Below are 69,308 nucleotides of genomic sequence, written 5' to 3'. Positions count from 1 at the left end.
AATGCTGCTCTTCCCTGCAGTACAGTATTGCTCAAGTTCTGAAGTCCAGAGGGAGAGATAGCATCTGGCTGGCAGACCCTGAGTCACAGCCCCACTACCTAATTGCCAGTGGAGAGGGAGAGGGATATCTGCCTTCCATGTTTCTTGGAATTTGTTTCGAATCATCAGGGTGTTTGGATACTAAGTAACCAAAACCAAAAATGCCAGTTACACTCAAGGATGTTTCTTGAGCACTAGCTTTGATAGGTCCCTGGCCAAGTGCTCTCTACAAATACTATTTCCTTTAATCATTAAAACAAACCTGTAAGTTGGAAACTATTATTATCCCCATCTTATAGACAAGGAAGTTGAAGATGCCTTTGGTCACACAGCTAGTGTGTACGGGATGGAGCTGAGATTTGGCCCTAGCTCCATCTCACTCCAGAGTGAGATGCTTATCCACTATGCTCCAGAGGGATCAAGAATGGCCAAAAATAGGCCAGGCATGGTGGCTCACACCTGTGATCCCAATGCTTTGGGAGGCCAAGGTGGGAGGATTGTTTGAGGCCAGGAGATCAAGACTAGCCTGGGCAACATATCAAGATCCTGTCTCTACAAAAAATAAAAGAAAAAAAATTACCTAGGCGTGGTAGTGTCTACCTGTAATCCAAGCTACTTGGGAGCCTATACTCCCAGCTACTTGGGAGGTTGAGGTGGGAAGATCACTTGAGCCCTGGAGGTCAAGACTGCAGTGAGCTATGATTACATCACTGCGCTCCAGCCTGAGTGACAGAGTGAGATCCAGTCTTACAACAAGAACGGCCAGAAATGAAACCATAAACAATTTAGATGAAAACAGGTGAATGTCCTTCTGATCCTGGGAATAGGGAAAGTCTTTCTAGGCATAAAGGTAAAATAAGGAACAATAAAGGACATGATGAATAGATTTGGCTATGTAAAACTTCTTATTTTAAAAATAATAACTCCACAAGCAAAATTAGAAGGCCAACTGGCAAGGAGTGTTTGCTATGTGTGACAGAGTTTTAGTATCATTGATATATAAAGAAGTCTTGGCTGGGCGCGGTGGCTCACGCCTGTAATCCCAGCACTTTGGGAGGCTGAGGTGGGTGGATCACGAGGTCAGGAGATGAGACCATCCTGGCTAACATGGTGAAACTCCGTCTCTACTAAAAATACAAAAATTAGCCGGGCGTGGTGGCGGGTGCCTGTAGTCCCAGCTACTTGGGAGGCTGAGGCAGGAGAATGGCGTGAACCCGGGAGGCGGAGGTTGCAGTGAGCCGAGATTGCGCCACTGAACTCCAGCCTGGGTGACAGAGCGAGACTCTGTCTCAAAAAAAAAAAAAAAAAAGGAAGTCTTACAAATCCACAAGAAAAAGATAAACACCTCATTAGAAAACTAGGCAAAGGATATGAATTGGCAATTCTCAAAACAAGAAATATTAATGGCCAATAAACTAAACTAGGAAAAACATTCAGTATTAATAAAGAAGCACAAATTCAAATACTGAGATATCTACATATCATTTTTTTACCCTTCAAGTTGGAAAAAATACATATATACTTACTTGTTTATTTATTATTTTATTTATTTATTTTTGAGACAGAGTCTTGCTGTGTCACCCAGGCTGGAGTGCAACGGCGCCATCTCGGCTCACTGCAACCTCTGCCTCCTGAGTTCAAGCAATTCTCCTGTCTCAGCCTCCCGAGTAGCTGGGACTACAGGTGTGCACCACCACGCCTGGCTAATTTTTTGTATTTTTGGCGGAGACAGGGTTTCACCATGTTGGCCAGGCTGGTCTCAAACTCCTGACCTCAGATGATCTGCCAGCCTCAGCCTCCCAAAGTGTTGGGATTACAGGCATGAGCCACCACGTCCGGCCAAGTATTATTAAAATAAATTTTAAAAGGCTGGATGTGGTGTCTCATGCCTGTAATCCCAGCTACTCAGGAGGCTGAGACAGGAGAATTGCTTGAATCCGGGAGGCAGAGGTTGCAGTGAGGTGAGATGACGCCATTGCACTCCAGCCTGGGTGACAGAGTGAGACTCTGTCTCAAACAAAAACAAAAACAAAACAAAACACAAATATATATATATAAAATAAAAATTAAAAAAATCAGCTATATTGAGGGATAATATAGCTGCAATTAGCTGAGTCCACTTAAATCATACAATTCAAAGAGTTTTGACAGGTGTACCCACTCATGAAATCACTGGCACAATCAAGATACAAAACATATCCATCACCCCCAAGACTTTGCTCATGCCCCTTTATAATTCATCTCTTCCTCCACCTCTGTCCCCAGACAGACAACCATTGATCTTCTTTCTGTCACTATAGTTTCATTTGCCTTTTCTGGAATTTTATATAATGGGGTTATACTTGTTAAAAATATGCATGCCCAAATTATCTGATATCCAGTATTTGCTTAAAAAATAAAAAATAATCCACTGGCAGAGGGACATGGGTGGGAATGTAGGTGAAACAAAATCAGGGCTGTTATACTATTTTACTTTCGTATGTGTTTGAAATTTTCCATTATAAAATTTTAATATGCATCATCACCTCTTGATCCGGTTGTTCCTAAAATCAAATATGCACAAAGGATGCTAACGAGATATTATATTTATAATAACAGGAAAAGGGTAAACAATCTAAATACCCAACAAAAGGTTGGGTAAATAAATTACAGCACATTCATTGAATGGAACACATGAGGCCCTTAAAAATCATGTTTTCAAAGGATATTTAATGACATTGAAAAATGCAACGTACATTTTATATGAAAAACGCAGGTTACAAAACAGTTACAGCATGATTTCATTTTTATCTAAAATATGTAGTAAATATAAATAAAATACTGGAATGTTAATGATGCTACACTCTATGTGGTAGGATTACAAGTGAATTTTTCGGGGGTTGGGGGAACGGAGTCTTGCTTTGTCGCCCAGGCTGGAGTGCAGTGGTGCCATCTTGGCTCACTGCAACCTCCACTTCCCTGGTTCAAGCAATTCTTGTGCCCCAGCCTCCTGAGTAGCTGGAACTACAGGTGTGCACTGCCACGCCCAGCTAATTTTTTTTTTATTTTCTAGACGAGTCTTACACTGTTGCCTGGGCTGGAGTGCAATGGCGCAATCTTCGCTCACTGCAACCTCCATCTCCCAGGTTCAAACAATTCTCCTGCCTCAGCCTCCCAAGTAGCTGGGATTACAGGCACATGCCACCATGCCCAGCTAATTTTTATTTTTAGTAGAGACAGAGTTTCACCATGTTGGCCAGGCTGGTCTCAAATTCCTGACCTCAGGTGATCCACCCACCTCGGCCTCCCAAAGTGCTAGGATTACAGGCATGAGCCACTGCACCCGGCCTTCTTTTTTTTTTTTTTTTTTTTTTTTTTGAGACAGAGTCTTGCTCTGTCGCTCAGGCTGGAGTGCAGTGGCATGATTCCAGCTCACTACAACCTCCACCTCCTGGGTTCAAGTGATTCTCATGCCTCAGCCTCCCAAGTAGCTGGGATTACAGGTGTGCGCCACCACGCCTGGCTAATTTTTGTATTTTTAGTAGAGACGGGGTTTCGCCATATTGGCCAGGCTGATCTCGAACTCCTGGCCTCAAGTATTCTGCCTGCCTCCGCCTCCCAAAGTACTGGGATTACAGGCGTGAGCAACCGGGCCTGGCCCCGGCTAATTTTTTGTGTTTTAGTAAAGATGGGTTTCACCATGTTGCCCAGGCTGGTCTCGAACTTCTGAGCTCAGGCAATCTGCCCACCTTGGCCTCCGAAAGTGCTAGGATTACAGGCATAAGCCATTGTGCCCGGCTACAAGTGATGTCTATTATCTTTCTAGTTTCCAGTATTTTAAAAACTTCTACAATGAGCATATGATACACACACACACACACACACACACACACACACACACACACAGATAGATGATAGATAGATAGATAGATAGATAGATAGATAGATAGATAGATAGATAGAAAGAAAGTAGAGACAAGGTCTCACTATGTTACCTAGGCTGGTCTTAAACTCCTGAGCTCAAGCCATTCTCCTGCCTTGGCCTCCCAAAGTGCTGGGATTACAAGTGAGAGTCACGGTACCCAGCGTATAATATTTTTAATAGAGGAGAATAGTCTTTAATTTATCTTTGGTACTTTGCATTTTTCCAGATTCTTTTCTTTTACATTGTCTTATTTTTAACCCTATGAGACCATAGAATAGCTTTTATTATATTCCCATAGACCCAAAGTAGTATATTTTCAGAACTAGATAGGACCTTATAGATAAAGACTGATTCCCCCATTGTTTAGATGAGAAAACCGAGGATCAGAGAGCTGAAGTAACTTGCTTGATGCCAGAAAATTAGTGTCAGAGTCAGAATCAGAAGTCAAGCCCCTGGGGCTGACTCCTTTTCACTGCTTCATAGAACAAAGGATCCCAGTGAAACCCACTTCCTGACAGAGACCATTACTAGATACTCTTGAATAGGATGCCTCAAGAAGAGATAAATTCCTTGACTGTGTGTGTGTGTGTGTGTGTGTGTGTGTGTGTGTTTGTCTTAGAGATAGGGTTTCACTATATTGTCCAGGTTGGTCTTGAACTTTTGGCCTCAAGCGATCCTCCCACCTTGGGCTCCCAAAGTGTTGGGATTACAGGTATGAACTGCTGCCCCTAGCCAATTTCCCCGATTTCTAATCCTAGTCCTGAATCTCATCTTAATCCAGGTCACAATGGACTCCTCAACTTTATACACAGACCAATCTCCCTAACCCTGGCCAGGGTCTGAATCCCGATCCGTGTTGCAGTCAGCTGTTTCTCCACCCACTTACCCCCATCATGCAAATCTGTGTTGTTGAAAGGGATGTGGGGTGGAATATGGGTGAATCAATACAATCTCCTCCCTTCAAGGGTCAAGGGTGACACTTTCTTATAGGCAGGCAGGCAAGCTCTTTTTAACCAGAAGGCAAGGGCAGGTCCAGAACTCCAGTGGAAGATGCTCAGGGGCAGCATTGGAAGTTGCGGAGAGTCTAGAAAACCTCTCTTGCCAGTTTGCGTGGATATTCAGAGCCCTCAGCCTGCTGATCAGAAAGGCCTGGCCAGAAGACTTTTCCCGTTCCCCGAGTTAGCTGAGGGACAGGAGCAGCCCAGCCAAAGGCAGTTCTTGAAAGCCTTTTGGGAAGCAGGGGCGGGGCCCAGGGGTGGAGAGTGTTGAGAGAGCTGCTGGAGGAGCGCCAGAAAAGGTCGAGGGAAAAGATGCGACCCAAAAGATCGAGGGAAAAGATGCGACCCATGATGTCTGGTTAAAGGAATTGGAGGGACAGAAAAGAACAGACCATTCCATCTTTACCTCCATTCCTGGAAACTCTGTCACAACTCCTCAGTGCTGGGAACTCCAGCTGAGGTGATGGGGCTCCCCCAGGGATAAGGAGGTCTGTAAAACTGGAAAGGAATTTCCCTTCCTGTGAGAAAATAGAACCAGTTATATCATCCCTCAGTGCCTCAGTTCCCCTATCTGTGCAATGGAGCAGCAATAGCCTTCCTGCTCCTGCCATGTTGGGCTGTGGAGTGGGAGGAGAATGTGTGAGAATGCATAAGATAGAATCAGGTACAACATGCTTGAATTCTCTCTACTTTCAGCCCCAGCTGGGGAGTACAGGTACCACTAAGAGCTATAATTCAATTTTGGCTTCTTTACCCTCAGGCTGGGACACTGCTCCTACTCACCTCCAGCTTAAACTTCCGGTGGGGCGGCAGGGCGGAGGGGGTGGTGTGTGGCTCAACCCTTGCCTTTCTCAATCCTGCCTGGCCTGGTAGGGAACTCTTATCCCTATTGTCTCTGCTCAGATATTAGGGTAACTCCTCAATGCCCAGCATTTTGCCAAATGGAAATAATATCTCCTTTGGTGGCATGAGGTGGCCCTGTCTCTGCGTCTTTATCCAACACTTCTCTGTTTGAAGTTCCTGAAATCTGGAAGATGGGTTGTCTCTTTCTAGCTGTAAGTGCATATGTGCTTGTGGATTTTTGGGCAGGGGAGTGTAGGGTGGGGGAGAAGAGGAGGAGGAGGTGAAGTAGATAAAGGGGAGAAAAGTAGGAGGTGGTGCTGCAGGCATTAACGAGCCAAATCAATTTTGGTAGGGTTTTTTTTTTTTTCCATTCCTGACGGAGTCTCATTCTTGCCCAGGCTGGAGTGCAGTGGCGCCATCTCAGTTCACTGCAACCTCCGCCTCCTGGATTCAAGAGATTCTCATGCCTCAGCCCCCCAAGTAGCTGGGATTACAGGCACCCGCCACCACGCCTGGGTCATTATTGTATTTTTAGTAGAGACGGGATTTCACCATGTTGGCCAGGCTGGTCTCGAACTCCTGACCTCAAGTGATCCACCTGCCTCGGTCTCCCAAAGTGCTGGGAATATCGGCATGAGTCATCTCGCCCAGCCCTAATAGATTTTGTTTCCCCTCCCATAAATGCTTAGACTAGAAAAAGCAGAATAGCTTCAGGGTGTTTTAAGGCTTTTCAGACCCCAGTTTGCCCTCAGCCCACCTGGGCAAATGAAAGACAAGAATGGAAAAATAAAAAGGAGCGATCAAGATAAACATGTGAATCTCCTTTTTACCTCCTGGTCTTTGCAGAAAAGATGCCAGTGGCAGCAAAGACAGAAACCCAAGAGGTAGCATGGAGGACACAAGAGGACCATGGGAAGAAAAAGGCAGCCGACCACATGTCTTTCCTGAAATACTTTCCTTTATTTTTCTGTAGCTGAAACTGTGAGCTCAAGGGGCTTACAGTGTGGTCAAGGAAACAGCTTACAAGAAACAACTGGATAACAAGGAGAGAGAGAGCAGAGCATCAATATTCAGGTGAAAAAAAAGTCAGACCACATCAAAAGGTTGGAAGGTGGGCAGGATCAGGGAAGGCTTCTGGAAGGGGGTGAGATTTGAACCTTGACTTGGAGAATGTAGGTATAGAGAGTGGTGAGGAGGGCATCCCAGGCTGGAGGAACATCATGAATTCATGTTGGGAGTTGGTGGGGGGGTGCTGGTGGTGCAAAAGAACAAAGGCTGCAAAGAGCAATGTCTGTTGCGGAAGGCAGGAAGCAGACAGCGGGAGGCAGGGAGCAGACTAGTGGCTGAAGAGGAGTGCTGAAGAGGAGTCCGGGTTGCAAGGTCATTTTGGAGATCTGAAGAGAATGTACTGCACTGGTGGGAGCAAGAGGAAAAACTTTGTTTCCCCTTTGAGAGCATGGCCTTCGCAGATGTGGGGGAGGTGTTTGCCCTCTTCCCTCAACTCCTGGGTTCATCCCCACCCCCCCACCCAGGAGACGTCCCATGGACAAAATCAGTGTGTGACCACGTAGGTCACTGCAGAGGTGTGCATGTGTGTGTATGTGTGCACAGTACTCTTCAAAGCATGCACAAAGCATGTCATGTACGCTGTGAAATGGAAGCAGATCAGGTGGCAGCCTGTTTGGCACCCTTTGAGGCAGGCTGCAGGGCACAGTGAGAAGGGCACAGGGCTTGGATTTAAATCCCAGCTGTGCCATTGCCTATCTGGGTGACCTAGGGAGGTCCCTTTCCTTCTCTGAACCTCATTTCCTCATCTATAAAATTGGGATAATAACAGTACCTACTCCATAAAGTTGTGAGGGTGAAATGAGATGGCCTGTAAAGCACCTGGCTCATAATAGGTACTCAGGCATGGACAACTTTTTATATTTGTTACCCACTTCCCCATCCCATGCCACTCCTAGGAGCCTGTTCTGCAAACCTGAATTCCCACCATTTCCCAGAGTCCTGGCTTCTTTATTCAAAGTGCTGTTCAAGGCAGTGTTAGGCACTGTTCTGGTGGAAGTGGAATACAAACATGAAGTGGAAACAAATGCAGCAAAATCTTAGCTGTGGAATCTAGGTGATGGGAGTTCCTGTTACAATCCACTTATTTGTGCAGATTGGAAACAAACAAAATACAAAGAAACAGAAGCACTCTTGGCCTCTAAGAAGCACTTCTTGGCTTGGAGAAGGTTACTTTTGTCCCGTGGGAGATAAATAAGTCAGCAACTAATTTTTATGCCAGGTGGAATGTGCAAGGGGGCCCTCAAAGAGGGACATAGTGTGTGAACCCATAGGAAAGGGGAACATGGCTTCACCTGGGGCACTATTGGCAGCTTCTCCGAGGCAGAGACAGGTCAAGTGGTCCTTTGAGGAAGAGAGTTTGATTTGCAGGTGACAAGGTGGGTGTCCTGGTTGCAGTGGTCCAGGCTCAACAAAGCAATTGCCAACAGCACAGACTCTGGAACAGAACTGCGATAGTGTGCTTTGAGAACTGCAGTTCAGGTGGGTGTGGCAGGAGGGAAAATACATTAACCCTTTAGCACTCCACAGACAGTTGTGGAGAGGGCTTAATTGATCAGGCTAACCTGCTATTTGCTAGTTAAGTGCAGAGCCAGGAGGGGGCCTACTTCAGGGCTCAACTGGGAGATGAGGGTGAAGAATGGAGTCTGAGAACCCATCTGGTTGCTGGGGAGGGGTTGCTCCAGGTGTAGAACTGTACAGGAGGGTGCCTCTTGGGGTTGGTGTGGGGCTGTTCAGGGCCTCAAGTTCAGGGCAGAATAAGGAGACAAAACAGGACATGATGGACCCTGAAGAGTAAAACTTTTCTCCTCCCCATGCCACCTCAGCCTGTCAAAGGGCCACAAGTCCCCTGATACCTGTTTTCTTTTCTTGTTTTTCTTTTTTCTTTCTTTCTTTTCTTTTTTTTTTTTTGTGATGGAGTCTTGCTCTTTTGCCCAGGCTGGAGTGCAGTGGAATAATCTCGGCTCACTGCAACCTCTGCCTCCTAGGTTCAAGCGAGTCTCCTGCCTCAGCCTCCCGAGTAGCTGGGATTACAGGTGCACACCACCACACCCGGCTAATTTTTGTATTTTTAGTAGAGACGGGGTTTCACCATGTTGGCCAGGCTGGTCTCGAACTCCTGACCTCAGGTGATCACCCGCCTCGGCCTCCCACAGTGCTGGGATTACAGGTGTGAGCCACTGCGCCTGGCCCTGATATCTGTTTTCATTCCTTTCCAGGCACCTTAAGGATTTTTTTCAAGTTGAGGAGGCTCATATGCAATTACAAGACCTGGGAAGGGGTGGCATGTTAAGCCACTGTCAGCTCAACTCCTTACTTGCACAGAAGGAATTCTCTAAACTTACCAACCTTTCAGAGAGAGAGAACCACTCTCCTGGAACAGGAAGGGAGGAAAGGAGAGGGCTAGGAGACTGTCCATGAAGGAGTGTAGGGCTGGCAAGTGAAGAGGAAGACTCCATTTGGTTGAAAACAGGCCTTCTTAGCAGGTGACTGGGAGGACATGGGGCTTCAAAGAAGGTGGGGCAAGGCAGCAAAGACCAAGGACTTTGTCTAGGTCACAGTTATTTCTCCTGGGAGTCCTGTGTGCCTCTCCCTGCTTCCCTTCTTCCACAGTCTGGCCCCTCTCAATATTGTGATCACCACAACAGGAAGGAGGGCAAGCAAGAACAGCCTGCAGTACTCTGCCAGAATGGGCCTGGCTGGCTGTGGAAGGATGCTCAGCATTGTACCTGGCTGGTCCCCACCTGGGAGGGCTAGCTTAACCCAGGCCTCTTAGGCAGGTGCCAGGAGAGCAGACCCCAGAGCCCAGCAACCCTCAGGCAGGACAGTCCATCCTTAAGAGCTGGAGTGAATTCCAGGTTAAAGGGATGGCCTGAAGAAGTTTGAATTAACCCACCAAAAGCATCCCCTTTGCCAGTTGTTTTTGGTAGGGGATCTAGAGACCATGTTCACCATTTTATTGCTAATATCTAGCGACCACAAGTCATTTTTTAATCTATTTTTTGAGTCTACTGTACACAAGGTATTTTATTATGATCAATAACAGCCAACAGACATCAAACACTTACGATGTGGCAGGCTCCTACATCGCACCAAGAACTTGTATTATCTCAGTTCATTCCTATAACAACCCTGTGGTGTAGGTACTATTAATGTCCCTATTTCACAGAATGTGAAACAGCGGCTCAGGAAAATGAAATAACTCACTGAAGGCCACACAGCTGACAACTGATCGAGGCAGGACTCAAACTCAGGTCTCGTTGGCTCCAACCCCACGTGCTTCTGCGTGTAAGCAAGTCCACTCCACAGCCTCCAGCATGCTTTGCTGCCTTGCTCCTCACTACACCATGCCTTCTCCCAATTAGTAGATTAGTCATGTGTTGACACTTCTAGTCTCAGTCTAATGGCTTGTTTATTTAACTGATGGATGCTGCTCCCCATTTGAGGCCATTAGCATTTAAACAAAACAAAACAAAACTGTTGAGCCTGGCAAAGTGACACTGTGTTTACTGTTTTTCTCCCAGTGTTAATTGTGAGCATTTTCCAAATATGTATTTTGATGTGCTAACAGTCCCTAAAGAGGACTGTAGAACAGTTTAGCAATCTTCTCATGCAGCTCCAGCCCCACTCCCCATAATCTCCTTGGTGAGGGGGACAAGTCTTGGCTAGGATGGGGAAGAGGGATGGTGACTATCTCAGTCTGATTAGGGGGCAGGGGAACTGGGCTGGGCCGGTGACTCTGTCCTTGGAGGCTAAGTCCCAGAGTATCCTCGCTTCACGCTTGGGGAGGGAATTTGGTATTTCTTTCCAGGACAATAAGAACATCTGTGCCAAGGCAGAGGAGGAGGCCGGGCGCTCCGAGGCATCTCTGCCGGAGTCTCTTGACACTGTCCGATTGTTACTGTTTCAGTTTCTGCTTGGATCACTGACCTTGTCCATTTAGAGCAGGCTGACTTGGGCGAAGACAGTGTAGGGCTGAGGAAGGACAGAGAGGACCCGTCTGGCTGGGGGTGGAGGTGTGAGGTGGGCAGGGAGCTGGACCAACTCTAAAGCGACCAGGTTACAAATGAGCTGCTGCAAAGTACAGGGTGAATCTTGCATCCGTAAATCGGAGGAAGGAGTGCTTCCACTGTCCACCCCCCACCCCCCCGCCCCTGGGGTAAGTGCTGTTGACCTCAGGTCCAGTTTGTTTGCAGCCTCCCTCTTCTGACAGATCGGGCTTCAGGTCGACCTTGGGGTAAATGGATGAAGAACTACAGGTTTGATCCTTAACACGGGACAGTTTGCTTCACACTGAGAAAAACCTGGCTACTTTCTGCCTCCCAGCTCCAGTTGCAAACTGGAGTTAAAGTCGAGTTTCTGGCTCCCTGCAAAGTATTCCTAGTACTAGAAAGTCACGTCACCCGGTGTGTTCGTGTGGTGACTGCAGCCATATCTAGTCCCAGCGAGTCGGCCTCCCATTGGGGATAAGCTAAGACAGCTCCTTCGTTTCTTCCTCACTCAGACTTAGCCCTGGAACTGGCAGTTCTGGGGACCAAGAGGTAGGCATCTGCCTCCTGCATAATTAGTTACATCAGTCTCAAAAAGCATTGATGGCCCATCCCTTTGGGTATCATGCTGTGCCTGGCACGAGCTAGTAATCCCCACCCGGTCCTGGCCCTCCCGAGTTTACAACCTTAAGTCACACAATAATGACACAGATCCCAAAGGCGAGCAGTTAACAAATACACCCACTTGTCCACCAATCACAAGGGATCCATTGAGTGAGCCACTGCAACAAACAGGAACCCCTTCAAAGAGCTTCCAGTCTGGTGGGTAAGTAGGTAAGACTGAGTGAGGGCTTGGGAGAAGAGGTTCGGGCGAGGAAACACGGTCAACTTGGGCATCATCGAAGACTTTTTATTCTTTTTTTTTTTTTTGAGACAGAGTCTCACTCTGTTGCCCAGGCTGGAGTGCAGTGGCGCGATTTTGGCTCACTGGAACCTCCACCTCCTGGGTTCAAGTGATTCTCATGCCTCAGCCTCCCGAGTAGCTGGGACTACAGGCGCCCACCACCACGCCCGGCTAATTTTTGTATTTTTAGTAGAGATGGAGTTTCGCCATGTTGGTCAGGGTGGTCTCGAACTCCTGACCTCCCGTGATCCGCCCATCTCGACCTCCCAAAGTGTTGGGATTACAGGCGTGAGCCACCGAGCCCGACCCGATCAGACTTTTTAAAAGTGTCTATTGGCATGTGGGTGGGTGGCTGGGTGTTCTGTCGACTTGAGCCACGTCCCTCACTCTGGGTCCGGCGAGGTCTATCCAAGGGCTCTGCAATGCGTAGTGGGGAGAACCCCGGGCGGAGAGGCAGGGATCCGTGGCGCTTGGCGTGGGCTCGCCCTCTTTCCCTGGGTGGCAGGGACGTGTCACTAGACCTCGCCTCTCCGGGTCTGACGGTCGGCTTAGGATCCCTCACGGCTTGGGCATTTTCAGGACAGTCCCCCGCCCTCCTCCCGCCAGCCGCGAGTCTCAGCTGCGCTTCGCTCGTTGGTGGCACAGGTTTGGGGCGGGAGCCAGGAGGAGGCTCCGGATCAAGTCATCCTCGGAGATAAGGTCGCGGCGACTCCCCGGGACGCGCCGGCCCGGCCTGGGCTGCGGGAGGAACCGCGGCCGGCCCGTCCCCCAAACATTTCCGACGGGCCCCTGCGCCCCGCGAGGCTTCCGAGGGCCAGGCTGGGCGGGGGACACCCAGCCCGGCTCGGGTTCGCGCTCCCCGGCCGCCAGCCCGCCTGTCCGCGAGGTGCCTGCGGCCACGGGGCGCCGAGGCTCCCCGAGGACGGGCTGCGGGCTGCGCGCTGCGCTGGGCCGGGCCGCTGCAGGGCCTCGGCGAGCGAGCGAGCGGAGCGGGGCGGCGGGAGTGCGTGTGTGGGGAGACCGCGCGGGAACGCGAGCCGCCGGCCCGGGAAGGGTGGGTTGGGGAGCGGCGGCTGCCGCAGGAGGAGCGACCCGGGAACCGGAGGCCGGCCGGGCTGGCGGGCAGGAGCCGCGGGGGGGAGGGCGGAGCGCGGAGGGCGGAGACGGGGCCGCGGAAGGGAGGGGGCCGCGGGGCGCGGCCGCGGGGCGGGGCGCTGGGACCTGGGGAAGATAAGAGCGTGCTCGGGGGAGTGAGGGCGGGAGCGAGGGAGGGGCGGGGGACTTAGAGACCAAAGAGGAGACAAAAGGACGGGGTGGGTGGGAGGGGCATAGACGAGCGGGGGTAGGGGAGGGGCGCCGGGGGACGCCTCGCGGGGAGGGGTGTGTGTGTACCGCGGGGGGGGGCATAGTGTGGGAGGGACTTAGAGAGGGACAAGAAGGGACAACATAAGAAGGGAGCGCGGGGGTACGGAGAAAAGGGGGTCGGGAGTGCTCCACCACGCTGGCCACGAAGGCGAAGGGAGGCCGCGAAGGAGAGGCCGCTGGGACTGGCCGCACACAGGGACGGGGGTCCTGGGGATGGACAGTCAGCGAGGGAAGGGGGTCGGAGCTTCCGCGGTCTCGGGAGGGGAAGGGGGAGCCGACACGGGAAAAGGGGGTGGTGCGGGGACCCGAGGGTGGAGGCGGATGGGAGTGTGTGCAGCGCTGAGGGCAGGGATTTAACGCCGCTCTTCGAGATGACCCAAAGACCACGGTGGGGGCTGCACAGACGGGACGGGGCTACCGATGCAGGAGAACTGCCCAGGGGAAAGTGGGACCTACAAGGATTACAGAAGGGTGGCGGGGGCGGCCTCGGACTCGGCAGGAAGGCGCCACCACCGCCCTCTGCCCGTCCCCAGCGTGCCCCGCCCCGTCCGGGGGCCCTAAGGGCAGCGGCCTGGGCCGTGGGGGAGCCGAGCCAGGGCGGAACCATTCGGAACAGAGAGCGGGGCTTGGGGGGAAGGGAGGAGCCAGGGGTCAGAACCCTGTTGGGGGCGGGGGGGCGCCACACCCTGGGAAAAAGGCTTGGGCACATCCAGAGTGGACCAATCAGCGAGCAAGGCCAGGGTGGCGTCAAGGGGCAGCTTCGGCCAATGGGAAGGGAGAACACTTCGGAGGTTCGGAGGAAGAAAAGAAAAAAAAGCCCCACGAAACAACAATCGAATCTGTTTGGGGGCTTGGAAGGCTGGGAATGGGCGTCGTTTATAGCACGCTCTGGCACCTGCCTTCTCCTTTGAAGGATGGGGTCGCTTGCATCACTCCTGGGTAGTGGGGAGCAAACGGAGCTGAAGAGGGTCCCGGGAAAGTAGACGGGGATTGGCCATTTACCGGGGACACTTGATTGGGCGCCTCAATTTGGGGGGTGGGTGGGACGGAGGTAGCAGCTTTGTGCTCAAAAGAGTGCAAGAGAATGTTGTGGTCTCTTAAACGGAGGCAGGAGTGGGCAGGGCTCCCGCATCCCCTACCACTGGCTACTGACTTAAGTGTCAACCAGCGAGTGGATCGTGGATAATCTCAAGCCAATGGATACTTAAGCATGCCTTTTGGGCACTGAACACTGCTCAACATACTCATTTCCCTTACCTTCCCAGTCCCAGGTTGTTTCTTAAGAGGATGAGCAATAGTAGGGGGCCACAGGGGACCCCACTGGGGAATTCATATAAATGTATCCTTTGGCTTTTCACTTCAGTTTAATGTGTAACACTAGATGCACGCTCTATTCTGAAAATTTTCTCTTATAACTGGGACTAGCTACCATTGAGGTCTAAACGTTTTGGAACTGATTTGGAGAGTGGTGTGCTCAGTTGGAGAGTGGTGTGCTCAGTTGGAGAGTGGTGTGCTCAGAAGGCCGTATCTGTTGGGGGGATTGCAAAAGAAAACTTGGAGTGGTACAGCTTTTGGCCCAGGGATTCCAAATGTCTTGAAAACCCCTGAAACTGTATGTAAAATGCCATACAAATGTGTGTGTGTGCACATTTTTCTGGAGACGGTTCATAACGTTCAACATATTTTTAGAGGGGCCTGTGACACAAAAATGAACCCACTGTGGTCTAAGAATACTGGGGATAGGACTGAATCTCCAAGGTAGGAGGCAAGGTGCAGTAGTGGTGTCATTTTGGAATCAGAGGGGTTTCCCAAATTCCCTGTTAGGAAACTCAGCTGCAGGGGCTCTTTCCGTATATTTCTTGCCATCCAAAGGCAGGCCAAGTTCCTCAGAGCTGAGAAGCCCATGTGAACTGTCATATAGCAAAGCAATGCTTGAATAAACTACACTTTCAATCAATGGTGAGGAGTGGGCCCTGAGTTAGGAAGGAAAGGCAATAGAGGTTTACTTCTGAAATCACATCTACCTTTATCTACAAAATAAGGGTAAAACCTCCTGGTCTTCTTATGAGAAAATAAGTAGAAGGTTATATACGAGATATTGTAGACAGCAGCCTGTACAAGCTGGGAAGCTCACACATGTGAAAAAAATGGCTGTGGCTAGACTTGTGGGGACAGAACCCAGCTTCGGCACCGTCCTGGTCTTAGGATCAGTCTAGGGCAGAATCCAATTGCAGTTTGTACATCCTCTTTCTAGGTTCAGAGGTTAAAATATACAATATTTTATCATTATTAACCCTGTCTCTTCAAGTTGGCAGTTATTAATGGTGGATCATATCTGATGTGATATATTTAAGGTTACAGACTACAGAAGTTACTTTCTCCATTTCGATTTAGGACCAACTACATAATCCTTGGTAAGAAAAGGAGGTGGCCCTGACAAGTGCAACTCGAGAAATGCAATGCTGTAGAGTCCAAAGGTGTCTGACTTGAACGAAATGATCCCACTGGGGGACAATGCAACATATACTCCAGGTAAATAGATTTAAAAATGCCTTTATTTTTAAAATGTGGCTTAACTACATGCAATGTACTGAGCCAGTTTTGGAATCCACCCTGTATCAGAGTAAAACTGGACCAAAGGAAGTGAAGTCAGGGCTCCTGGCTGTCACTCCTCCAGCAGCTCAATCTACAGAGCATTTCTTCAGCTGTTTTTTGTGACGTGTGGTGATTCGTTTTGGATTCCTCTGTATGACAGACAGGTCCGACCTTGAGGAAGACCGGTAGCCCACGTCTTCTGCTTTTATGGGGTTAATGATATGGCCTGGCTTGGTGACGACCTTGGGAGTAGTCAGCTTTTGGAAAGCCCTCTGGGTGTTCCATGTGGATCCTATGGGGGTCTGGATGGTCCTTTCAAATTGCCAATGGTGGGTAAATGGATATGGAAGCACTTGTACCTGGAAAGGAAGGAGAATGACTTGGTATGAGGCAGGCCTGGGGTGCAGTTGTATACTGTAATGGCAGCTTTCATCAGGTACTGTTTTGGTACAGGCCACGGTTCCACATGATGACTGCAAGTGAAGAGACTGAGAGGTCAAGGCGTCCCATTGCTCCCATCTGCCTTTAGGAATTCAATCTGTTTGATGACATTTGGGAGTAGGGGGGCCTGAGTTGGCTCTGGATCCCCCATCTATTCAACAATTCAGGGTCTGAAAAACCACCCTGACACTGCCCATCTTTGTTTTTCTTTTTTTTGAGACAGAGTCTCACTCTGTGGCCCAGGCTGGAGTGCAGTGGGGTGATCTCTGCTCACTGCAACCTCTGCCTACCAAGTAGCTGGGATTACAAGTGACACTGTCCCTATCTAGCTACAGGAGCTCCAGGGCTGTTGTCCCAGAGTGAGCTTTCCTATGTAACACTGTGACTGCAAGAATCCAGACCATTGTGTATCCCTGTGGATTTTATGACTTTTCTACCCTCTTTATGCTTTCAGTCTCCTCCTTCCCTCTCTTAGGATTGATATTTTTTTTTGTTTTTTGAGACAGAGTCTCGCTCTGTCGCCCAGGCCGGAGTGCAGTGGCACGATCTCCGCTCACTGCAAGCTCCGCCTCCTGGGTTCACACCATTCTCCTGCCTCAGCCTCCCGAGTAGCTGGGACTACAGGTGCCTGCCACCACGCCCGGCTAATTTTTTGTATTTTTAGTAGAGACGGGGTTTCACCGTGTTAGCCAGGATGTCTCGATCTCCTGACCTCGTGATCCACCCGCCTCGGCCTCCCAAAGTGCTGGGATTACAGGCGTGAGCCACCGCGCCTGGCCAGGATTGATGTTTTAAGGAACCCGAATCCTGAACTCTACCAGGCCGTTACACTTAGTTTCATCTTTTTTTTTTTTTTTTTTTTTTGAGATGGAGTCTCACTCTGTCTCCCAGGCTGGAGTGCAGTGGCGTGATCTCGGCTCACTGCAAGCTCCGCCTCCCAGGTTCACGCCATTCTCCTGCCTCAGCCTGCCTAGTAGCTGGGACTACAGGGGCCTGCCACCATGCCTGGCTAATTTTTTTTTGTATTTTTTTTTTAGTAGAGATGGGGTTTCACTGTGTTAGGATGGTCTCGATCTCCTGACCTTGTGATCCACCCGCCTTGGCCTCCCAAAGTGCTGGGATTACAGGCGTGAACCACCATGCCCGGCCCACTTAGCTTCATCTTCTTTTGGCACCACAGAATGTAGAGCTGGAAGGCCCTAGATATTGACAATGGTCATCTCCCTTGGCCTGAAGATTTGGCTTAGAGGGGGGAAGTGATGGACCTAAGTAAATGAGGAGCAGCATTGGAGAACAGAACCCAAAGCTCCTGTTTCCTTGCCTGGTACTCCTCCACCACATTGCTACCTTCAGACATTAAATAATCTTTCAACACTTCCCCAGTGGCCAAAGGAGGAAAACACGTAAGCAGAAAATGGGGATGTAAAAATCAGTAGTCTTTGGCAGGGTACGGTGGCTCACACCTGTAATCCCAGCACTTTGGGAGACCGAGGCAGGCAGATCACTTGAGGTCAGGAGTTCAAGACCAGCCTGGCCAACATGGTGAAACCCTGTCTCTGCTAATAATACAAAAATAAGCTGGGTGTGGTGGCGCATGCCTGTAATCCCAGCTACTCAGGAGGCTGAGACAGGAGAATAGCTTGAACTTGGGAGGTGGAGGTTGCAGTGAGCTGGGATCGTGCCACTGCATTCCAGCCTGGGTGACAGAGTGAGACTCCATCTGAAAACAAAACAAAACAAACAAAAATCAGTAGTCTCTGGAAACATTCAGTGGAATACTCAAGAGAAGCTAAGTACTATCAGGTGGTCCTGGTAGTAGCAAAGGAAACAGATTCTCTTTAAGTTAAGGGAATGTCTTATTTGGGTTGACGGCTACATCTGTGCTTGTCAACCAGGGCAACAGAAAAAGAGAACACCTGGACAAAGTATTCAGTCTCAGAAGTCCCCCCTAGGCACCTTGAAGCACTTTATTCTACTGCATGTTGGAACCTGCAGTAACTTATTAAAAAGATGAAAATCAGGGGAGATTCCTAGAAAACTATTTGTCAGTTTGCCATGACTGTATTAAAAAAACAAACAGACCCCTGGAAGGGAAGGGTGGTCTTTATTGAGCTCCATACTCTACCCATCACCTGGAATCCTGGCCCACTGAAGCACCCTTTCCCCCCTTCCCTTATCGTGTAACTGCCTATTTTCTAGTTATATAGGTTTAATTGGGACTGCAGTAGTTATGATTCAGTTTCTGCAGTGATTGGTTCACAAAATAAGATCAAAAAGAATGTTATTGAAATGTGTATCTTCTTACCTCTGTTCTGTAGCCATTAATTCTTTATTCCTTCCGAGGGAAAAATGTAACTCATTTCAATATACTGGCTGGGGACAGATCTCAGAATTGAAGGGAACATAAAGGTCATCTAGTCCAATCTCGTTCTTGAGTCCCCTTTACACATTCTCATACTCCCAGAGCAGCCTTGAATTCTGTATCTCCTCTAACTTCTACTTTATGTGACTTCATACAATAACCTTCGATATACTTGAACACCGTAATCACGCTCAAATTTTCTTCTCTTGTAAACATCCCTAGCTCATTATCATGTGACACAACTTACAATCTTCTCATTCTCCTGAACAAGTACCGGTTTGTCTTCATTTTTCTTAAGCTACAGCTTAAACCTTATAGCCTCTGTTTGAGCATTACCTTGACTCTAAACTTTTTTCCTGGCCAGTAATTAAAACAGCGTAGTCTATCTGAAATGATAAATCTAACAGCCATTCAGTGAAAACAACAGATTTGATTCTGTGGTCAAGATCACACGTCTCTCTTGACTACAGATCACTAGAATACTCCTCTCAAGCAAGAGAGCCAGGCAGTAACAAGCAGGCAGCTAAAGAGCTCTCTAAGCTCTCACCTGATGAGCAGCTGCGTGGATGTTGCGCTTCTCATTGATAATCACATTTGGCAAATTCTTATCTTTTCTTGGAGGACCCTCAGGGGCTTTAATGAGAAACCTGGAAAGCAAAACAACAGGACATCTGACTAGGAGCATTAAGGACTTAGTCAAAAGGGTAGGGAGGACACCGAAGGGCGAGGGGGGAGAACCTGGTGCCCTTTTGACAGACTTTTTTCGGCATTCTTACCGGCGTCTTTTCTTGGCACTGGGCTTTAGGCCCACACCACCCCACTCGCCCCAGCCAGGTAGTGTCAGGTCCACGTCCTTTGGCTTACTCGCCTCCACAGCTTCCCTCTTCTCTTTCAAGAAATCTCTGATGACATCATCCCCAGCAAAAGCTTCCTTTATCATCTGCCTATGGTTTCTCTCCTCTTCATCTTCCTGGGAAGAAATAAGCGAGAGCTACAGCTTGGCTTATGAGCTGTGGTTCATGGCGAGAACGCTTGAATTTTGGGTCGTGACATTTTAGCGCCCCCTAGGGGGAAGTGCTGAACAATGATGGTCTTGCGATACAAACCAATGCACAGCCAATCATGCTCAAATTTTCTTCCCTCTAGGGTAAATATCCCTAGCTCATTATCATATGACACAATTTTAAACTTTTCAGTAAGGAAGCTGCAGCGTGGAGGAAGGAATGGCCCGTGTTAGCAGCAGGAGCTCTAAGTGGCCAGACTGTAGGCTTCCTCCAGCTTATATCCCTGAAAAGACAGGTGCCAGGACGCTTCACTTTAAGTTTCAGATTAACTGGGGAGTCTTAGACCATTTGAGATCCCACTGAATAAAACTTTGGCAACAGTTCAATGACTTCAAGTTGTCCTGCCTGGGATCTGGTCAGAACTCTGAGTTACTCCCTCTTACCTCTGAGAGCAGTTTTAGAGTCACCCCAGAGGAGTTTTTGTGGATCAGGGTTTCGGAAATAGGGGTCTTGGCAGCACCCATATATCTGCATCTATTAAAACGTCACTGGGACTAGCCTGGCCCTATACTATTCTGGACCTCTCAACTACTGAAATGTGCCCCCAGCAAAACAAAGCTTCATTACTCCTTGCGCAAGAACGACACTTTCTGAACAATGGCCCACCACTCTGGCTCTGCTCACCAGCTCCTCTATTGTGGGAACTGCCAAAGACTTCACGGAGGGAGATTGTGTGGTTAGGAGGTTCTGTAGGTCGATCATTTGCTCCTTCTTTTTCTTCTCCTTAGGGGCATCAGGGCGATTATTTGGGGTCCTCTCTGACTGCTGCTCTTCTAACACAGGTCTGGGAAGCTCCTTATTTTGAAAACATTCTTCTTTTCCCAGCTCTTCTAGCTCTTCCAGCGTCTGTACTCTCTCTGGTCTCTGTAGCAAGAGGGGCTCCTCTTCTTCTGGGGCAGGTTCCTCTCTCTGGACCTGGGGAATAGTCCCCTCTGAACTTGCTTTTTGCTTCCTGGACTGATGGTTTTCCTTCAATTTCTGAGATAGTACTCTCAATTCAGACAGCACCTCCTGGCTGCCAGAATCTGGGGGAAAAAGAATGAAAACTGTCAGAAAAGGAGGTTTGTACGTTGTCTGGTCGGTAAGCATTTGTTGAGCACCCACCAAGTGCTAGGTACCACATAAGACATTATAAAAAGGACAAACGGGGAAAAGAAGATTCTGTACATTGAATCTCCTAGACAGTACGCTAATCATAGCAGGCAACGGAGTTTGGTAATTAAAAGTAGCATGTGGCCAGGTGCGGTGGCTCACACCTGTAATCCCAGCACTTTGGGAGGCCGAGGCGGGCAGATCATGAGGTCAGGAGATCGAGACCATCCTGGCTAACACGGTGAAACCCCATCTCTACTAAAAATACAAAAAATTAGCTGGGCATGGTGGCATGTGCCTGTAGTCCAGCTACTCGGGAGGCTGAGGCAGGAGAATCACTTGAACCAGGGAGGCAGAGGTTGCAGTGAGCCGAGATTGTGCCACTGCACTCCAGCCTGGGTGACAGAGCGAGACTCCGTCTCAAAAAAAAAAAAAAAAAAAAAAGTAGCATGTGAGATGTCGGATATGGTGGCTCACGCCTGTATGCCAGCACTTTGGGAGGCCAAGGGGGCAGGATAGCTTGAGCCCAGGAGTTCGAGACCAGCCTGAGCAACATAGTGAGAACTCATCTCTACCACCTCCACCCCTCCAACAACAACAAAAAATTTCCAGGCATGGCGGTGTGGATCTGTAGTCCCACCTACTTGGGAGGCTAAGCTGGGAGGATTGCTGGAGCCAGAAGGTCAAGGCTGCAGGAAGCGGTGACTGTGCCACTGCATACTAGCCTGGGCAACAGGGCAAGACGTCTCAAAAAAAAAAAAAAAAAAAAGTAGCGTATTGGAAGCAGACGTCCTGGGTCCTATTCCCAGCTTTGCCAATGATCCACTGTATAACTGGGACTATGGCTTAAGTTCCTCGTGCAGTAAACCCTGCTTGGGAAGATTGCCCCAAGTTCCAAATTTTAAAAAAGGAAGCCACTTTAACAGGTGGCTTCTCAATGTAACTTCATTGTAATTTATGCTTCACTGCTTGTAAAAACCTTATCCAGGATTTTCATCTTGACTCAAGAATTTCTACTCCATATCTTAAAGCAGTATTTCATAATCTGCTGTGGCTGAGTCAAGGGATGAAGTAGCTGCTTTATCCAGTGGATGTAGCTCACACTTCCACTGGCAACATCTGAGCAAATAACACTAGTCTCAAGAGTCTGGAGGGGCTGGCTTGGCACAGTGGCTCACACCTGTAATCCCAGCACTCTGGGAGGCCGAAATGGGTGATTCACTTGAAGCCAGGAGTTTGAGACCAGCCTGACCAACATGGCAAAACCCCGTCTCTACTAAAAATACAAAAATTAGCTGGGCGTGGTGGCATATGCCTGTAATCCCAGCTACTTGCAGGCTGAGGCAGGAGGATTGCTTGAACCTGGGAGGTGGAGCTTGCAGTGAGCCGAGGTTGCACCACTGCACTCCAGCCTGTATGACAGAGACCTGTCTCAAAACAGTCTGGAGGGAAACCTGGCAGTGACATGCTTCTAAACTGTCTTTTTCATTGACTCAAGTTGCCTCCATTCCCAAGTTGATCCTGCTGTCTAGCTTTGGCATGAAGCCATTGTAGCTCCTTAGATCTGGCCTTTGGACACATGTACGTTTATTTCTCAAGAATCAGGTTTCCTTGCTCATTTTCACTGGGGTCCGTGGCTTTCCAGTATTTTAGGACACTCTTGGAAGGTGTGAGAAAATTCAATTTATTTACTGTCCAAGGAAATGCAAATCTATCTTTCATTCTTTCATATCACAGTCAGCCGCTCTGCACATTTAGCTAGATGGCCAGTTGTTGAGGGGGCTCAAGAGAAAGCCACTAGGGTCCTGTGGTCATATATGTACACCCCCACAATCTCAGCCCGCTGTGCTGCTTTCCAAAATTCTCTCAGAAGTGACTACTTGCAATTATTAATCCCAGAAATATCCAGCCAAAACTATTAAGTAAAGGTCCCTATAATACATTCTAAATGATAGCTCTTTTAAAATAAATTTTTGTATGTGGAAACCTGAAAAAAAAAAAGGAGGCTGGGTGCGGTGGCTCACACTTGTAATCCTAACACTTTGGGAGGCTGAGGTGAGAGGATAGCTTGAGGCCAGGAATTCAAGACCAGCCTGGGCAACAGAGCAAGACCTCAGTCTCTACAAAAACTTAGCTCAGCATGGTGGCACATGCATGTAGTCCCAGCTAGTTGGGAGGCTGAGCCAAGAGGATCGCTTGAGCCTGGGAGGTCTTAGGCTGCAGTAAGGTATGATTGCACTGCTGTACTCCAGCCTGGATGACAGAGCAAAACCCTGTCTCTTAAACAAAAAAAAGTAGAAAAAAATAATTTTTTTGCCGTGTAAAACCAGATTTTTGCCATCATCTAAATGCATTCCTATGTGAAACCAAACCAGACCTGGTAATTTGTCCAGATAGCCAAGTGATTTCTCAATGTAGCTAGTTTCCTAGGCAGGTTTTTTAGTGTCCTGGTTTATTGCCAGAATGGGAACTCTCTGACCAATCTCACAGGTGCTAACATTGTTAATAAGATCTCTTCAAGATAACAGGTAGAAAATATAACATACAAATAGAGCCTGAGTATGGAGTCACAATTCTAATTTGCCATGTAGCCCTGTGGAGTCATTCATTCCGTAAAGTCTCACCCCATGTATACACACATAAACTAGCATTAAGAAGTGCTAAAAATGCCACTCCTACTTAACCAACAAAACAAAAAAATCCAGCAATTAGAAAATGTTTCCTAATGTCTCAAAATTGACCTATCTGTGTCTACAGGTGTGAATGGACTTTCAGATTTGCCATTCTACCATACGTACTTCTCCCTGGTGTGTAGGTACCAGGAACGCTAACTCATACCCTGACTTCGAGGATGGTTTAGTTATTATGGGTTTCTGAAGGCTGTAAGCCCCCAAGAACAGAAAATGTGCCTGAACCACGTTGCACGGCCATGCAGATGACTGCTTATTAAATGTCTTCGAAGAAAAATAGTTATGAATCTAATTTCTCTTCAGGGATCCAGTGTACGCACTCTTGCAAGTCCCCAGAGCCTAATCACTATGCAGTTTTGTGTGTGGGTGGACACATTTTTTTTTTCTCCCATAGTCTGTCCACAGCACTAGGAATTTCCCTCTTCCATTTGATCACAGCTCACCTATTGTTTCTTGACTGCCTGCTGGCTCAGCATCCTGGCTGAGCTCAGATCTTTTTCTAAGGGATCGCCTTTCCTCAAATTCTCTCAACAAAATTTCTTCTTCTGCCATTGGTCTTTCTTCTCCCTCACTTTCAGAAACTCCATGGGCCTCAAGCTCTGGCAGTTGCTCAGGGTCCTCCTGGGTTGCAGCCTCTTTGGTGTCACTGGTGCAGCTCCTGAGCATCCAGGGATTTGGCCCATCTGCATTCATCTGCACTTCATTCACTACATCAGGGACAAGGAGTTCTTCCACATCTTCTGTGCCTCCCTCCTCTTCCTCACTCTCAGAGGCTACCTGGAGTTTCTGTGTCAGTTCTTTGTTCTTAGACAACTGTTCCTGCATAGCTTGGCGAGCCTGGAGGAAAGAGTCACAGCATGAGAGCCCTGTCATTAGTGACCGCAATAACACCTTTCCTGGTCCATTTCATAAAGCTGCCTCCTCTCAATTTGACTTGGTGAGTATTTCTTACTGGTACCTACTGTTTAAACTGCATATACAATGCTGGGTTAATAGCTATGGTATAAAATGGAAGACAAATTCTTTGTCCTCAAGGAATCAACGGTGAAATAAGATTTTAAAAAGCTCCTCTCCCCCTTTGGACTTGCCTTCAATGCTGTTTCCCTTTCATCTCTCCTTTTCCACCTTGTTCCTGGTCATTTTCCTTTCTGCCTTAGAGATTTTTCTGATGCCTTTTTAGATTCCTGGTTTTCCATCCATCCTCATGGCTCTTCCCCAACTCTGCTTCTGCTAGCATCCTCCAATTCCAGATCTTCTCTCACCCCAGGGGTCTCTTACCTCCAGGTCATATTTGGCCATAATTGCCTTTGACTTGGCCCATTTCCCACTGTTTTGGTGCTTAAGGCTCATTCTTTCCTAGAAAGAAAGGACAGAGTGAGATTTACATCTTTAGTGCCTTCCAAGGAAAGCTGGTTCAAAGGGGTGGGGGTGGGGCAAGAGGTAGTCTCACCATCATTCTGGCCTTTTCAATTTTTTCCAGTTCTTCTAGTGCTGCAGCTGGATTAACCTTCCGCAGCTGCTCAAACTCTTTTAGGGCTTTCTTGGCCTTTCCTTTCTTCACGACTTTGTGATACCTGTAGGGGTAGGAGGGAAGAGTTTAGCAATTTAGCTGAAGCACGGATGTCATAGGCACAAGTGCCCATACTACCCAATGGGTTCCCTAGGCAGGGGGCTGGAATGGGCATCATAGAGCTAGTTGGCTATAGGGAGTCAGTTTGGGACCTGAGAGGACTGGCAAGATTCTTGGTACCCACAGTCCTCAGGGTGGACCTCTGCAGCTCAAAGAGTCTCCTTTGCCTCTATAACTCAAGGGAGGGGTAGAACAAGTTTCATTTTTTTTTTTAGACAGGGTCTCTCACTCTGTCACTCAGGCTGGAGTGCAGTGACATGATCTTGGCTCATTGCAACCTCTACCCGCTGGGCTCAAGCGATCCTCCCGCCTCAGCTTCCCAAGTAGCTGGGACTATAGGTGCACATTACCATGCCTGGCTAATTTTTGTACTTTTAGTAGAGATGGGGTTTCGCCATGTTGGCCAGGCTGGTCTTGAATTCCTTACCTCAAGTGATCCACCTGCCTGAGCCTCCCAAAGTGCTGGGATTACAGGTGTGAGCCACCGTGCCCAGCCAGTTTTGCCATGTTGCCCAGGCTGGTCTTGAACTCCTGAGCTCAAGTGGTCCATCCACCTTGGCCTCCCAAAGTGATGGGATTACAAGCATAGCCACCACACCCGGCCGAACAAGTTTCAAAGAGGCAAAAAGGCAGGAAGGAAGCCCTATTGGCCTTAACAGCTCTGGAATTCAGAGCTCATTCTGCAGAACCACTCTGTGATGCCTTGGAAGGCAGAGAAAGTAACTGAATAGTCATCTTTTTGGCAAAACTGTATGAGGTTGGTTTGGGGGGAACAAAAGGCTAGTCACTCCTGTTTTGGACCTCATCTGCATGACTCTAGTTGCTGCATCAAAGGTTCTCTCCAAAGAATTCATGATGAGCCACATGACTTTCTTCTGTGGAACCCATGGCCAGTTCACAGGGGCCTCCTTACTTTTTACTTTTGATTTTCTTCTCTCTTCGAGCCTTGGCCTCATAGTAGGACTGCAGAGCCCGAGCCCTCTGAAGCTCTGCTCGGCGCATCTTTGCCTACAACAAATGAGACTTACAGTGACACCTGGGCCAGAGGACAAATGCTAGGAGAAGTGTGGCATGCCTGGGTGTGCTGAAGGGCTTATGACACACTTACCTCTTCCAGGCTCATGGCTCGGAGAGAGGCCTTTTCCACAGGGGTCAGTAAAGGGTCTGTCACTGGCTGCTTGTTCTTATGGAGGAGGTTGAAAATTTCCTGCTCCAGGGGAGTTCTTGCCTTAAAGAAGCAACAAAACATTCTGAGTCTTAAGCCATGCTCTTACAGCTTTCTCTCTTTACATTCCTATGATTCTCTAACTTATGACACTATAATTGGAATCATAAGTGGATAGGATTGGCTGTTACAGCAAGAGAAGGGGGTTCCAGTCTTGTTGTCAGAAGTATAAATAAAGCCTTATTTGATTCTTATATAAGACAACTTCAGCAGGGAGACGCTGAGGCTACTCTCTAATACTGCTGAGGGGGATCACTGTGTTCAGGTTACCAATATATGTTTTTTTTTGTTTTTTTTTTTTCTTTGAGATGGAGTCTTGCTCTGTCGCCCAGGCTGAAGTGCAGTGGTGTGATCTTGGCTCACTGCAAGCTCCGCCTCCTGGGTTCACGCCATTCTCCTGCCCCAGCCTCCCGAGTAGCTGGGACTACAGATGCCTGCCACCACGCCCAGTTAATTTTTTGTATTTTTAGTAGAGACAGGGTTTCACTGTGTTAGCCGGGATGGTCTCGATCTCCTGACCTCGTGATCCGCCCGCCTCGGCCTCCCAAAGTTCTGGGATTACAGGCGTGAGCCACCGCGCCGGCCCAGATTACCAATATATGTTAAACCGATTTCCATTCTCTTAAGAATCTAGGCACATTGCCCTTGAGTCCCTGTATTGTTATGTATCATTTGAAGCACATAACTATTACTTTATAGTTAGGAATCTCAAATTCATATCATAAGCCTTCTTTTAGAATATTTCTAGAGGGAAGGGGCGGTTAGTTTTTTTGTTTTTTTTTTTCTGAGACAGAGTCTTGCTCTGTCACCCAGGCTGCAGTCCACTGGCACTCCAATCTCAGCTCACTGCAACCTCCACCTCTAGTGCTCAAGTGATCCTTCTGCCTCAGCCTCCTGCGCAGCTGGGACCACAAGTGTAAGCCACCATGCCTGGCTAACTTTATTTTTTGTAGAGACAGGGTCCTGCCATGTTGCCCAGGTTGGTCTTAAACTCCTGGCCTCAAGCGATCCTCCTGCCTTGGCCTCCCAAAGTGCTGGGATTACAGGCGTGAGCCCAGCATGCCCTGTGAGATTAGATCTTAAGATAAGCATTATTTGCCACTGATGGTATACCTAGGACACATATCTGCAAATGTCTCAGAGGGGAAGCCCAACTTTTTTTGACCATAGCCAACTGCTATAAACCATGCATATAAGTGTTCTTGGTATCATTAATTACTGATGAAAGAAAATGAGAAAAAACATGGCATTTTTTTGGCAGAGTCTTCAAATGTAGTTTATGGTGGGGTGTGTGTCTTAATTTCTTGAGCACAAAAGGATATTGCCTGAAAAAAAATATAGGATGGGCATGGTGGCTCAGGCCTGTAATCCCAGCACTTCGGGAGGCTGAGGCAGGAGGATTGCTTGAGCCCACAAGTTTGAGACCAGCCTGGGCAACATGGTGAAACCCCATCTCTATTTATTATGTTAAAAACAAACAAAAAAAAAGACCTTCATGTAATTAGCCTGTTTCCTGATGGTTCAAGTTGAACTCTCCTCATTTTCTAACTTTGGCTCCAATTCCTCAGTTTCCAGTTAATTTTGCATGCTAGGCAGAGTATGTATGAAACGAATGAACTGTAAACCAGTTATTCCACATGCTATCATGAGGATGGCTAAATAATCAGGCCGATCATGCCACGGTCCACATTCTGGCAAGGCACAAAGACAGCCCTAGGCAACAGAGCTAGTTTCAAACCTCACACACATATTATGTGTGGTTTTCTTCAATAGCCACATACATCGTGGTCAGTATTAAACTTACAAATATTTGGATAAATGCATAAACGCACATCATCACATGTTACACGATGCTATTGATTTAACCATAAAACTATTCTACTGAATAGTAAAGGTATATGTTCTTCCACTTTTAGTATTTGCAGTAGTGATCAATCTCAGGCTACAAAGTGATTTATACTACAATGTTGTAATGTCCCTTCAATTCAATTCAATTTACAAACATTTATTGATTGTAGCTATATTCCAGGCACTTGTATGGTGTGCTAGGAATACACAATTGATTAAGATAGTTCCTGTCCTCATAGAGCTCACAGCCTTTGAGAGCAGAGACATATACAACACAAACAGCATAACATAATGGGTTAAATACCCTTTATGTTACCCTTAAATAACATAACTGCTACGTTATTCTATAGGGGTAATCACAGAGGAAATCACCATTAAATATTATTGGGAGGTAGGTTAGGCTTAGGGAAGGAAGTGACCTTTTGAATTAGGCTTTGAGGCCTAAGTACAATTCTGTCAGGAGGAAAAAAAATCCAAACAGATGAGCATAAGCAAAAAACACAGACACAGGGAAAGGAGTGGTATGTAATAGAACAACGTGTTGTCCAGCATAGCTAAAATGCTACGTAATTTTATTTTATTCTGTAAGTGAACAGCCTTTGAAGGATTTTAAGCAGGAGAGCAATGATCAATTGTGTTTCAGCAAGAAAATCCTGCTGATTGTGTAGAGGATATATGTAAAGTTCCAAAGGAAAGGTTCAATGAGGGCCTCGATTAGGGCAGTGAAAATGAAAATGAAGAGAAAATAGGAGCATAAGGGCTATTACAGAGACAGAATTTGCAGGTCTAGCCCCCTGTATAAGCTGGCAGAGAGGGAGACAGTGAAGGGGTCAAGAAGGAATCAAATGACTGAGGTTTCCAACCTAAGTGACTGGGGTAGGGAGTTATGCTGTTAACTGAGTTGCAGAATGAAGGGGGTGGTATAGGTTTTGGAAGTCTGGGGAAAGGAAATGCGAAGCTTACTTTGGACTGGACTAAGTTTAAGGTGCATATGGGGGACCCAGGTGATCCCTGCTAGTCACATGGAATATGAGACTGGAGCTTCAAAGAAGGGGTTAAGAGTGATAGTCGAAAGTTATGAAATTTTCACTCCTGTAATCCCAGCATTCTGGGAGGCCGAGGTGGGCGGATCACGAGGTCAGGAGATCGAGACCATCCTGGCTAACACGGTGAAACCCCGTCTCTACTAAAAAATACAAAAAATTAGCTGGGCGTGGTGGCGGGCACCTGTAGTCCCAGCTACTCGGGAGGCTGAGGCAGGAGAATGGCGTGAACCCGGGAGGTGGAGCTTGCAGTGAGCCGAGATTGCACCACTGCACTCCAGCCTGGGCGACAGAGCAAGACTCCGTCTCAAAAAAAAAAAAAAAAAGTCATGGAATTTACAGAGCAAGAATAAAAAGGACTAAGGAAAGCCAGAGAGAGAAAATACCCAGAGTATATCACAGAAGCTAGAGGGGAGAGATTTTTAGAATGAAATGTGCCAATGGTGTCAAATATGCTAAAGACTAAGAGGGCTTGGGATTTGGCAATTCGGAGGCCCCTCACTAATGCCTTTTGAGAGAAGTTTCAGTAGGGCAGTAGGGGAAGAAGGTGAGAGAGAGGAGGCAGCAGTGGAGACAGACCAGCTCTTCCCCAAACACATTTCTCATCAGATAACAAGATTTGCCTCCTCTGTTAAAAGCTTAAAATTCAATTTTTTTGAAATTTTAATAAAATCAGTTTGTACACCCTAAGTTAAATTAGATCCAACAGGTGTCTTCACCATTGTTTCATAGCCTTTTTTCTTTTTTTTTTTTTTTTTTGAGACAGAGTCTCGCTCTGTCGCCCAGGCTGGAGTGCAGTGGCACAATCTTGGTTCACTGCAAGCTCCGCCTCCCAGGTTCATGCCATTCTCCTGCCTCAGCCTCCCAAGTAGCTGGGAGTATAGGCGCCCGCCACTGCGCCCAGCTAATTTTTTATATTTTTAGTAGAGACGGGGTTTCACCGTGTTAGCCAGGATGGTCTCGATCTCCTGACCTTGTGATCCACCCACCTCAGCCTCCCAAAGTGCTGGGATTACAGGTGTGAGCCACCACGCCTGGCCCATAGCCTTTATTTTTATTTTTTATTTTTGAGACAGAGTCTCACTCTGTTGCCCAGGTTGGAGTACAGTGGCCCAATCTTGGCTTACTGCAACCTCCGCCTCCTGGGTTCAAGCGATTCTGGTGCCTCAGCCTCTTGAGTAGCTGGGATTACAGGCATAAGCCACCACGTCCAGCTAATTTTTAAATATTTTTTAGTAGAGACGATGTTTCGCCACGTTGGCCAGGCTGGTCTCAAACTCCTAACCTCAGGTGATCCACCCGCCTTAGCCTTCCAAAGTGCTGGGATTACAGGCGTGAGCCACCACATCCATCTGGCCTGTTTCATAGACTTTAAAATGCTAAAGCATGTTGTGACTCTCCGATCTCCAGTAGGGGCATGCAGCATTTTCTAGCAATGCCTCCTCTCCTCCTCTTGTGAAGGCATAATGAGAGACTAAGGTTTCAAGGAGAATGCCTTGGGAAATACCACTGTAGACAGAGAATAGTGAGGAGAGGGGTGAAAGAAGTTACCTTACAGCATTTCTAGCACTTTGCAGTTTACAAATGCCTTCTCATGCATTATCCCACTTAATTATTTGCAGCTTGCAGCTAAACAAAATTTTAGGGAGCTGGACCAAAACTATAGTACAGACTTTCGATTTTCTTTTCTTTTTTTGGCGGGGGGGCGGGGAAAGAGTAGAGGGTTTTTTTTTTTTTCCTCAGGCTGGAGTGCAGTGGCGTGATCTCGGCTCACTGTACCTTCTGCCTCCTGGATTCAAGAAATTCCCCTGCCTCAGCCTCCTCAGCAGCTGAGACTACAGGCATGTGCTACCATGCCCGGCTAATTTACATATTTTTAGTAAAGACGAGGTTTCACCATGTTGGCCAGGCTGGTCTTGAACTCCTGACCTCAGGTGATCCACCTGCCTCAGCCTCCCAAAGTGCTTGGATTATAGGCGTGAGCCACCGTGCCTGGTCTGAGACTTGATATTCAGTCTCTAGAAATCCTAATACAGCATATACTAGTTGTTGGTACTTTGCAATCTAAGTTGTAAGGAGAGACCTAGGAGTTGCTAGCCACAAAGCACCCTCTGAACTAAGCACTTCCTTATTTCTCTGTGCCCTACTAGCATAATTTCTCAAAAGTCAGTCTTAGAATGAATGAACGGCATGGTATATTCAATGTATGACATCTGAGCCTCACTCTATCTTGAAGAGGTTGTTCTATTCTTAGTGTAACCTCCTCCACTACCATCTAGTTTTTATTTTTTATTTATTTATATATATATTTTGAGACAGAGTCTCATTCTATTGCACAGGCTGGAGTGCAGTGGCACAATCTCGGCTCACTGCAACCTCCGCCTCCCAGGTTCAAGTGATCGTCCTGCCTCAGCCCCCCTAGTAGCTGGGATTACAGGCACACACCACCATGCCCCGCTAATTTTTGTATTTTTAGTAGAGATGGGGTTTCACCATGTTGGCCAGGATGGTCTCAAACTCCTGACCTCAGGTGATCCACCTGCCTCGGCCTCCCAAAGTGCTGGGATTACAGGCGTGAGCCACCACACCCGGCCCCATCTCGTTTTTAATAACAAACTTGGCATTTTCCTGCTATCTCCAAGATTACACTGTCATTTGGAAAAAGCAAGGTGGAGGACAGTGTGTAGTAGCATGCTACCCTTCTTTTTATTTAAAAAGGAGGTAAACATGAATATAGAAATAAAACTCTAAGACAACAACAACAGCAAACTTATGCAAGTGGTTACTTGTGGGTGAGTATGGGGGTAAAAATGATCAGATGGGGCACGGGTGGAATCAAACTTTTCACTACATATCTTCTATGCTTTTTTATTTTTGAATCCTACAAATTGTATTACCTCTGATTTTTTTTTTCTAAAGTCTCCCTTCATCCTGCAGCCACACTTTAAACCTGATCTCTTTTTCATGTAGAAAAGGAAGCCTCCTAGAAAGAGAATGGTAGTGACTTCAGCAAAAACATCAGAAACAGCTTATCCCCATAATAAGCAACTACTCGCTCAATTTCTAGCTATTGTGGCAAGCAATGTTTACTTTGATTAGCTTTAATTAGCTCAACTTCCCAACGCCTAAGAAACTACCATTCTTGGGTTTTTGGAAAGTAAAGAGGAGAAGCACAAAGAGGGCATCTATTTAAGACTAATCAGCCCATTATAGACTCCATACCAATGGTGTATTGGAAAAGTAGGCTAGCTGTTCTAAAGCAGTTATTCGGACTAAAAACCGGACTTCAGGGACCAACATAGGATTTCCAACTTCTAATTTTGCCAAGAGCATAACTACCATTTCACCCCCAATCCCATCATTTACTACCACCATCATTTCATAGAAGAAAAGATATTTCAACACCATTAAAATAGAATAACCTCATAATAAAAAAGAACTGGCAACATTACACCCACCAAACAAACATACTTAGAATTATCCTTTTGCTTCAGACACAAACTTTGTTAGGGGTCAGTGTTTGGGAAACCCAGCTCTAAAACATCAACCCCTGCCCTGCAGCTCAGAGTCATAGTAAGTTACCTGCTGAAGTTCTAGTCATTGCCAGCAACACATTATATTCTAATGCGGTATTCCTGTACAAGCAAAGTTTGGCTTCTGTTGTTCACATATCCTCACTAAGGCATCATTAATGCTACTGAGTTCCTGATTTCCCTAGGATCAGAATGTGGCTTTAAATGCTTTTTAAAAACTGGGGTAAAAGAAAGAAAACATTATTATGTTCCTGCTATACGGGCAATCACATGGTTTAACACAAAAACATGGAAATAGCAAGTACTGTATACTACAAGCAGATGAAAAGTGACACAGAGACCAGGCGCATTGGCTCATGCCCGTAATCACAAAACTTTTGGGAGACTGAGGTGGGCGGATCATTTGAGGTCAGGAGTTTGAGATCAGCCTGGCCAACATGGTGAAACCCCATCTCTACTAAAAATCCAAAAAAAAAAAAAATTAGCTGGGCGTGTTGGTGCACGCCAGTAATCCCAGCTACTTGGGAGGCTGAGGCAGGAGAATTGCTTGAACCCAGGAGGCAGAGGTTGCAGTGAGCTGAGATCGTGCCACTGCACTCCAGCCTGGGTGACAGAGCAAGACCCTGTCTCAAGAAAAAAAAAAAAAAGTGATCACAGAGCTATTGTGACTGGCTATCACATGACTGACAATGACGATGGGCAACCCCTTCTTTCTGAGCACTAAGCTAAAATGACTTATGCTGGGGTTTAGCTTAACATGTCCAATCAAATCAATTGCAGGCTCTGAAATCTCCAACTTATAAAATCTCACCTTTCAGTTTCATTTTGTTGTACTCACCTTCCAGCCACTGAGCACATGTTCAATGGGAGCAATGGCTGGCTCCTCTTTCTCCAGGGGAAAAACCAGCTGCTCTGCCTGCCGGTTCTTCAGGACGACAGGGTCCCATTTGGAGAGGACTTGTGCGGTTTTATTGAATGCTACTTCTCTGTGGATCTGAAGCAGGCAAGGCATGTAAACGGAAAGAGCCACAAGATTAAAGCATCAAACCCAAAGGACTAACAAGAAATTAGGAAGCAAGGTTTCTTAGCCCAAGAAAGAATCAGGATGCTAGAGGTTACCTCTTGCTTCTCAGGACTGCAATTTCTCCTAGATTATTATTATTATTTAGATGGAGTTTCACTCATGTTGCCCAGGCTGGAGAGCAATGGTGCGATCTCAGCTCACTGCAACCTCCACGTCCTGGTTCAAGGGATTCTCCTGCCTCAGCCTCCCAAGTAGCTGGGATTACACCACACCCGGCTAATTTTGTATTTTTAGTAGAGACGGGGTTTCACCATGTTGGACAGGCTGGTCTTGAACTCCTGACCTCAGGTGATCCGCCTACCTCAGCCTCCCAAAGTGCTGGGATTACAGACGTGAGCCACCGCGCCTGGCGCTCGTAGATTATTTTTAATCTTATCCATAGTGGGGAAATCACAACTCCCCCTTCTTCCATTTTTCAGGTCTTTCCCTTCTTTCTATTACCCTATTTTCCCTTGTCAATTCAATTTCTTTCCCTTAATAGACCACCTTCTCTGTAGCTTACCCGTTCAATCTCTTCTTTGTTCAGAGGTAACTCCACTGTCTTCTTTGATTTGACTCTACTCAATTGCTTTTTCACAGTGGCCAAAGAAGATGAAGTTTTAACAGGCTCAAGCAGATCTGCAAGGACCAGCTTTTCTCCTGATCCTGTGGAAAGGTCAAACTTTCTGGTCAGACCAAGAAGTGAGGCAAGATCTCAATATAATGTAGGGAGAAGCCTCAGTAGAAAATGCCAGTAGATGGCAAATGTGCAGAGAAGCAAGAATAATTCTCTTACTTCAATTGCCTATTTCTAGCCATGCCAACACTATCACTCTTCTACATTCATCCCCAAACGTGTTAGGGGGTAGAAGATAGGGGAAAATATTTATTCAAAACTCATTTGCTTTTCTCCTGGTGCTTCTACTCTTGCCCCATTGCAATTCATTCTTCACATAACAGCCAAAAATAAAAACAGCCAAAGTGATCTTTTTGCTGCTGTTGTTGTTGTTTGTTTTGAGACAGGGTCTCACTCTGTCACTTAGGCTGGAGAGCAGTGGTGCCATCTCTGCCTCCCAGGCTCAGGCAATCCTCCCACTTCAGCCTCCCAAGTAGCTGGCACTATAGGCGCGTGCCACCACGCGTGGTTAATTTTTTTAATTTTTTTTTTGTAGAGATGGGGTTTTGCCATGTTGCCCAGGCCAGCCTCAAATGGCTGGGCTGAAGCAGTCTGCCCACCTCGGCCTCCCAAAGTGCTGGAGATTACAGGTGTAAACCACTGTATCCAGCCCAAAATTATCTTTCGAAAATATAAACCACAGCATGTCATGACCCTGCTGAAAATCCTCCAGTGACTCCCCATTATACTTTGAATCTCATCTACCTAAAGGACATGGTCCTATGAGATCTAATCCCCATCTGCCTCTCTAACCTCATATCAACCCCCACCCTCTAGAATGCTTTTGTCACAGGGGCCTCTTTCCTATTCTTCAACATGTTGTGCATGTTTCTACCTTAGAGCCTTTGTGCTAGCTGTTCCTTGGCCTGAAATGCTTTCCCCAGTCTTTGCATGGTTGACTTGACTTGTCATTCAGATCTCAGCTTCAATTTTGCCTCTTCAGGGGCCTTTCATGACCAATCGATCTAAAGTAGCCACTTAGTTGCTTTACTGCATCATCCTCTCTTATTGTCTCCCTTCATTAGAATGTAAGCCCCATGAGCTCACATCTTATTCGCTACTTTAACCTTGGTATCTACAACAGTTCCTGATACTGCTACCTAGTAGAAACACAATAAATATCCACTGAATAAGTACGCTTGGAATACATTGTTATTTGCCCTAGGAGGCTACACCAGTGATTACTACAAATGCAAAACCCATTCTAGCTGCCTAAGTTGTGAACAGGGTGAAAAAGATTTGGCATCTAGACTCAGTATTAGGATAAAATCCCACGGCTGCCACTTATTAGAGCATGTATTCTGAACAGGGGCAATTTTACCACCCCGCCACCCCAGGGTGAAAATTGGTTCTTTCTGGGGGAGTATGAAAAAAATCTTAGATATTACAATGTTTTGTGTCCCTCCAAGGCTCAACTCTGTCCAACAAACTCTTATTCCTTAGGACTTGATTTCCTGGGGAAGGGGCACAGGGGCAGGGATACAATGAGGAAAAAAATGTCTTGAGGCCGGGCACGGTGGCTCACGCCTGTAATCCCAGCACTTTGGGAGGCTGCGGCGGGTGGATCACGAGGTCAGGAGATCCAGACCATCCTGGCTAACACGGTGAAACCCCGTCTCTACTAAAAATACAAAAAACTAGCCAGGCGCGGTGGCAGGCACCTGTAGTCCCAGCTACTCGGGAGGCTGAGGAAGGAGAATGGCGTGAACCCGGGAGGCGGAGTTTGCAGTGAGCCAAGATTGCACCACTGCACTCCAGCCTGGGCGATAGAGTGAGACTCTGTCTCAAAAAAAAAAAAAAAAAAGGCTTGAAAGGCTCCTCTCAGGGGAGCAATAAAAAAGCAAAGGTTGAGAAATACTGTACTAGGCAAAGGCCCTTGAATAAGTAATGTGACCTCTCTGAGCTCTGGCTGAAGAGAATATTTGCCTGTCTCCTAACTCAAAGCATTGTTAAGAGAACTGAAATAAAAATGAAATTGTACAAATATGAATTATGACTAAGTTACTAAGAGGCAGCTGTCTTCATTCATGTCCGTCTATCCTATAAGTATCTCATCAAACTCTGTAGGATACCTTGACCACAGCCTTCTAGGCTTTCTTTGAGAGATGGAAGAAACTGAAGGGCATCTGACTACACTTCTTCACCCACTCTCCCAGGTATTTATGGTATGAGTCATTAACCACATCAAAAACAGTTCCTAGTGGGGGTGAGGTGAACACAGTGCCCTTGGAACTCCACAGGTTTCATGCATGGGTATCTTCCTTTGTTCAACTTACCTTCAGAACTGACATTGAACTCTGACACCTTCAGACTAGCCTCAGACCTCTCAGCCAATTTCCGCCTGAAATTAGGCAAAACGATATAATAGGAATGAATAAATTTTATGGGGGCTTGGGGTTGGGAGAGACAAACACTTCTCTCTTCAAACAGGGCTTTGGTTTCTTGTATTTCTTCTAGGGTCAGGTTTTGTCATGATGCAGCAAGGAGATCTGTTCCTAACTTGGACTTGGTTGTCTAACCCTCATCTCTTCTCTTTATTACAAGGTAAGCATAGTGGAAAACGTATTGGACTTAGATTCAAACACACCTGAACCTGTAACTTATGAGCCAGGTGACCTTGGGGGTAAGTCAATTTATTTCTCTAATGGGGTTAAATAATGCCTACTCAATGCTTTAAAAGATTTTCAGTGTGGAATAAGACTGCAAATGCTTACAATAATAGCACTAATACTAATAACAGCTAACAGTTAATTATATAATGCTTACTATATGCTAGGCACTGGTATTAAGGTCTTTACATGAAGCACTCAATAAATATTAGCTGCAGAGAAATCTCATGGAATTGACTATATAACCTGCCCTAACTGACGGGAACGTTACCTATTCTTTCCATCAAGGGAACTGATTGCTTCCAGAAGCTTTTGATGCTTTCTCTCTCCATCATTGTCCCCCTAAGACACAGAAAAGGAAAAACCATTAGGATGAGGGGGAGGGAAAAGACAACATGGAAATTGAGTCTCAAGTAAAATCTCTTGTTATTTATTTATTTATTTTTGAGACGGCGTCTCGCTCTGTTGCCCAGGATGGAGTGCAGTGGTGTTATCTCGGCTCACTGCAAGCTCCGCCTCCCAGGTTCATGCCATTCTCCTGCCTCAGCCTCCCAAGTAGCTGGGACTACAGGTGCCTGCCACCACGCCTGGCTAATTTTTTGTATTTTTAGTAGAGACGGGGTTTCACTGTGTTAGCCAGGATGGTCTCAATCTCCTGACCTTGTGATCTGCCCGCCTTGGCCTCCCAAAGTGCTGGGATTACAGGCATGAGCCATCACCCGGGCCTGTTTTGGTTGGTCTTATAAATTATACTTATGCAACTTGAGGGTAGTGATTGTAACTTAGTTTCCAAATCCTCATAGCACTTAATATGATACAGTATCTTATATATGAAACACTAACCATTTGCAATTTATTTGAGAGACCTGAACAAATACATAGAACATTGTCACACCTTTCCATTCCAGGAATGTGCTCTCTACCCTAATTTTGAAGGCAGTTTAGCAATTGTCACCCACCTCATCTTCACTCTCACTCAAGAGGTAGTCTTTTGGCAAATCCGCTAGTTCTTCCTGTTGGCTCAAAGCCAGAAGGCTGTTAAAAGAGGCAACAGAGAAATGTGAATGCAATATACCCATGTAACAAACCTGCATATGTATCCCTTAATTATAATAAAAGTCGAAATTAAAAAAAGAAATATTATTATTTGAAGCAATGTCTAATCTATTAAAACAATCTCGAAAACATTGTAATTTCAGCATGGAATAGCCCTATCCCTCAGAAGATACATAAAGCAGCGTGAATGCCTTTGGAAACTTGTCAAGATGTGAAATTTAGACTGAAGTCAGGCATCACCTCCAAGAGTGATGCCTGACTTCAAAACTGCATGTAAAAGAGCTATCACTTTTCAGGGATTGGCACAACATTTCCTATAACCTATGGGAAGCTGTAAAAATGTCAGACCCTAGAATAATATGGCCAAAGACGCTGTTGCTAGCTAGCCCTGGAGGCAAGGCAGTTTCACGATTAATATTTCTAAACATCCTCCATATATTTGACTCATTGATAGGCAGCCTAATCAAAAGTGTTATCTTGATCCTTGTTCCCAGGAATGGAGAAACAGGTCGAAAGCAGCTGGGTAAGCCACTTTCCCTGGGGCTTGCTTAGTAAAGTAGGTGCTTAACTAAGGAGATTGGTACCCACAAACAAATTATAAAATGTACCATTACCTAACAGCATATATTATTAGTATTTGCAAAGCCAACATTACTAAACGGACTACATTTAGTTCCGGGGGCGGGGTGGGGGGGGGCACAAAACATCACAGGAGCCAAAACGTGGTGGATGACTCCAATCAGCAAAGCTTTCCAAGATTCGGGGAGTTTATAACGCCTGCACTGCCTGCGCAGAGGATTAAATCGGGCCGCGACAGAGGCAGAAAAAGGGGCCACGTGACGAAAAATGTGAAACACAGTAAATGAGCTGGGGAGGCAGAAACAGCATCAGGACCAACAGGGATGCGGCTATACAGCTGAGGAGCGGAGTAAGCGAATGAAATTAAATTAAAAGGGCTTTAAAGGCTGGATCGCGGAAAATAGGAACGAATGGCCAGCTCTTCAGGGGAACCACTGCCATCTGTTAAAGGGGGGGGGGCTCCCATTTCCCAAAAGCTGGGGAACCCGGCCCCCAACGAGACCCAGAATCCCCCCTCCCCTCGTTGCCCTTCACCTCTCTGCAAGCCGGTTCGCAGTCATTTCAGCAGCCAGCTTCTCTCACATGGACCAAGAACGGAAGCCGAAGGAAAGCAATTTCCGTGCCGGCCGCAAAGCAATTTCTGTTTCCGTCAATCGCTCGCGACGTACACGTCACTTCCGTTCCGTACGAGGCGTGAGAGAAGCAGGAGCCGTGTAGGGAGGGGCCTGCAGAAAACTGGGAGGCCTGAGATGAAACGGCTGTCAGCGGGTGGGGCATTCCTTTCTCCACCCACCCCGTATTTCTCTGGCGCGCGGGTGTCTGTCCTCCTGGCCCCTGGTTTCCACGTGGCCCAAGGTGGGTTAGCTTAGGGCGACGGTGCTGCGCTCTCAGGGGCTGAGCCCGCGCCTTCATTCGTCACTGCAGAATCCAGAAGGAAAGACTACAGCGCCTGTCCTCGTGCGACGGCGTCCTGCAAGCCGACCACAAGCCAGCTCGGGGGTTTATTGAATGCCTATTAAGTGGCCAGATTGTGCCGGGCCCCGGAGATCCGATGGTGAACATAACAAGTTTCCTTCCATTTAAGGAAAAATCTCCTTTGATCCCTTGTAATTGCAGCTTTGTTCTTCATTTCCTGAGTCAAAAGATTTTTTTTATCCAAGAAGGGGCCATCAGTAACTACGCTTCCTCACCTCCCATCAACTTAAAAAAATTTTTTTAAACAACTTTTTTTCTCCCATCAACTTTTAAGAATTTTATTTATTTATTTTTGAGACAGAGCCTTGCTGTGTCGCTCAGGCTGGAGTGCAATGGCGTGATCTCGGCTCACTGCAACCTCCACCTCCCGGGTTCAAGCGATTCTCCTGCCTCAGCCTCCCGAGTCGCTAGGATTACAGGCACCCGCCACCATGCTCGGCTAATATTTGCATTTTTAGTAGAGACGGGGTTTTGCCACGTTGGCCAGGCTGGTCTAGAATTCCTGGCCTCAAGTGATCTGCCCGCCTCGGCCTCCCAAAGTGCTGAGATTACAGGTGTGAGCCACCGGGCCCGGCCTAATATATATATATATTAATTAATGATTGTAGAAAAATAATAGACAAGAACATTCTTTTCATTTTTTTTTTTTTTGAGACGGAGTCTCACTCCGTCGCCCACGCTGGAATGCAGTGGTGCGATCTCAGCTCACTGCAAGCTCCGCCTCCCGGGTTCACACCATTCACCTGCCTCAGCCTCCTGAGTAGCTGGGACTACAGGCGCCTGCCACCACACCCGGCTAATTTTTTTTTCTTTTTTTTTAAGTAGAGACGGGGTTTCACCGTGTTAGCCAGGATGGTCTCGATCTCGTGACCTCATGATCCACCCGTCTCGGCCTCCCAAAGTGCTAGGATTACAGGCGTGAGCCACGGCGCCCGGCCCGTTCTTTTCATTCTTGTAATCCATTCCCATTTTGCTTCTGCCCCATTATTCCACAGAAATTGCTCTGGACAAGATCAGCGACACCCAAAGTTGCTAAATAAAACGGATACCTCTCAGTCTTTGGCTTCCCAGAACTTTGTGTGGCATTTAGTAACTGTTGATTTCTTTTCTTTTCTTTTCTTTCTTTTTTTTTTTTGAGACGGAGTTTCGCTCTTGTTGCCAAGGCTGGAGTGCAGTGGCGCGATCTTGGCTCACTGTAACCTCCGCCTCCCGGGTTCAAGTGATTCTCCTGCCTCAGCCTCCCGTGTAGCTGGGATTACAGGCATGCGCCACCACGCCTGGCTAATTTTTGTATTTTTTTTTTTTTTTGAGACGGAGTCTCGCTCTGTCACCCAGGCTGGAGTGCAGTGGCACAATCTCGGCTCACTGCAACCTCTGCCTCCCTGATTCAAGTGATTCTCCTGCCTCAGCCTCCCGAGTAGCTGGACTACAGGCACATGCCACCATGCCCGGCTAATTTTTTGTATTTTTAGTAGAGATGGGGTTTCACCGTGTTAGCCAGGATGGTCTCGATCTCCTGACCTCGTGATCCGCCCTCCTCGGCCTCCCAAAGTGCTGGGATTACAGGCGTGAGCCACCGCGCCCAGCCTAATTTTTGTATTTTTAGCAGAGATGGAGTTTCGCCATGTTGGCCAGACTGGTCTCGAACTCCTGGCCTCAGGTGATCCTCCCACCATGGCCTCCCAAAGTGCTGGGATTATGGGCGTGAGCCACCGCACCCAGCCGATTTGTTTTCTTATTCATGAAATATTTTTGGCCATCTAGTATGTGCCAAGCCTCTAGGCATTGGGAATACATTGATGAACAAAGCAGATATGTCCCATCGCTTCCTAGAGCTTACTTTCTAGTGGGATTAAAGACAATTTTGTCATTGTTGAAACTCCATCCTGAGATTTCATGACACCATTCTCTCCTGGTATCAGCCCTATGACCATCTTCCTCAGTCTTCTCTGCTGGATGCTTTTAATATACTTTTAATATGCTTACTCCCTAAATGATGATGTTTCCGAGAATTCTGCTCTAAGCCCTCTTTATTTATTACAGATACTCTTCCTAAGTGAAATTGCCTTTAACAGCTGTATGAGAACAAAATTTATATCTCTAGCCCTAATCTCTTTCTTGAGCTCCAGACTGGTATATCTGATTGCCTCCTGGCTATTCTTTTTGCCCCACAAGCGCATCAAACATAAAATGACCAATAATTTCTATCTTTTCCACCAGAGTTCCTTTCCTGAATTTCCCATTTGTATGATTGGCCCATCAACTACCCAGTTAGTAAAATCAGAAGTCTGAGAGTCATCTTAGATTCCCCTCCCCCTTATGCTCCACAGCTGTTTGCCCACATTATCAGTTTTACTTCCCTGAGTCTCTTTCAAATATCTCCTTACCTTTCTCCATCATGTTTGCCATTGTATTAGTTCAGACCTTTGCAATTTCAAGCCTGTGGTATTGCAGTAATCTTATAGAAAGGGGGAGCATTATAGCATTTTCATACTCATGAAATATGAAGAATGAACGAATAAATACATTTCATGATGAAGAACCTGAGTTTTAAAGCTGGACTCTCTGGGTTTGAATCTTAGCTCTGTCACTTACTAGTTTTATAATTTTTTGGGGGGGGTTGGGGGAGATGGAGTCTCGCTCTGTCACCCAGGCTGGAGTGCAGTGGCGTGATCTTGGCCCACTGCAACCTCCACCTCCCGGGTTCAAGCAATTCTCCTGCCTCAGCTTCCCAAGTAGCTGGGACTACAGGCATACGCCACCACACCCAGCTAATTTTTTGTATCTTAATAGAGACGGGGTTTCACCATGTTGCCCAGGCTGGTCTCGAACTCCTGAACTCAGGCAATCCACCCGCTTCGGCCTCCCAAACTGCTAGGATTATAGGCGTGAGCCACTGTGCCTGGCCTAGTTTATAATTTTTGAGTAAGTCCCTTAACTCTCTGTGCCTTTGTTTCCTCTTATTTATTTATTTAGAGACGGAGTCTTGCTCTGTCACCCACGCAGGAGTGCAGTGGCTCGATCTCGGCTCACTGCAATCTCTGCCTCCCGGGTTCAAGCAGTTCTTCTGCCTCAGCCTCCTGAGGGGCTGGGATTACAGGCATGCGCCACCGCGCCTGGCTAATTGTTGTTGTTGTTGTTGTTTTTGTTTTGTATTTTTAGTAGAGACAGGATTTCGCCGCATTGGCCAGGCTGATATCGAATTCCTGGCCTTAAGTGATCCACCCGCCTTGGCCTCCCAAAGTGCTGAGATTACAGGCGTGAGTCACCCCGCCCAGGCTGTTTTCTCATCTTTAAAATGGGGATAATAGGCCTGGCATGGTGGTTTACCCTGTAATCCCAGCACTCTGGGAGGCCAAAGCGGGAGGATCACTTGAGCCCAGGAGTTCAAGACTAGCCTGAGCAACAGAGTGAGACTCCATCTGTATTTTTAGAAACGAATAAAAGAAAATATTTGGGAAAGAGCAACAAAGAAAAACCCAAAACAATACTAAAAATACAATAAAACAATATATAGTATAATTATTTACATAGCATTCACATTGTATTGGGTATTATAAGTAATCTAGAGATGATTTAAAGTATATAAAGGTCGGGCTTGGTGGCTCATGCCTGTAATCCAAGCACTTTGGGAGGCTGAGGCAGGTGGATCACCTGAGGTCAGGAGTTCAAGACCAGCCTGGCCAACATGACGAAACCCCGTCTCTACTAAAAATACAAAAATTAGCCAGGCGTGGTGGTGGGTGCCTAGAATACCAGCTACTCGGGAGGCTGAGGCTGAGAGAGTTGCTTAAAACCCAGGAGGTGGAGTTTGCAGTGTGCTGAGATCGCGCCACTGCACTCCAGCCTGGGCGACAGAGCGAGACTGTCTCAAAAAATAAAATAAAGTAAAATAAAATAAAATAAAATAAAATAAAATAAAATAAATGTGTATAAGAGTATGTGCATAGGTTATATGCAAATACTATACCATTTTATGTCAGACTTGAGCATCTTTGTATTTTGGTATCCATGAGGGTCCTGGAACCAATCCTTCCCAGATACTGAGGGACAACGTATTTGTCACATATTAAATGCTTAACAAATGTCATAATAATAATAATGATTTTACTGACCTTTTAGTCTTTAGTCTCACTTCATCTAATCACTTAAGTTAGGCCACAGCATGCCCCTACTTAAAAGATGCAAATAGACCCTTATCGCCAAAATAAGAAAAACTCTCTAGTCCCTGTCAGCCTCTCCATCCTCTTTGAAACACTTGCCACTTCCCTCAGGGTACTCCAAATTATATTTTTATGGACAGATGATGTTTTCTTAATCTTACATAAAGTATGAATAAAAGCATTTTAGAAAACATTGACATTTTTATTGGTCTATACTTAATCTAAGTAAAGACAGTGTGTTTGCTATGCAAATGCAGCTTTGAGACAGATCCCCTAAGAATTCCCTCTTCACAGTTTTAATCAGATTGCTGCCCCTTTTCCCTCTTATGTAGAGTTATGGAACAGCCAATGCAATATTTTAGCTGAGATCTAAAGGATAAGAAGGAGCCAGTTTTGTGAAAAACTAGGGAAGAGTGTTCAAGGCAAAGAAAATAATGTGGGCTGGCCGGGCGCAGTGGCTCATGCCTGTAATCCCAGCACTTTGGGAGGCCGAGAAGGGTGGATCACCTGAGGTCAGGATTTTAAAACCAGCCTGGCCAACATGGCAAAACCCTGTCTCTACTAAAAATACCAAAATTAGCCAGGCGTGGTGGCACGCCTGTAATCCCAGCTACTAGGGAGGCTGAGGCAGAATTGCTTGAACCCGGGAGGCGGAGGTTGCAGTGAGCCGAGATTGCACCACTGCACTCCAGCCTGGCGACAGAGCGAGAATCTGTCTAAAAAAAAAAAGTAAGGAAAGAAAGAAAGAGAGAAAAGAAAATAACATGGGCCCAACACAGTGGCTCATGCCTGTAATCCCAGCACTTTGGGAGGCTGAGGCCAGAGGATTGCTTGAGTCTAAGAGTTCAAGACCAGTCTGGGCAACACAAGGTGACCCTTCTCTCTACAAAAATAATAGCTGGGTATGGTGGCGCACTTCTGTAGTCCCAGCCACTCACAGGCTGAGGTAATAAGATCACTTGAGGCTGGGTGCAGTGGCTCACGCCTGCAATCCCAGCATTTTGGGAGGCCGAGGCAGGCAGATCACCTGAGGTCGGGAGTTCGAGACCAGCCTGGCCAATATGGCAAAACCCTGTCTCTATTAGCATACAAAAATTAGCCAGGCGTGGTGGCGGGTGCCTGTAATCCCAGCTACTTGGGAGGCTGAGGCAGGAAAATCGCTTTAACCCGGGAGGTGGAGGTTGCAGTGAGCCGAGATTACGCCACTGCACTCCAGCCTGGGTGACAGGTGACAGAGTGGGACTATGTCTCAAAAAAAAAAAAAAATCACTTGAGCCTCCTGGGAGGTCGAGGTTGCGGTAAGCCATGATCATGCCCCTGCAGACTCACCCCGGGAGACAGAGTAAGATGCTCTCTCAAAAAAAAAAAAAAAAAAAAAAGTATGTGTACACAGACCTTCAGGGTTGGGAAGAGCTTGGTATACTTTAGCAACTGAAAGGCTAGTGTGGTTGGATCATGATGAATAAGAAGGTAAATGACAGAAGGATGGGGAGTTGGCAGAGTTCAGATCATGTAGGGCCTTGTAGGCCATGGTATAGTTTGAATTTTGTCTAAGTGAAATAGGCTACCAATAAAGGGTTATGTCAGGGGGTGACAATCTCAGTTTTAAGAAAATCACTTTGGTTGTTGTGTGGAGAATGGATTGGAGGGGGGCAAGAGTGGAAGCAGAGAAACCTGTCAGGAAGCTATTGTGTAGCACAGCAGAAGATGTTGATGGCTTAGAATAAGGTGATGTTATTGATGGGCCCACCAGAAGACTATGGGAGGTAAGAGAAAGAGAAAGATTATGCCTGAGTTACTGCCTTGAACAAGTGAGTGGGTGGTAGACTATTTACTGAGATGGAGAAGACTAGTTAGTGATGGAAGGAACAGATTTGGAGAGTGAGATCAAATGTTCACTGTTATGCTTTTGAAGTTTTTGTTTGTTTGTTTGTTTGTGAGATGGAGTCTCACTCTGTTGCCCAGGTTGGAGTGCAGTGGCGTGATCTCAGCTCATTGCAACCTCCGCCTCCCAGGTTCAAGCGATTCTCCTGCCTCATCCTCCCAAGTAGCTTGGACTACAGGCACCCGCCACCACACCCAGCTATTTTTTTTAATTTTTAGTAGAGATGGGGTTTCGCCATGTTGGCCTGGCTGGTGTTGAACTCCTGACCTCAGGTGATCCACCCGCCTCAGCCTCCCAAAGTGCTGGGATTACAGGCGTGAGCCACCGCCCTGGCATACTTTTGAGGTTTTTTGTCAAGTTATAAAGTTGAGTATAGGAATTGTGAAAGATAATTAGTTAACAGCATTTGATCTTGATTATAGCTATCAGTGATTATCAGTAAATAAAAATGTATGTCCCCCATCACAAGTATGTTTATATTTCACCCAACTTACATTTCACAAAAAGGACCCAGGCTTAGCCAAAACTTGCAACATGACAACAGTTATGATTTTACCATAAGTTTATAACTTTGTATGCCATGCAACATCTAACCTAGTCCTTGAACATAGTAAGGACTTAATAAGTGCTTTCAATAAATTAATAAAGTCATAATAGTTCCATGCTATGGTTATCATAAGATACATAATAATAATTTACTCACAATTATAGAATTTAGAGTGCTTTTACATCCATTGTGTTATTTATTTTTTGGTTAAACTTTTAATTTTGAGATATTTGTGGATTCACATACAACTGTAAGTGATTGGGTGCGGTGGCTTATGCCTGTAATCCCAGCACTTTGGGAGGCTGAGGCGGGCGAATCACTTGAGGTCAGGAGTTCGAGAGCAGCCTGGCCAACATGGTGAAACCCCGTCTCTACTAAAAGTACAAAAAATTAGCCGGGCCTGGTGGTGCACATCTGTATTCCAGCTACTTGGGAATACTGAGGCAGGACAATTGCTTGAACCCAGGAGGTAGAGGTTGCAGTGAGCTGAGATCCCACCACTACACTCCAGCCTGGGAGACAGAGAGAAACTCTGTCTCAAAAAAAAAAAAAAAAAAAAAAAAGAGAGAGAGAGAGAAAAAACCCCACCTCTAATACAATATTACAACCAGGATATTGATATTGATACAGTCAAAGTACAGAAAACTCCATCACCAGGAGCATCAGTCATGTTGCCCTTTTGTAGCACAACCACTTCTCTCCCACCCCTGCCTCCTCTTTCACTCCTGGCAATCACTCATCTGTTCCCCATTTCTGTAATTTTTCATTTCAAAAATGTTATATAAATAGAATCATACAGGATGCAACTTCTCGGGATTGGGTTTTTTCACTGGAGATTTATTCAGGTCTGTATCAATAGTATATATTTTTTATTTTTATTTTTGAATAGAGACAGGGTTTCACCATGTTGCCCAGGCTTGTCTCAAACTTCTGTACTCAAGCAATTCACCCACCTCAGCCTCCTAAAGTGCTAGGATTACAGGCGTGAGCCACCTCACCCAGCCAATCAATGGTTTATTCTTTTATTTTATTTCATTTTGAGACAGGGTCTTGCTCTGTTGCCCAGGCTGAAGGGCAAGTGGCAAGATCACAGCTCACTGTAGCCTTGACCTCCCAGGCTCAAGTGATGCTCCCACCTCAATCTCCCAAGTAGCTGGGACCACAGGCGAGTGCCACCACGTCCAGCTAATTTTTTTAAAAAAATGTGTAGACACGGGAGTCTCAGTTTGTTGTCCAGCCTGATCTAACACTCCTGGGCTCAAGCGATCCTCCCGCCTTGGCCTCCCAAAGTGTTGGGATTATAGGCATGAACCACTGCACCCAGCCTTTTTTTTTTTTAAGTGTACAATTCTATGGCTTTTTGTATATTTAGAGTTGTGCAACCACAACCACAGTAAATTTTAAGAACATTTTTCATCATCCCAACAGGAAACCTTGCATCCCTTAGCCATCACTCCCCATCATTACCCCTCCCAGCTCTAGGCAATTGTTTATCTATTTTCTGTCTCTATAGATTTTATTCTGGAGACTTCATATGAATGGAATCATAAAATATGTAGTATTTTGTGACTGGCTTGAGTTGGCATAATTTTTCAAGATTCATCCATGTTATGGTATATATCAGTACTTCATTTCTTATTGCTGAATAGTCTCTCAATATATGGATAGACTCGAATTTATTTATCCACTCATTGGTTCATGGACATTTGGGTTGTTTCTACTTTTTGGATGGTATTGTGTGGACATATGTTTTCATGTGATTTAATTCTTTTTTTTTTTTTTTTTGAGACCGAGTTTCTCTCTTGTTGCCCAGGCTGGAGTGCAATGGCGTGATCTCGGCTCACTGCAACCTCTGCCTTCCGGGTTCAAGCGATTCTCCTGCCTCAGCCTCCTGAGTAGCTGGGATTACAGGCATGCACCACCATATCCAGCTAATTTTTTATTTTTAGTAGAGACGGGGTTTCACCATGTTGGTCAGGCTGGTCTCAAGCTCCTGACCTCAAGTGATCCACCCGCCTTGGCCTCCGAAATTGCTGGGATTACAGGCGTGAGCCACCATACCCGGCCGGCTTTTGTTTCTCCTTACACCTGTATCTGTTACCCAAAACCTTAAGAAGATGTAAATCAAGGAGCAGAGTCGGTGGAGTACTAGAGCCGGCTCATTCCAGCTCCCAAAAATTGACTGTCAGAATTTCAGGAACTTCATGAGCCGGTTGACTTCACATTGGTGATTTGAAATTGGCCCTGGTGGGAGTATTTACATAATGGAAACCAGCATGCTACAAGCCAGCATTACCTCCCCCTATCTCAGTCTGTTAAACATTTGTCAGTATATTACTGCTTAGAATAAATGATTCTGAAGGTTGAGCTGCAAAATGGTGCTTATCTATGTAATTTGTACAAATTTGGCTAAACAGATATATCCTATGCTCACAGAGAGCTATGCAAATTAATAATAGTTAATATGCAACAGTATTTAGAAATACAGGAAGAATCCAGTAAGCATAGTCGAGTTAAAAAAAAAATAAGAAGAGGGCTGGGTGTGGTGGCTCATGCCTGTAATCCCAGCACTTTGGGAGGCTGAGGCAGGTAGATTGCTTGAGCCCAGGAGTTCGAGACTAGCTGAGGCAACATGGCAAATCCCTGTCTCTACAAAAAATATAAAATTTAGCCAGGCATGGTGGCATGTACCTGTAGTCCCAGCTACTTGGGAGGCTGAGGTGGGAGGATCATTTGAACCCAGGAGGCAGAAGTTGCAGTGAGCTGAGATCATGCCACTGCACTCCAGCCCTGGGCAACAGAGTGAGACCCCGTCTAAAAATAAATAAATAAAAAAGAATAAATTTAAAAAAGAAATATAGGAGGTCAATGTGTTAATAAAAACTTCTATTCTTTATTTATTTTTAATAATTTAAAAAAATTTTACTTTTTTTTTGGAGACAGGATCTTGCTCTGTCACCCAGGCTGGAGTATGGTGACACAATCATAGCTCACCACAGCCTCAAACTCCCAGGCTCAAGTGATCCTCCCACCTCAGCCTCCTGAGTACCTGGAACCACAGGCACATGCCACCACACTCGGCTAATTTTTAAATTTTTTTGTAGAGACGGGGTCTCCCTATATTGCCCAGACTGGCTTCGTACTTATGGGCTCATGCAATTCACCCTCCTCGGCCTCCCAAAGTGCTGGGATTACAGGCATGAGTCACCATGCCCAGACTAAAATTTGTATTTTATACTGAGCCAGGGTCTTGCTATGTTGTCCAGGCTGGACTCAAACTCCCAGGATCCTCCTGTCTCAGCCTTCAGAGTGGCTGGGATACCAGGTGCACGCCCAGCTTATCAAAAACTTCTGAGGGCCAGGTGTGGTGACCCACGGCTGTGATCCTAGCACTTTAGGAGGCTGAGGTGAGAGGTTTGCTTGAGCCCAGGAGTTCAAGATCAGCCTGGGCAACGTAGTGAGACCCTTGTCTCTATTCTTTAAAAAAAAAAAAAAAACTTCTAAGGAGGGCTTTTAGGAATGAGCTAGACACTGTGGACACCCAGTCCCTCTCTGTACTGAGTTTAGAGTTGCTGACTTCTACCTGATTAAATTGTTAAGATGTCAGAGATAGGGCATTTGATTATAAGCATACATCACCAAAAGCATTAACCTGAGATAAGTTATATATATGTAATTTTTTTTTTTTAGACGGGGTCTCACTCTGTCATTCAGGCAAGAGTACAGTGGTGCAATCATGGCTCACTGCAACCTTGACCTCCCGGCCTCAGGTGATTCTCTCACCACAGCCTCCTGAGTAGCTGGGACTACAGGCACATACCACCATGCATGGCTGATTTTATTTTTATTTTTTGTAGAGATACGTATCTCGCTGTGTTGCCCAGGCTGGTCTCAAACTCCAGGGCTCCAGCAATCCTCCTGCCTCGGCCTCCCAACTGAAAATGCTACTGCTCACAATAATTATCAACAATACGGTACAGTGTATAATGAGGAAATATTTGATTAACATTAATTCTTAGGCACAAAAGATTTTGGCACACAGTCATTTCTAATCTAAGAACTCATACACATTTCATTCAGGTTTGCTATTTCAGTTCCTAAACTTAGAGAGAAAAATATCTTCCTATTCCCAGATTATACAAGCAGTAGTAGGGCGGGCATGGTTGCTCATGCCTGTAATTCTAATGCTTTGGGAGGCTGAGGGTAGAGGATCCCTTGAGGCTGGAGTTCAAGACCAGTCTGGGCAACATAGCAAGACCCTGTCTCTACAAAAAATTTAAAAATTATCTGGTCATCGTGGTGTGCGCTTGTAGTCCTAGCTACTTGGGAGGCTGAGGCAGGAGGATTGCTTGAACCCAGGAGTTTCAGGCTGCAGTGAGCTACAGTGACATTACTGCACTCCAGCTTGGGTGACAGAGCCAGACCTTGTCTCTGGAAAGAAAAAAAAAAAAGAAGAAGAAGAAATAAAAGCAACAGCAAATTTTAAAGTATCTTCCTCCACCCATTCTTTATACTGTAATGCTGTGTGTGCTACAACTACATATTTGGACCCCATGAGACAATGTTACAATTTTGGCTTTAAAAAATTTAATGTATAGCTGGGTGCGGTGGCTCATGCCTGTAATCTCAGCACTTTGGGAGACCAAGGCAGGAGGATTGCTTGAGCCCAGGAGTTTGAGACCAGCATGGGCAACAGAGTGAGACACCGTCTCTACAAAAATAATGATAATAAAACCAATTAACCAAGCGTGGTAGGGTTTGTCTGTGGTCCCAGCTGCTTGGGAAACTGAGGTGGGGGGATCATTTGAGCCTGGGAGATTGAGGCTGCAGTAAGCTGGGATTGCACCACTATACTCCAACCTGGGTGACAGAGCAAGACCCCATCTCTATAAACTAAAAATAAATTTAAGGTATTTTTAGTAAATTAAGAGGAAAATAGTGTTTTATATTAATTAGATAAAATTATTATAAAAAATAACCCAGTTATTATTATAAAAATAACCCAGTTATTTATCATTTCTGATGTTCTTAGGATTCCTTCCTGAAGATTTTTTTTTTTTTTTTGAGATAGTTTTGCTTTGTCACCCAGGTTAGAGTGCAGTGGCGCGATCTCCGCTAACTGCAAGCTCCGCCTCCCGGGTTCACGCCATTCTCTGCCTCAGCCTCCCGAGTAGCTGGGACTACAGGTGCCCACCACTGTGCCCGGCTAATTTTTTGTATTTTTAGTAGAGATGGGGTTTCACCGTGTTAGCCAGGATAGTCTTGATCTCCTGACCTCGTGATCCACCCGCCTCGGCCTCCCAAAGCGCTGGGATTACAGGCGTGAGCCACTGCACCCGGCCTCTTTCCTGAAGATTTGACATTCCTTAGTATCATTTATTTTCAACCCTAAGAAACTTCTTTAGGCACTCCGTTAATGATGAATTCTTTTGGTTTTTCTTTATCTGAAAATGTCTTTTTTTTTCCCACCTTCATTCTTTTTTAAAAAACAGCTTGAGGCTGGGCGTGGTGGCTCATGCCTGTAATCCCAACACTTTGGGAGGCCGAGGTGGGCAGATTGCTTGAAATCGGGAGTTCAAGATCAGCCTGAGCAACATGAAGAAACCCTATCTCTACAAAAAATACAAAAATTAGCCAGGCATGGTGGTGTGTGCCTGTAGTCCCAGCTACTAGGGAGGCCAAAGTGGGAGAATTGCTTGAGCCTGGGAGGCGGAGGTTGCAGTGAGCTGAGATCACGCCACTGCACTCCAGCCTGGGCAGGGGAACAAGACTCTGTCTCAAAAAAAAAAAAAAAAACCCAAAAACCCAAAACAACAAAACAACAACAATAAAAAACAAACAAAAAACAGGTGGGGCGCAGTGACTCATGCCTGTGATCCCAGCACTTTGAGAGGCTGAGGCGAGTGGGTCACCTGACGTCAGGAGTTCGAGATCAGCCTGGCCAATATGATGAAACCCCATCTCTACCAAAAATACAAAAATTAGCTGGGTGTGGTGGCTCATGCCTGTAGTCCCAGCTACTCGGGAGGCTGAGGCATGAGAATCGCTTGAACCCAGGAGGCAGAGGTTGCAGGGAGATGAGATCACATCACTGCACTCCAGCCTGGGCAACAGAGTGAGACTTGGTCACAAACAAACTAACAAACAAAAAACCACAGCTTGCGATATGATTTACATATCATATGATTTACTCAGTTTAAGTGTACAATTCAATGGTTTTTAGTACAATCACAGATAAGTGTGACCATCACCATAGTCAGTTTTAGAGCATTTTCATCACCTCTAAATGAAACTTTATATTTTAGCTATTCCTCCATTTCCCCATTCCTTTATTCCCGCATTCAACACAATCATAAGCAAGCACTTGTCTACTTTGTCTCTATAGATTTCCCTCTTTTGGACATCTCATATGAATGGAATTGTATAATCTGTGGTATTTTGTGACTGGCTTCTTTCACTTAGCATGAAGTGTTCAAGGTTTATCCACATGATAGCATGTATTGGTACTTCATTCCTTTTTATAGCCCAATAATATTCCATTGTTTGGATATACTACAATTGGTTTCTCCATTCATCCATTGATGGAATTTTTGGGTTGTTTCCACGTTTTGGATATTACGAATAATGCTGCTCTAAACATTCATGTACAAGCATCTAAGTCTCTGTTTTCAATTCTTTTGAGTATTGCTGGGTCATATGGTAATTCTATGTTTGATCATTTGAGAAACTGCCAGACTGTTTTCTAAAGTGGCTATACTATTTTACATTTTCACCAGCAGTGTATGAGGGTTATGAGTACCTTCATTCTTGAAGGATATTATCTCTAGATATAGAATTCTGGGCCAGGTGTGGTTGCTCATGCCTATAATCCCAGGACTTGGGGAAGCTGAGGTGGGTGGATCACTTGAGGCTAGGAGTTCAAGACCAGCCTGGCCAAGATGATGACACCATGTCTCTACTAAAAATACAAAAGTTAGCCGAGCGTGGTGGCAGGCCCCTGTAATCCCCGCTATTCAGGAGGCTGAGGCATGAGAATCGCTTGAACTTGGGAAGTGGAGGTTGCAGTGAGCCAAGATCACACCACTGCACTCCAGCCTGGGCAACAGAGTGAGACTCTGTCTCAAAAAAAAAAAAAAAAAAAAAAAAGAAAAGAAAAGAAAAGAAAAAAAATTCTTTTAGCCTGATGGTTGTCCTTTCTTTCTTTCAGCATTTTAAAGATGCTGTTCCACTGTCTTTTTAAAGATGCTGTTCCACTGTCTTTTGAACTCTATAATTTCTTTTTTTAAAATTGTGGTAAAATGTACAAAACAAAATTTACCATTTTATCATTTTTGTTTTTTCCTTTTATTCTAATGCATCTTCTCAGGATTAATTTTTTTTCTTTTTGAGATGGAGTCTTGCTCTGTCACTCATGCTGGAGTGCAGTGGCACGATCTCAGCTCACTGCAACCTCTGCCTTCCTGGTTCAAGCAATTCTCCTGCCTCAGCCTCCTGAGTAGCTGGGATTACAGGCGTGTGCCACCACGCCTGGCTAATTTTTGTGTTTTTAGTAGAGACGGGTTTTCACCATGTTGGTCAGGCTGGTCTCGAACTCCTGACCTTGTGATCCACCCACCTCGGCCTCCCAAAGTGCTGGGATTACAGGCGTGAGCCACTGCACCTGGCCCAGAATTAATTATTTTTAAGTGTAAAGTTCTGTGGCATTAAGAACATTCAGGTCTGGGCATGGTGGCTCACACCTGTAATCCTAGCACTTTGGGAGACCAAGGTGGGAGGATCACTTGAGGCCAATAGTTCGAGACCAACCTGGGCAGCATAGCGAGACACCATCTCTATTAAAAACAAAAAAAGAGCATTCATATTAGTGTGCAACCCTCCCCACCATTCATCTTCAATTTTTTTTTCATCATCCCCAGCTGAATGACCTCTATAGTTTCTTATGAGGACTCAACAGTTTTTCAAATTACCATTCCCTGGTATGTAGTATATCATTTTTCTCTGGGTATTTTAAAGATTTTCTGTTAATTGTTGGTATTCAGCAGTTTGACTATAATGCACCTAGGCATTGTTTTTATCCTGCTTGAGTTCAGTTACTTCTGTTTTGTTTTGTTTTGTTTTTGTTTTGAGACTGAGTCTCGCACTGTTGCCTGGGCTGGAGTGCAATGGCGCTATCTCGGCTCACTGCAACCTCCACCTCCTGGGTTCACACGATTCTCCTGCCTCAGCCTCCCAAGTAGCTGGGATTACAGGTGCCCGCCACCATGCCTGGCTTATTTTTTGTATTTTTAGTAGAGATGGGGTTTCACAGTGTTAGCCAGGATGGTCTCGATCTCCTGACCTTGTGATCCGCCCACCTCGGCCTCCCAAAGTGCTGGGATTATAGGTGTGAGCCACCGCATCCAGCCGAGTTCAGTTACTTCTTGACCCTAAACATAAATGTCTTTCACCAAATTTGGGAAATCATTTGCCATTATTTCTTCAATTTATATTTGCTCCATCCTTCCCCATTGAATTGCCTTGGCATCTTTGTTGAATATAAATTCATTATAAACATGTGGGTCTATTTACGGTGTCTCTATTCACTTTCATTCATCTATTTGTCTATTATTACACAATAACTATGCCAGGTTTTTTGTTTTTTTTTTTTTTTGAGATGGGGCAGGCCTTGCTATGTTGCCCAGGCTGTTCTCGAACTCTTGGCCTCAAGTGATCCTCTCACCTCTGCCTCTCAAGTAGTTGGGATTATAGGTGTGTGCCACCATGCCTTTCTATTCCACATAAATTGTAGAAACCAGGTTGTCAATTTTTATCAAAACAACCTACTGGGATTTTGATTGAAATTGATTGAATCTACAGATACACTTGAGGAGAAATGACACCTTTTTAAAAATTATTATTAATAAGACAGAGTTTCGCTCTGTCACAGGCTGGAGTTCAGTGGCCCAATCTCGGCTCACTGCAACCTGTGCCTCCTGGGTTGAAGTGATTCTTGTGCCTCAGCCTCGTAAGTAGCTGGGATTACAGGCATGCACCACTGCACCTGGCTAATTTTTGTATTTTTAGTAGAGACGGGGTTTCACCATGTTGGCCAGGCTAGTCTTGTACTCCTGGCCTCAAGTGATCTGCCTGCCTTGGCCTCCCAAAGTGCTAGGATTATAGGCATAAGCCACTGCACCTGGCCTTAATTTACATCTTAATATTGAGTCTTCCGATCCATGAACGTGGTATAGTTCTCTACTTACTTAAATCTTCTTTAATTTCTCTCTATATGTTTTGTAGATTGCAATGTAGAAATTATGCACATCTTTCTTTAATTTGTCCCTAGGCATTTCATATTTTTGATGCTATTGTGAATGGTATTTTGTAAAATATCATTTCCAAAATTTTTGCTAGCATATAGGAATACAATTAATTTTTGTATATTGACTTTGTATCCTGTGATATCACTATATTCACTAGTTAATTCTGGTATTTTGTTTTTGTAGGATCCTGAGGGTTTTCCATGCATTAAGTACTGTAATCCAACAGTACTTAATTTCATTGCCGAAATTATAACAGCTTTTTCCATGCGTGGAAATCCATGTCATCTATGAATAAAGACAGTTTTATTTCTTCCTTTCTTATCTGTATGGCTTTCATTTCTTTTTATTGCCTTATTGCACTGGTTAGGATGTCCAAGACAATGTTGAATTGAAATGGTAAAAGCAGACATCCTTGCCTTGTTCCCATTCTTTGGGGGGAAGCCTCAATAATTTACCACTGAATATCATGTTAGCTATAAGATTTTCATAGATTCTTTTTTATCAGATTGAGGAAGTTCTTTTTAAATTCTAGTTTGTTAAAAATTTTAAAAATATCATAAACTGGTGTGGATTTTTTCAAGTGCTTTCTCTGCATTTATTAAAATGAATATATACTTTTTAAAACTTTATTCTGTTAAAGTGGTCAATTACATTGATTGATTTCTTTAAATGTTAAGCTAACTTTGCATTCCTGGGGTAAACCTTAGTTGGTCATGATATCATTTTTATATATTTCTGGATCTAATTTCCTAATATTATAATAATGTATTGATACGTTATTATTAACCAAAGTCAGTCAGATTTTCCTAGTTTTTACCTAATCTCCTTTTTTCTATTCCAGAATTCTATCCAGGATATCACATTACATTTAGTCTCCTTAGGCTCCATTTGGTTGTGATATTTTCTCAAACCTTCCTTGTTTTCAATAACGTTGATGGTTTTGAAGAGTGCTGGTCAGGTATTTTGTAGGATGCCCTTTCATTGGGATTTGCCTGTTTTCTCACGCATAGACTTGGTTGTGGGTTATGGGAGAAAGTGCCATCTCATCACATCATATCAAAGGCACATACTGAAAAAAATAAAGGCTCCTATTGTCGACATGACATCTCACTGTTGATGGGGTCTGTATTAGTCTGTTTTCACATTGCTATAAAGAACTTCCCTGAGACTGGGTAATTTATAAAGGAAAGAGGTTTAATTGACTCACAGTTCTGCATGGCTGGGGAGGCCTCAGGAAACAGAATCATGGTGGAAGGTGAAGGTGAAGCAAGAACCTTCTTCACAAGGCAGCAGGAGAGAGAAGTGCATATGAAGGAGGAACTGTGAGACACTTAAACCATCAGATCTTGTGAAAACCCACCTACTATCAAGAGAACAGCATAGGGGAAACTGTCCTCATGATCCGATCACCTCCCTCCCTCAACACATGGGGGTTACAGGTCCCTCCCTTGACATGTGGGGATTACAATTTGAGATGAGATTTGGGTGGGGACACAGAGCCAAACCATATCAGAGTCCTTGATCACCTGGTTGAGGCAGCATTGGTTAGGTTTTTCACTGTAAAGCTACTCTTTTTCCCCTTGTTTTCCTTACTGTACTCTTCGAGTATGTACAGCCTACACTCAAGGAGTGGAGAGTTATGGACTCCCTCCTCGAGGGCTGAATGCCTACATAAATTATTTGGGATCCTTCTGCATGTGAAATTTATTTCTCCCATATCTATTAATTTATTCAGTAATTTATTTATACCAATATGCATTCATGGGCATTTATTTTATAATTTTTGCTGTAATCCAACAGTACTTAATTTCGTTGCTGAAATTATAACAACTTTGACCATTGAGAGCTCTTTCTGTTGGTTCTTGTCTCTCTCTCTCCCTCTTTTTTTTCCCTAACAGAAATGCCATTCAGAATCCTGTGTCTCTTTGGAGTACCCTCATCAATGTGGTTTTGTTTCATTTTGTTTTAGTCTGCAGGACAGAGTGAGACCGTGTCTCAAAAAAACAAAACAAAACAAAAACCACACACAAAACCGCATTGCTTTTTATATTTCAATTTCCGGTTGTTCACTGTTATTATATAGAAATGAAATTAATGTTTGTATATTGATTTCTTATCCTGTCATGTTTCTGAGGTCACTTATTAGTTCTAGTAGATTTTGGAGTTTCTAATTTTCTACATAAACAATCATGTCATCTGCAAAAAAAAAAAGTTTTACTTTTTCCTTTACAATCTTCATGGCATTCATTTTTTCCCCCTTATGTGATTGCATTGACTAGGACCTACCATACAATGTTTTAAATAGAGAGGTCGGAGTGGACATCCCTGTCTTGCTCCCCATCTTAGGAGAAGCATTCAGTCTTTCACTATTAAGTATGATTTAGCCATAGATTTTTTATTTTGGTAAATGTCCTATATCAGGTTGAGGAAATTTTCTTTCTATTCCTAGTTTGCGGAGAGTTATTAGGAATACATTTGGATTGTCAAATGCTCTTTTTGTATCTATGGAGAGATCACATGGTTTTTCTTCTTTAGTTTGTTAATATGTGAATTGCATTGATTGGGTTTCTAATGTTGAACCAAGTTTACATTCCTGGGATAAACCCCACTTGGTCATGATATATCATCCTTTTTATATATTGTTGAATTTGATTTGCTCAACTTTTGTTTAGAATTTATTTTTGTTTAGAATTTTTTTAACAGTTTTGTTGAAATACAATTCACATATCATACACTTCATTCATTTAAGGTGTACAATGTTTTTAAATGTAGTCACATGGTTGTGCAACCATCACCAAAATCAATTTTAGAACATTTTGTCCCCACTAAAAGAAGCTCTGTACCAATTAGCTGTCCCTCCCCATCTCCCCACCTCCAGCCATAAACAACCACTAATTTATTTTTCCTCTTTATAGATTGCCTGTTATTATAGATATTTCATATGAATGGAATCATAGTAAGTGGTATATTTCTTTTTTCTTTTCTTTTCTTTTTTTTTTGAGATGGATTCTCGCTCTGTTACCCAGGCTGGAGTGCAGTGGCATGATCACGGCTCACTGCAACCTCCGCCTCCCGGGCTCAAGCAATTTGCCTCCCTCAGCCTCCTGAGTACCTGGGATTATAGGTGCATGCCACCGTGCCCAGTTAATTTTTGTATTTTTAGTAGAGATGGGTTTTCACCATGTTGACCAGGCTGGTCTTGAACTCCTGGCCTCAAGTGATCCACCTGCCTTGGCCTCCCAAAGTGCTAGGATTACAGGTGTGAGCCACTGTGCTTAGCTTCAAAATTCTTTTTAATTTTTCCATTTGATATCTTCCTTGACCCAAGGGTTGTTTAGCAATATGTTATTTAATTTACAAATATTTCAATATTTACCACAAGTCTTTCTGTTATTGACTTTTAATTTAATTCAGTTGTGGTTAGAGAAAATGCTTTTTATTACTGGAATCCTTTACAGTCTATTGAGACTTGTTTTATGGCTCAAAGTATGGCATATATTGGTAAATGGTCTATGTGCTTTTGAAAAATATGTATATTCTGTTGTGGTTGGTTGGAGTGTTCTATAAATGCCAATTAGGTGAAGTTGGTCAATATGTTGAGTTGGTATGGCCCTCAGTCATATGGTCACAAGGAAGTAAAATCTGCCAACCGGGAGCCTGGAATGAGCCTGGAAATTATTCTTTCCTAGTTGAGTTTCCCCAGGAGAACAAAGCTATCAGCTAATACCTTGATTACAGCCTCCTTAGATTATGAGCAGGGGACTTAGCTAAGCTGTTCCGAGACTTCTGATCCATGTAAACTGAGAGATAATAAATATATGTTGTTTTAAGTTGCTAAGCTTGTGAGAATTTGTTATGCAGCAATAGAAAACTAATACAGATGCATAAACATTTAAGATTAAGTCCTCTTGATGAATCGATCATGTTATCATTATAAAATAACCATTTTTATTTCTAGTAATATTCTTTCCTCTGAAGTCCACTTTGATATTAATACAGCTCCTAGAGCTTTCTTTTGATTGGTGTTAACATGACATGTCTTTTTTTCATGCTTTTTACTTTTTCCCTATTTGTGGCTTCATGTTAAAATTTGTTTGTTTCTTTCTTTTTTTTTTTGACAGGGTTTCACTTTGTCACCAAGGCTAAGTGCAGTGGCATGATCATAGCTCACTGTAACCTTGAACTCCAGCAATCAAGCTATCCTTCTGCCTCTGTCCCCCGAAGTAGCTGGGACTATAGGCGCACCCCACCATGCCCGGCTAATTTTTCTTTTCTTTTCTTTTTCTTTCTTTTTTTTTTTTTTTTTGTACATACAGGTTTTCACCACGTTGGCCAGGCTGGTCTCAACTCCTGAGCTCAAGCGATCTGCCCACCTTGGCTTCCCAAATTGCTGGGATTACAGGTGTAAACCATTGCACTTGGCTGTGTGCTTCTTATAGATAGTATATAGTTGGTTTTTACTTTTTTATCCAAGCTGACAATCTTTGCTTTTGATTGGAGTATTTAGGCCATTTTAATTTAATGTGATTATTTATATGATTAAGTTTATTTATTTATTTATTTATTTTGAGGCAGGGTCTTGCTCTGTTGCTCAGGCTGGAGTGCAGTGTTGCAATCATAGCTCACTGCAGCCTCAGACTCCTGGGCCCCAGCAAACCTTTCACCTCAGCTTCCCAAGTAGCTGGGACTACAGGTGAGTGCCACCATGCCCAGCTAATTTTTAAATTTTTTGTAGGGATGGAGTCTGGCTCTGTTGCCCAGGCTGGTCTTGAACTCCTGGGCTCAAGCAATCCTCTGCCTCCGCCTGCCAAAGTGCTGGGATTATAGGTGTGAGCCTTGCCCAGCCTATGATTAAGTTTAAATCTATTATTTTTGTGATTGTTTTATATTTTCCCCACCTGTTGTGTTCCTTTTCTCTTTTCCTGCCTTTTTTTTGTATTGCATATTTGAGTATTTTTTATTATTCTATTTTATCTCCTTTTTTTCTTTTCTTTTTCTTTTTCTTTTCTTTTTTTTTCTTTTTCTTTTTTTTTGAAACAGAGTCTTGCTCTGTCACCCAGGCTGGAGTGCAGTGGCACAATCTCAGCTCACTGCAACCTATTCGCCTCTGGGTTCAAGTGATTCTCGTGCCTCAGCCTCCTGAGTAGCTGGGACTACAGGCGTGCGCTACCATGCCGGGGTAATTTTTGTATTTTTAGTAGAGATGGGATTTCGACATGTTGGCCAGGCTGGTCTCAAACTCCTGACCTCAAATGATCTGCCCACCTGGGCCTTGGAAAGTGCTGGGATTACAGGCATGAGCCACCGTGCCCGGCCTATCTCCATTTTTGATGGAGATAAAATAGATTTTGCCTGGCGCAGTGATGCGTGCCTGTGAGGCTGAGGCAGGAGGATAGCTTGACTCCAGGAGTTTGAGGCTATAGTACACTATGATTGTGCCTGTGAACTGTACTCCAGCCTGGGCAACGTAGTCAGACCCTGTCTCTAAAAATATTGTTTTTTTAGTGGAGATAAAATAGAATCAGAAAAAATACAAAAGGATTCCACTTACATGCGGTAATTAGAGTAACCAAATTTATAGAGACAGAAAGTAGAATGGTGGTTGCCAGGAGCTGGGAGCAGAGGGAATGGAGAGTTACTGTTTGGTGGGTACAGAGTTTCAGTTTGGGAAGATGAAAAACTCTGGAGATGGATGGTGGTGATGCTTGCACAACAATGTAAATGTTCTTAATGTCCCTGAACTATACACTTATAAATAGTTAAAAAGGTAGATTTTATGTTACATATGTTTCACCACATTTTTTAAAAATCCTCAACAAAATCAGAATAGAAGGTAAATTTCTCAAACTGATAAAGGGCACGAGAAAAGTCTACAGCTCACATCATAACATCATCATAACATCGCCGGTGAAAGTGAACACTTTCTTCCTAAGACTGGAAACAACTCAAGGATGTCTACTCTTGCCACTTGTGTTAAACACTGTCCTGGACATTCGAAACCAGTGCAATCAGAAAAGAAAGAAATAAAAGCCATTCAAGTTGGAAAGAAAGAAGTAAAACCAGCATTCTTTTCAGATGACGATCTTTAATGTAAAAAGTCAGATGGAATCTACAAAAAGGCATCTAGGCTAATAAATGAGTTTATCAAGCATATAAGGTAAAAGTTAAATATAATAAATTAGGTATCTATATACTATCAGTGAAAATGTGAAAATGAGGTTAGGGAGACAGTTCTATTCACAGCAACATCAGACGGAATAAAATACTTAGAAATAAATTTAGCAAAAAATGTAGATATACACAAAATCTATAAAACATTGCTCAGGGAAATAAGAGATCTACGTAAATGGAGAGAAATTCCATCTTCATGAATTGTAAGACCCAATATTGCCAAGATGACAGTTTTCACCAAATTGATCTATAAATTAAACGAAATCCCAGCCAGGCATGGTGGTGCATGCCTGTAGTCCCAGCTACTCCAGAGGCTGAGGTGGGAGGATGGCTTGAGCCCAGGAGTTTGAGGCTGCAGTGAGCCATGATCATGCCACTGCACTCCAGCCTAGATGACAGAGTGAGACCACATCTCTAAAACTGAAAATAAAAAAATAAAAATTAAGCAAAATCCCTGTAAAGATCCTAGCAAGCATTCCTTTTTTTTTTTTTGTAGAAATTGGCAAACTGCTCCTAAAATATGTACAGGATATGGACATACAAAGGACCCAGAATAACCAATTTTGAAAAGGAGCCAATGGGAGAATTTTCATTTCCATCTTTCAAACTTACTATATATATAACTCACAGTAATCAAGACAGTGAGATACTGACATGAGGATAGAAATATAATGGAGAGTCCATAAATTAATCCTTATATTATGGTCAGCTGATGGCTGACAAAGGTGCCAAGATAATTCAATGTGCAAATAACAGTCTTTTCAACAAATGGTGCTAGGATAACTGTGTTCCCACCAGTGATAAGTAAGTGATAAGTATGTGAGGTAACAGATATGTTAGTTACCTTGATTTAATCATTTCACAATGTATACATCTATCAAAACATCCTGTTGTATACCATGAATATGTACCATTTTTATTTGTCAATTATAATATAATCAATTTTAAATTAATTAAAATGTTAACCTGAGTGCTGCTCTGAAGGAATTAATTTTCCAGATATAATTTAAGTCATGAGTCAGTTAACCTTAGTATATGGAGATTATAGGACTGACCTAGTCAGGTGAACCCTTTAAATGCAGAGAATTTTCTCTGGCTAGTACCAGAAGAGGTCATCAGAGATTCAAAGCACAAAGGATTTGATGCTCTATTGTTTATTTGATGGTAGTGGGGATCACTGTATCAAGGAAATGGAGAGTTCAGTTTTACAGCTTCATGGAACTGCATTTCTGTCAATAACTTGAATGAACTTGGAAGCAGATTCTGTTTTATGTTTGCAGGTAGATTCTTCCCTTGAACTTCCAGATGAGAGCCCAGCATGGCCAACATCTTGATTTTGGCTTTTTGAAACCTTAAGTAGAGAACCTGCTTGGTCTTATGACCTAGAGAGCTGTGAGATAATAAATGGGTATTGTTTTAAGCTACTAAATTTGTGATAATTTGTTACACAGCAATAGAAAACTAATACATTGGTATAGCCGGCTCACTCATGGTTATTGCATGGTATATTATTTTCCATCCTTTCAACCTATTTGTAGTATATATTGAATCTAAAGTTTCTGCTCTAGACAGCATATAGTTAGATCCTGTTTTTAAATTCAGTCTGATAATCCTTTACTTTTTTTTTGAGACAGGATCTCACTTTGTCGCCCAGGCTGGAGTGCAGTGGCATGAACATGGCTCACTGCATCCTCGACCTCCCTGGCACAAGCGATCCTCCTGCCTCAGCCACACAAGTAGCTGGAACTAAAGGCATGCGCCACCACGCATGGTTAATTTTTTTGTATTTTTTGTATTTTTTTTTTTTTTTTTTTGTAGAGACAGCGTTTTGCTATGTTGCCCAGCCTGGTCTCAAACTCCTGAGCTCAAGCGATCTGCCTTGGTTTCCCAAAGTGCTGGGATTACAGGCATAAGCCACCATGCCACCACACCCAGTCTATCCCTTACTTTTGAGTGTAGTACTTATTTCATTTACATTTACTATAATACTGATTGTAATATAAGTAATATAATTATTATTTTGGAGAGAAAAACATGCAAAATTGTTTTCCCAACAGACAAGACAGCATCAGCAGGTACAACTACAGGGGATTCTCCATAGATCGTACACTCACAAAGCATCATTAGTTCAACAGTGGAAAAACCACTGCTGTGTTCTCTGTAGCATATCCACTTAGCGTAAAGAGGTACTATTATTGTGTTCACTTACAATTCCAGAAGGAAAGGCACAACTGGACAAAAAACATTTTGTATCCTAAAGTCAGGTGCAGTAACTAAGAGACAAAACTTTGGGCAACAGTCTTGATGCACATTTCAATAAGGGCTTTTTACTTAGAGGGGAATGATTTCTCCACCCACAAGTTAGGTTTAATTGTTAGAGCAACATTTCATTGTTTGCTCAGTATTATTACATATACAAAAGGGGATTTGAAAAAAGGAATCACGAAAACATCTTACATGTCCAGCTGTTCCCACCAATACATCAACTCTTATGAAGCAGGAGAATAGGGTCTGGAGGCAGGGAACCCAAGTCCGGTTCATGCTGACTTCCTAGAACTAAATTGAAAGGGAAACCCCAACTTTCCACACCTAAATAACAAAAGGACCAGAGACTATTCCCTCTGCAAACCTCCACCTTTTCTGCCTGGCAGATGGGAAATTGAAAGTACCTCTGACCGGTTGCAAAAACCAATCACAGGTTTGCATAAGAGTGTAATTTTGTAACTTCGAAATTGGTTGCAGACAGCAACAAATCAGAGTGATTGTGGGCCACCACTTCATTTACATGAGGTGAACACCAAGTGCAATGGGAATGGGAAACCTCTAGGGGGTATTTGGACCCAAGAAGATTCTGTATCTGGGCCCTTGAGTCGCTGCTCAGGTCCGCTCCCACACTGTGGAGTACACTTTCATTTTCAATAAATCTGCTTTTGTTGCTTCATTCTTTCCTTGCTTTGTCTGTTTTGTCCAATACGACAAGAACCTGGACACCCTCCACCAGTAACACTTAGGTTTAAGACAGCGGCCAGGCATGGTGGCTTACACCTGTAAACCCAGCACTTTGGGAGGACAAGGCCAGTGGATCACCTGAGGTCAGGAGTTTGAAACCAGCCTGGCCAACATAGAGAAACCCCATCTGTACTAAAAATACAAAAAATTAGCCGGGCATGGTGGCACATGCCTGTAGTCTCAGCTACTTGGGAGGCTGAGGCAGGAGAATCCCTTGAACCTGGGAAGCGGAGGTTGCAGTGAGCTGAGATTGTGCCACTGTACTCCAGCCTGGGTGACAGAGTGAGACTCTGTCTCAAAAACAAACAAACAAACAAAAAGACAGGGCCTGGGAATACTTCAGTGGTCATAAAATAGGAAAATAGACACTATGGCTACAAAAAAAGTGAAATATTTAAACTAAAGCTTTCATACCCAGGATTTGCCTGTTCCAACTTTGTAGCCTTCATGCAATACTCAGGGCAAAAAATCTGCATAATTACTTGGCATAAGTTGCACCAACTATATTTTTTAAAAATTAGTATGTGACCCTGTGAAAGGAAACAATCCTTCCCATGAGTTTCTCCTCTGGAATGAAAATCCAGTTCTTCAACAGAGTGGGCACTGGTGAACTAAATTAAGTCACCTGAGATTCCTTGCTCAGTGGCCCACCTCTTCTGGTGTTCAGGAAGGCAAAGGGAAGTGTGTGGAATACATTTGAACTCTTGTGGCTGCAACTGAGCTGTTTTTAAATAAGCAGACATTGACTCCCTAACAACTAACATAAGTCCATTTGAGGACATCCTATTTAAAGTTCTAAAGTTAAAGGAGTCTGGACACAGTGGCTCACCCCTGTAATCCAGCACTTTGGGAGGCCAAGGTGGGGCAAATCACTTGAGTCCAGGAGTTTGAGACCAGCCTGGCCAACATGGTGAAACTGAAACCCCGTCTCTACTAAAAATACAAAAATTAGCTGGGTGTGGTGGTGGGTACCTGTAATCCCAGCTACTTGGGAGGCTGAGGCAGGAGAATCCCTTGACCCCCAGAGGTGGAAGTTGCAGTGAGCCAAGATTGCACCCTTGCACTCCAGCCTCCTGGGTGACAGCGAGACTCCATCTAGAAAACAAAAGAAGTTGGAGGAATTAGGCCAGGTGCGGTGGCTCACGCCTGTAATCCCAGCACTTTGGGAGGCCGAGGCAGGTGGATCACGAGGTCAGGAGATCGAGACCATCCTGGCTAACACGGTGAAACCCCGTCTCTACTAAAAAAATACAAAAAAATTAGCCGGGCGCGGTGGCGGGCGCCTGTGGTCCCAGCTACTGGGGAGGCTGAGGCAGGAGAATGGCGTGAACCTGGGAGGCGGAGCTTGCAGTGAGCTGAGATAGCGCCACTGCACTCCTGCCTGGGTGAAAAGAGCGAGACTCCGTCTTAAAAAAAAAAAAATGTTGGAGGAATTTGTAATTCTATAATCTTTTTTTTTGCTTTATTTTTGAAAGTACTTTCAAAAAACAAAACAAAAGATGGGTACAGGGTTAGGAGACATACAAAACAGGTTCCTAAATAGATGATAACCTTGTCCATTTACTTGCAGACAGTTATCATGGAAGTATACAGTACTCCTCCCCACCCCATTAATCTAAGTAGTTGTCTTTTCCACTGTGGTTCAATAAGTTCAAACTGTTCCACCTTGAAATAGGCGACAGTCTTGGGAAATAGTTACTGTAGGCTGTACAGAATTTCTATGTATATAGTTTGTTGGAAGTAACAAAGCTACTTTCAAGACTTGCTTCTTTCCAAAATTAAAAAATAATTATAGTCTGTATTTGTTTTGGTATAGATATTTTCTTTTTTTGATTTTTTTTGTTTTTATGTTTTGCAAAGCAGCATAACAATTGTGATTGTAGAACTGCCTGAGGTTGCCATCTGTAAACATCATTTGCATATCAGTAAGAATAAGGAAAACGGGAGGAGGAGATGGGTTTTTTTTTTTAAAAAGAAAACAAATAATCCCATTAAAAAGTGGGCAAAGGACATGAATAGACATTTCTCAAAAGAAGACAAGTGGCCAACCGACATGAAAAAATGCTCAACATCGCTAATCATCAGAGATGTGCAAGTTAAAACCACAATGATAAACCATCTTACACTAGTCAGATGGCTATTATTAAAAAGAGAAAAACTAACAGATGTTAGTGAGGATGGGGAGAAAAGGGAATGAACTCTTATACACTGTTGGTGGGAATGTAAATTAGTGTAACCTCTATGGAAAACTGTATGGAGATTTCTCAAAGAACTAAAAATGCAACTACTTTCCATCCAGCAATCCCACTACCGGGTATCTACCCAAAGAAAAATAAATCATTTATATCAAAAAGACACCTGCAATAGTATGTTTATCACAGCACTATTCACAATAGCAAAGATAAGGAATCAACCTGCAATAGTATGTTTATCACAGCACTATTCACAATAGCGAAGATAAGGAATCAACCTAAGTGTCCATCAACAGAGGATTAGATAAAGAAACTGTGGTATGTATACATCATGGAATACTATGCAGCCATAAAAAGAATGCAATCATGTCTTTTGCAGCAACATGGATGGAACTGGAGGCCATTAACTTTGGTGAAACAAGCCAGGCACAGAAAGACAAATATCACATGTTCTCACTTATAAGTGGGAGCTAAATAAAGTGTACACACGGAGGTAGTGTGTGGAATGATAGACAACAGAGACTTGGAAGGGTAAGGCAAGGGGTGGATAATGAGTGATTACTTAAGGGGTACATTTTAGGTTATTTGGGTGATCAATACCCTAAAAGCCCTGACTTCACCACTACACAATCTATGCAGGTAACAAAATTACACTTGCACCCCATAAATTTATACAAATAAAAAATAATAAAGGAATAAAAAGCACAGTCTAGACTAGGGGTGTCCAATCTTTTGGCTTCCCTGGGCCACCTTGGAAGAAGAATTGTCTTGGGCCACACATAAAATACACGAACACTAACAATAGCCGATGAGCTTAAAAAAAAAAAATCACAAAAAAATCTCAGAATGTTTTAAGAAACTTCACGAATTTGTGTTGGGCCACATTCAAAGCCGCCCTGGGCTGCATGTGGCCTGCGGGCTGAGGGTTGAACAAGCATGGTCTAGACATTTCACTCTGTCTACATTTCTTCTTCCAGGCAAGTTCCCCTTTAGCTTAGCTGACCACAATCTTGTTTTCTTCCAGGAAGTGAGGGAACCAATGTGTGGGAACAGTCTCAGTAGCACCTGGTTTTTCCACATTGGCAATGATACCTGACTGGGAGCCATCCATCTTGGACTCAGCAGTGTTATTCACAGCAGAGTTGGCCCCCACAGAAACTGGGAGGGTGGGAACACCACCACTCTGGGTCATAGAGATCTCGCTAGTCTTCATGGCAAGACCACTGTTGAGCATGTTGGTATATTGGTTCCACCACCTTCACTGAAGGGGCCAGGATTTCCGGTAAACATTTCTGAGATTCTTTCCATTCATACCTAATTAAGCCATAGTGTTCTCAATGGCTAGCTTCCTTCTCTGGTGTGCTGAGTTATTGTTTGCTCCATGAGTCATACAGTGGACCTTCAAGTTGCCTTTGGTGGTAAAAGCTTGCCCATGTATGCTGCACACAAAAGGCTATTCTCTAGTGTGAGTCCATTTGTGAATCTGAAGAGCACTAGTGGATAAGAAGTTCTTCTCACACTGTGTGCAGCTGTGTTGCTTGGCCTGTCAGTGTGGCTGAGCCGCTAACACCAGGGACATGATTGAGGATCCAACAAATGTGCCAGTGAAAGGGGAGAGTTCCCTGACCCCCCCTCACAGGACGTGTGATGCGTGTGGCTTGTCTGTTTGGTCGCTGCTCAAACCTCTTACAGGAGGGGGAGTACACAGACAGACAGGTGCAGGAGCCCAAGTGGGCGTGTGTTACAGTGCACTCTTTTAGCCTTGCCATCTGCAGATGGCTTAAGTGTTAATCAGCTCAGTGGACCCTCTGCCTTTCTGCAAAGGCAGAGGGCCAGTGTGACAGCTTTCTGTATCCTGAGCTGTTGTCCAGAATCCTGGAAGAATCGGGTCACACATGGACTTGAAGGATGGAGAATGCAGGGTTTTATTGGGTGGTGGAGGTGGCTCTCAGTGGGATAGATGAGGAGCTGGACAGGGGATGGAGTGGGAAGATGATCTTCCCTTGCAGTTTGGCCATCTGGTGGCTGATTCTCTGACCACCCCCAGCCAAACTCCTGACGTTTCTTCTCTTTTCTCCTGTGCCGTGCCATTCTGCCATTTGTCTGCTCATCTCCTCATCTCCTGCTTCTGGAGCCTCGGGTTTGGGGTTTATATGGGTACAAGATGGGGGCGTGATGGGCCAAAAGGCAACATTTTCGGCACAAAAACAGGAATGCCTGTTCTCACTTAGGGCTGTGGATATCCAGGCTTGAGGGTGGGGCCTTTGCTGGGGAACTGCCCTCTTCTGTCCAGTATTTCCCTGTCTCCTATTTGTATTACCAGGAACTTCAACTTTTCATTTTTATTTTTTAGAGACAGGGTCTCTCCTTTTCGCACAGGCTGGAGTGCAGTGGCACAGTCATAGTTTACCACAACCTTGAACTCCTGGGCTCAAGTGATCCTCCTGCCCC

General features: G+C 44.9%; 1 protein-coding gene, 1 long non-coding RNA gene and 1 pseudogene across 3 annotated transcripts; 1 reads left to right on the top strand and 2 right to left on the bottom strand.

The window, feature by feature from the left end:
- Positions 1 to 15,644: 15,644 nt before the first annotated feature.
- On the bottom strand, positions 15,645 to 40,423 carry UTP14A (UTP14A small subunit processome component). Its single transcript, XM_003818931.5, has 15 exons — positions 39,148 to 40,423; positions 37,938 to 38,013; positions 37,250 to 37,320; positions 36,646 to 36,710; positions 34,217 to 34,359; positions 33,469 to 33,624; positions 26,090 to 26,209; positions 25,895 to 25,989; positions 24,802 to 24,925; positions 24,630 to 24,707; positions 23,795 to 24,188; positions 20,194 to 20,594; positions 19,282 to 19,475; positions 19,053 to 19,152; positions 15,645 to 16,061 (listed from the first exon to the last, which is right to left on the bottom strand). The coding sequence occupies exons 1-15, from the start codon at positions 39,171 to 39,173 to the stop codon at positions 15,789 to 15,791; spliced, it is 2,316 nt and encodes a 771-aa protein (XP_003818979.1). The 5' UTR covers positions 39,174 to 40,423; the 3' UTR covers positions 15,645 to 15,788.
- LOC117977551 (uncharacterized) lies at positions 24,147 to 65,008 on the top strand. 2 transcript variants are annotated; one of them, XR_010111303.1, is made up of 3 exons: positions 24,147 to 24,288; positions 36,914 to 36,992; positions 59,802 to 65,008. It is a non-coding gene; the product is annotated as an uncharacterized LOC117977551 (long non-coding RNA). The 2 variants fall into 2 exon arrangements; XR_010111304.1 differs by lacking the exon at positions 24,147 to 24,288 and adding an exon at positions 34,367 to 36,525.
- Positions 65,009 to 67,004: 1,996 nt separating this feature from the next.
- The window catches only part of LOC100989604 (sal-like protein 4), a 10,175-nt pseudogene continuing 7,871 nt past the window's right edge, over positions 67,005 to 69,308 (bottom strand).

This window comes from Pan paniscus, chromosome X (genome assembly GCF_029289425.2).
Source record: "Pan paniscus chromosome X, NHGRI_mPanPan1-v2.0_pri, whole genome shotgun sequence".
NCBI classification, from domain to species: domain Eukaryota; kingdom Metazoa; phylum Chordata; class Mammalia; order Primates; family Hominidae; genus Pan; species Pan paniscus.
This window is presented reverse-complemented; position numbering and strand designations above follow the sequence as displayed.

Bases quoted from the DNA above. Each gene is read 5' to 3' on its own strand.
- UTP14A (XM_003818931.5), bottom strand. From the start codon at position 39,173: ATGACTGCGAACCGGCTTGCAGAGAG. The intron at 34,360-36,645 runs GTAAGTTGAACA...ACCTTTCCACAG, and splicing joins GTTCAATGTCAGTTCTGAAG to GATCAGGAGAAAAGCTGGTC. The intron at 16,062-19,052 runs GTGAGAGCTTAG...CTTCCTTTCCAG, and splicing joins TCCACGCAGCTGCTCATCAG to GTACAAGTGCTTCCATATCC.